Source organism: Mizuhopecten yessoensis, unplaced genomic scaffold (assembly GCF_002113885.1).
Source record: "Mizuhopecten yessoensis strain PY_sf001 unplaced genomic scaffold, ASM211388v2 scaffold3355, whole genome shotgun sequence".
In the NCBI taxonomy this organism is placed as follows: Eukaryota; Metazoa; Mollusca; class Bivalvia; order Pectinida; family Pectinidae; genus Mizuhopecten; species Mizuhopecten yessoensis.
The window spans coordinates 73,784-145,872 of NW_018405003.1; the positions used below are offsets into that span (position 1 = coordinate 73,784).

Here is a 72,089-nt window from a genome sequence, read left to right on the forward strand (position 1 = left end):
GAAAGAAAAAATACACCTCAGAAGGTAAGTTAGTCAGTAAAAAGTATTTGTGGTGAACTTCTTTAAATCAGCGTGTTGCATGCCCACACTTTACGAGTAAGGGCACAAGGCAGTATAATAGGTGTACACTATAATGCTGCGCATGCGACGTTATCACTAATATTCCGTTTGATACGAATGACATATGAATTAGGGAGATCTGTTGAAAAAATCGACTTGAGTATAACATGTAATTTATTTCCAGTTATTCCGTGTCCATTTGGCCCATTAATAGCAATGGTGTAGTCAAGCCGTGACCAAATTTGCTGTAAAGTAATATCATACGGAAAAAATCGCAGATCTACTTTTACAAGACAATTTATTGGCTGTTGATCGAAGCAGTCGGCAACAATTCAGTCGAGTTAAGGCATTTCCTCCGGGCACATTTATCATTTTATCACTTTTGTTTAGCATTTCCCCTCGAATCAGAAAAATATTGAGCATTTGGATATCATTTATTGGCAGCGATGTATTCTTTTAACGATAGTGGATATGTTTCTTAAACTTTGCATGTTGGTGTGTGTATGTTACGTTCATCTTTAAAGGCACAAGTTGGTAGGCTGGTACTGGTTGATTCCTTCGTATCCAAAGTTTGCCGTAACAATGACAGCCACATTGACATCAAGTAGTGACGAGGTTCCTGATATACACATTTGACAAATTATTTGATTTGAAATAAACCAGTTCTCCTGTAATTTATCTACACAAAAGTAGGAGATATTACGCCCCTCCTCATCTGTTGAAGCAGAAGTTTAAAACGTTTTTATTTCCACATGTTTGCCCCTTGCACCACCATTCTGAAAAAGACCATAATTTTGATGACATTTGTTTCGGTGCACAGACACAGCTTTGAATATTAATACCAAAATTTGAACAACATACATATTCATCTGAAATATCCATGTAGTGATCATTATCTAGAAATCTTTTTAAGCAAACCCTCCAAATGTTCAGAATGGTGACGTGTTTTCACGTGGCTGTGAACTATTCATTTTCAAATATCTTACATAATAATATTTACATAACCGGTGTCTAAACGGAAATAGCAACACAGCTGGAGGAACATACGACACAAAATACAACGAAGGGTGCATAATTTATCACATAAATTTATAAACAACTTCATGTACTCGTAAATTATCACACGGCATGGGTAGAAGGTTAGATATATCCTACCATGCTCTCTAACATCAAAGTTTCTGAGAATATCTCAGCGTTTTTATGAAATAACAATTCGTTCATCAATTTGTTATATTTAATTGTATATTTTGCTGAAATTGAACTACATAACATCATCAATTTTGGGGAAGGATGAAATAAAGTATTGTATGTTGGGTTTCATTTCCTTAGTTCCAATTAAATGTAACGAGTTACCGATTACATAAAAATCTTCTTTTTCAGTGCAGTGAGAATTTTTGAAAATGATACATTTTACTAATAATAAATAACACTTTATTAGTCTTAAGCCTATGACAATACAGAGTACATACTCACCAATAACATAACTAGTAAGAAAGATAGCAATGTGTGTGTGTTTGTCTGTTCGGCATACATCTTGGTGGTTGTGACATAAACTAATGCCCTACCTCACAATGTTAAGGGGATTTGACTATGTCATTCCAGTGAGAAATATCAAAATGATACACTACATTAAGGATAAATAAGACTTTCGTTGCCTTAAGACTATGACAAAACAGAGTACTTGCATACTCCCAATTAAAATAACCAGCAAGAAAGCATGTGCAGCTGTCTGTTTGGCATCCTCACAACTTAAAAGGATTTTGACCATCTGTCATCACCCCCTTTCACCCCTTTAAATGGTCCTATAGTCAGTGGCTGCTTTCGTCACAAGAACCTTGTGATAAAGACACAGACAAGGTTGTGGTATTGAGGTGAACGATAAAAAGAGCGCGTTATACACGACAGTATTAACATGAAACGACGAAACAGTAATCAAATTGCGATAGGAAAAAGCAATAAAAGAAACCAAACAAGACATAACATCATCACAGCTTTATATTACAACTGTTAAATGACAAGTATGATATTTTGATCAGTGGTTGTTTTCTGATCGTTCTATTACCATTTACGAAAAACCAAATAACAGCACACAGCATAACAAATATAAATATGACGTCATGTAGCAGCCAAGGAATATGAATAGAAAATACTGCCATAGTGGCAAGCTAGCTTGAATATGCTAATTAAAACAGACAAAGATTACCTATATGTCTAAGAACCCGTAATTCAGACCCAAATTCTATGAAAGCAGATGAAAAAGATCATTAGGGCGAACATAAAAATTGCCAATTATTTCTATCAATCTGCATCACTCGAAACCTTGTGTTTAACAATTGTAAGGTTTCTTATCGGTCCGTGTAGAATGTTTCATAAAAGAAAAAGAAATCAGCGTAAACCAAAACGACAAACTACAATGGGTTTTTGTTGTTGTTTTGAATGTTACTACAAAAGATTGAAATGTATCTTTATAACATTTATGATGGTATGCAAAACAGTTCCATTCATACGTATTCTCAAAGATGTGCTACTTCGAGAGGATGAAAATGATCACTCATGTAAATAATTAAGATAAATGACACTATTTAGAAAGACAAATGGAGTGAAGTTTGCTTCTGGAATAAAACACAATTTTGTACTTAAAGAATCGACATTGTAACGAGAAAAATATTATCAAAATTTTGAACATTATTACGACTTGATTTGTTAGATGAAGGTAGCACAAACACACACACCCACACCCACACCCACACCCACACCCACACACACACACACACACACACACTATCACACTCACACACACACCTACACACACACACACACACCTACCTACACACACACACGCACACACACACACACACACACACACATCCTCTCTCACACGAGATGTGTATATATATGTGTATATCATGAACCACCCCACTGTTCAAAAGATATAACTGTGGCGATCAAGGCTACGCCATACTAAGGGTTTTGAAAGACTTCAACCAACAAAGTCTACTACATTGTATCTTAAAAATATGAATGTAACACACATGTACTATTTATTGAAATGTTATCTAATATATATATACATATATTATATATCATCCACATATATAATGTACCTCTTTCTTACCATTTAGGATACTTCCCATAAATACCAGTCATTTGTTGCTATTATTTGTTGTAATTAAGTTAATCATGTGAAGCTCATTTTTATCCTGATGAGGTAAAATATAACTGCCCCAGGGTTTACAATATTTCCTTAGCTTATAAACCACTTAAACACTCGCCTTTTAAACTAAGAACTGTCACACAGGCAAGTTATAATGCAATACATGTCTTTGTGCAATCGACATTATTTATAGTACATTAATTTGTAGTTTGTTTATAACACAAAATTGGTTTGGTTTATTGACATGATTGATGCTCACATCTCATTAAATATAAATTAAACGTATACCTTACAACCGTGGAACATCCCATTAATTCTTTTTCTATATGGTGCTTTCGTTTTCAATACAATAATAATATGTAAATATTTTTACAGATAAGATCGTTTCAGACCTATGCTTTTAGAGACGTAATTTCGGTTATGCTAAGTAGTAAATGTAGTCAGACAGTTACCGTACATGTGTCAAAACACGAATCCGGAAATGACTAACGCAGATGGAATGTTCCTCTTGTGTTACCTGTGTCGGCGAGAGAAGTAGGGAAACTAATGGAAAGGCGGGAAAGGGAGGAATAGGACGGGAGGGGGAAGAGGACCGGAGATGGTGGGAAGGGGAAAGAGAACATGAAGAAAAGAATGCGGACAAGAGGGGGAGGAAAAAGGTCAGGGGTTGCAGGATATGAAAACAGAAGGAGGAAACAGACGGGAGAGAGGAGAGGGAGGGGAGAGAGCAAGGGGAGGGAGGGAAGGGAGATGACTAAGGGGGTGATATTTATGACAATCAAATAATATCAGATACATACTGTATCTGGTAAAACATACAGGCAAATATTAAATAAAAACATATGGTTATATTCCTTTTTTGATGTAGTCATCTAAGCATTATGAAACGTGCATAGATAAAGCTATGTATGTTATGTTATGATATTATAAAAAGAACAAAACATTGTAAACTATATATTAGGAAGCATTCATTTGGCTACAGATCCGTTAATATATGGAACAGTCTTCTCGAGGCGGTCATCCAGGCTAAAACAATTAAAGACTTTGAAATCAGTTTGGACAATCATTGGAAACATCTTGAACTGAAATGTAATCACCTAGCTAGCTACAATGGTGTGTTTTTTTTATATTATATGATTTGGACATGTAGGCAAGTAATTACCTGCGTCCATCTCTTTTCTATTAAATCATATTAGAAAAACCTATATCTTGATAACATGGCGAACGGTATGACGTATCCCGTTCATTACTACATAGTGGTGAATTTTAAGGGGTATTTTAGTGAATTTGCTTTGAAAATCGAATGCGATTCTACATTTCCCCCAAACACAATTTGAAGTGCAATAGCGTTAACAAGAAAAAAGGACTGAACATACGGCATGTAGTTTTATGTATGTAGGAATGAACTTAGTTCCTACACGGGTTCATGTAATATGCGTTTATTACGTGTGTTCGAAAAGATATGTATTCATGAAAGTCTTGTGTCAACTTTTTAAACTTTCTTATTTAACAAGGTACAAAAGAAACCAAAACAAAATCACGAAAATAAAACATAAAAATAAGATTGTCACATAAATATCAAATTAAAAAATTTGTGATATCAAGTTCCTTTTTTTATAAGTAAACAATCGATCTCTGTTTAGTGTACAGAGGTAAACATGTGATTCACGCAATAAATTGAATATAAACATGTCGTTGTGTATCAGAGTAAAGCATCAACCTAGTTTGTGTATAGATGAACCATCATAATTGGCACTTATATGGTACAGACTAGAGATTCAGTGGATACTTTATATTGGTTATTCATCCGTAATTTAAAATGTTTGATTTAACCTAGATTTATTTTTATAGTGAATCAGCGCCTATTGATAATGTTTTCGTCTTCACGGTTGATGCCGCCCGTGGATATATATGCCAGGTGACGTGATAGTAACTTCTCCCTTAAATCACTCGTTCCCCTATGTCTCCCTGACGTCAGACGTGAAATGGAACAACCTAGCCAACCACAACACAAATATGTTTCATATTTATTCTTGCTTTTATCAATGTTTAAACAAACTCCATATAAGGACAAATTCTGTCAATTGAAAAAAATACCCAATGTAGCTAGTTTTTTTAAGAGGTATTGAAACTTTTGCATGAAAATACTTCGATCTTTTACGATCGTAGTAATATTGTTTTATTTGTGTATTTATAAAGTCAGAATAAACTGATCAGAGTGGGATAAAATTCATTTCACCCCCTACATCATATTTGTTACAAACTGAATATGTTGTGTTCGATCCGTGTGACTGCTAGAGAGCTGAATACACTTCTCTAATAGAAGTTTTTGTCATTCCCTTCGCCTAATGAGATAATTGATGCAGTCTTCATTTCCACACTACCATTAGAGCTTTGTATGAGTTACATCAGAGTATCTCAGGAGGACATGAGTGTTAAAAAAGCGTTCCCTCTGTCTGTTCGATAAATGCAGGGGATGTGTTTTAAAATGTTATGAAATCCATCGAGTGTCAATTACAGCTCGTTTCTAAAATACCTCAAATAAGAACCGATGTTCGTGCTAGAGTCTCGTCAGGCTCAACATATCAAATTGTATTAGTAACACTGGGCCTTGACCCTAACCTTTAATATGGCTGTATCCTCGTGCTCCATTACCTGTGTTTACATACAGACGATTTGTTGTTTTTTCTTTACCTACAATGATGAATTTCATTATACATGATTACATGCATGGTAAACGCGGGAAGTGAATAAGTCGGTGTAACTTTCGCCTTTTATTTTTAAAGCGAACAAACTGCGCTACTGTCTATAAGTATAGGAAGGTCACATGATGTTGACTTCAAAATAAGTAAGTGTTCAGTCATTTATTTTGTACAGTATTTTACCTGTTCTTACCTGTCCGACATGCACTGGACAACACCGTTATTTTACTTAATCAACTTGTTCCAAATGACTCCAAACCAACATATTTCTCCATAATTTGAGAAAAATAAAAATTTATTGGAAACCAAATTTAATCTTCTTCGAAGTCTTAAAAATGTGTCCCACTTTCTAAACCTTTATGCTAAATTTACTTGAGAGAGTGTAGTATGTAGCGGGCGTGGTATAAGTATAACTAGCCAGATGGTACGTAGGTTTTTAATGTTCGTTCTGGTTGATTAAACCAGGTAATAATGCATATAGCCAGTCATACTATAATAGACCAGATCGTATCCCGATATTTTATGAATATGCACTCACCATTACACTATTCACTAGTATATAGAGTATATTGTGTTGTTTTTGTTTATTGCAACCACAAACCATACTACAGGTAGTTAGTAAACAAACTTTAACAGCAGTACATAATCACGGAATACCAGTTCCAGACACATTACCGAGCCAAATGACTAGCTCAATGTATAATTTTGTTTCTCATGAGTACTGCTTATGACACTGTAACATAATCGTTCTTTTGATGTTTTTTCTCATTTATATTTCATTGTTGAGGAAAATCATTTTATTAAGATCCCATGAACATTCTCTCCGTTTACATTTCAGGCTGATCGAATGTCACATTTAATATTTCTCATGCGAAACTTTCATCGAGGACAAAAATGAACTTTATACAAAGCGTAAATTGCGATATGCAGATATGAAGTGTAATAGCATAAATTGCCATTCGAATGTGTCTTCCAAAAGAAATCTATTATGATGACATGATTCTCGTTTAATGCAAAATGCCTCAAAATGTGTAATTAGACAGTAATAGGGTAACAATGCAATTTCGTGACATAATACATCATTCACTCGTTCCCACTCAACCTGTTGTTAAAGCCATTTTCATTAAGAAAACATTAATGGAAACTCATCAGCGATTGGCTGGTCATAGCATACATGCATATTTAACAAAATTTGATATGGGTATTACTTGACGTCGACATTATGACGCATGTTTAGCTAATCGCGCGGAGGACATCGTTAAAAAATGCATGGGCTACCTTATTTTTTTTATCTCTTCTCAGACATTTTCACTTTTATATTTGAGCGTCACAACATGGATTGTTTTCGGATAATACGGTTGTATACACAATCAGACCTTCTTTGCACTTCCATCCGGGTCAACAAGATTCATTAATATAAATCAGCAACACTTGTCTCGTAGATATTTCATTATTAATTACATTGATTTGTTTTCATGTTTCTTCACTGTTTCTATTCTTTTTCTGTAACATTAATTTACAGCTGTAGAACCTTCATAAAAACACGTTTTCTGTACCATTATGATAGCTGTTGTACCAACATAAGGTAGGCTGTAGTACCTACATACAAACGTATTGTCTGTACCATTATGTTAGCTGTTGTACCAACATAAGGTAAGTTGTAGTACCTACATAACAACGTATTGTCTGTACCATTATGTTAGCCGTTGTACCAACATAAGGTAAACTGCAGTGCCTATATAACAACGTATTGTCTGTACCATTATGTTAGCTGTTGTACCAACATAAGGTAAGCTGTAGTACCTACATAACAACATATTGTCTGTACCATTATGTTAGCTGTTGTACCAACATAAGGGAGGCTGTAGTTACTACTGACAACGTATTGTCTGTACCATTATGTTAGCTGTTGTACCAACATAAGGCAGGCTGTAGTACCTACATACAAACGTATTGTCTGTATCATTATGTTAGCTGTTGTACCAACATAAGGTAAGCTGTAGAACCTACATAACAACGTATTGTCTGTACCATTATATTAGCCGTTGTACCAACATAAGGTAGGCTGTAGTTACTACTGACAACGTATTGTCTGTACCATTATGTTAGCTGTTGTACCAACATAAAGTAAGCTGTAGTTACTACATAACAACGTATTGTCCGTACCATTATGTTAGCTGTTGTACCAACATAAGGTAAGTTGTAGTTCCTACATAACAACGTATTGTCTGTACCATTATATTAGCCGTTGTACCAACATAAGGTAGGTATCATTATATTAGCTGTTGTACCAACATAAGGTAGGCTGTAGTACCTACATACAAACGTATTGTCTGTACCATTATGTTAGCTGTTGTACCAACATAAGGCAGGCTGTAGTACCTACATACAAACGTATTGTCTGTACAATTATGTTAGCTGTTGTACCAACATAAGGTAAGCTGTAGAACCTACATAACAACGTATTGTCTGTACCATTATGCTAGCTGTTGTACCAACATAAGATAGGCTGTAGTTACTACATAACAACGTATTGTCTGTACCATTATGTCAGCCGTTGTACCAACATAAGGTAAACTGCAGTGCCTATATAACAACGTATTGTCTGTACCATTATGTTAGCCGTTGTACCAACATAAGGTAAGCTGTAGTACCTACATAACAACATATTGTCTGTACCATTATGTTAGCTGTTGTACCAACATAAGGCAGGCTGTAGTACCTACATACAAACGTATTGTCTGTACAATTATGTTAGCTGTTGTACCAACATAAGGTAAGTTGTAGTTCCTACATAACAACGTATTGTCTGTACCATTATATTAGCCGTTGTACCAACATAAGGTAGGCTGTAGTTACTACATAACAACGAATTGTCTGTACCATTATGTTAGCTGTTGTACCAACATAAGGTAGGCTGTAGTTACTACTGACAACGTATTGTCTGTACCATTATGTTAGCTGTTGTACCAACATAAGGCAGGCTGTAGTACCTACATACAAACGTATTGTCTGTATCATTATGTTAGCTGTTGTACCAACATAAGGTAAGCTGTAGAACCTACATAACAACATATTGTCTGTACCATTATGTTAGCTGTTGTACCAACATAAGGTAAGTTCTAGTACCTACATAACAACGTATTGTCTGTACCATTATATTAGCCGTTGTACCAACATAAGGTAGGCTGTAGTTACTACATAACAACGAATTGTCTGTACCATTATGTTAGCTGTTGTACCACCATAAGGTAAGCTGTAGTTACTACATAACAACGTATTGTCCGTACCATTATGTTAGCTGTTGTACCAACATAAGGGAGGCTGTAGTTACTACTGACAACGTATTGTCTGTACCATTATGTTAGCTGTTGTAACAACATAGAGTAAGCTGTAGTACCTACATAACAACGTATTGTCTGTACCATTATATTAGCCGTTGTACCAACATAAGGTAGGCTGTAGTTACTACATAACAACGTATTGTCTGTACCATTATATTAGCCGTTGTACCAGCATAAGGTAGGCTGTAGTTACTACATAACAACGCTATATAACAACGTATTGTCTGTACCATTATGTTAGCTGTTGTACCAAAATAAGGTAGGCTGTAGTTACTACATAACAACGCATTGTCTGTACCATTATGTTAGCTGTTGTACCAAAATAAGGTAGGCTGTAGTTACTACATAACAACGCTATATAACAACGTATTGTCTGTACCATTATGTGAGCTGTTGTACCAACATAAGGTAAGCTGTAGTACCTACATAACAACATATTGTCTGTACCATTATGTTAGCTGTTGTACCAACATAAGGTAAGCTGTAGTACATACATAAAAACGCCTTTTTCTATAACATTAATTTAGCTGTAGTACCAACATTAAAAAGTAGTTTTTTTCTGTAATCGAACAGTATATTATTTAAGTGCATTAATAAAGATGTTGACCAACGTTCAACCGGAATCTGTGTAATAAACAACTTAGTGTTTTATTTCATATGATATAACATAAATATACATTAATACATATGAAAATAGATACATCCATATCAATACTTCAATATAAGTAGTTTTACACTTCACACGTTTGATTGGTTTGAAAGCGTTCCAATCCCCACCTCGATAATTCACCAGAAGGATATAGCACTCGTATGAAGTGCTATAGAAAATTATACATATATTAAACAGCTAGGCGAAGTTTCCTGTCTTGGTAAGTACGAGGAAGGAATTAAGATACAAATGTTAGTAAATATTGTCTATGATCGGGATGCTCTGACCTTGCTCAATGTCCTGCCCGGGGTCACCGATGTAATACACATGTCATCGTACAGTGCACTATAAAGCAACAGTGATTTTAGGTTCATCAATATCATATCACACATTTGTATCTCTATCAAACTAGTATCATAGCTTCATTCAAAATGTTTTAAATTTTAAAGATTTGACAAACGATTTTTTTTTTATTTTTTTTTTTCAAGCATTTTCAAATATAGATTACATAGAATATATGAATGAACGAGTTATTAATAAAGTGTTTTTTTTAAATATATAATCATTTTAATTGTAAAACAAATGAACTACTGCTAGTTAAAGAAAGTTTTCATATTCAGAATCTGGTTGAAATAAATATGTAGGTTTCTTTTTCTTCTGCATATTATTATCATTGTTATAAGTCCACATTTTCAAGACAGAGCGATAAAACAAGACAGCAACAGGAAATCCGCCTGAATCATTAAGAAAACGATATCAAGAATCCCAATTGAAAAAAAAAAATACGGATCAAATTTTTCTGACTCATAAATTTCGTTACACCACAAATGACAACAGTTGGTATTAATATTTCTCATGTTTAAACAATTAGAGGATGTACCTACATCGAACACAGTGAGTAGAGTTGGCTGGTAGGTAACTACTGAGAAAAGGAAAGTTAACGTCCATGAAGTTTTCACGTTTTACATAGAAAATACCATTGAGGTGATCATTATTATCATGATTTAGTTATGGAGCTATAACACACAAAAAACGGAGTGTACTCTCATCAAGGTTTATTTAGAGTACATTCCGGTTTTTTGTGTTATATCTCCATAACATGAAAAATATATTCAAGTTAATCCTTATGATTTAATCCTCTATACATAATCCCTGTGGAAATACACTTTCATTGATGGACTCTTTTCTCTTAGAAATTATTGCGCTGCTGTATCAGCCAATCAAAAGCGACGTTACAAACGTTACGTTATGGGCTGATAACATATATTTTTAAGCCAATGGAAATGCTTGTTACAAGCAAGATTAAATTATGTAAACGCAAACATGAATGTGTAGAAAATGTTTTCAAATTCTTCAGATACATTGATTATTATTACATTTTTTATTTATTTCTATTCATTTATGATATAATTTTGTGTGTAATTCAAAGACAACTCATAGATATATCTTACTGTTGAAATTAAATATCGGACAATCATCTGGTCTTCTTCTGCTAACACTGTTAAGTAAACTTCACCAGGAAACAATTAGAGCATTAGATAGTAAACATAGTCTCCATCGAAATAACGATAAAATTTCGTCGAACAAAAAACTATCACACGAACAAATATTTGCCCTTTTGTCTTGAAGCAATTTGAAAAATGTTATTTCTTTTGATTGGCATTGACCATTTTAAACAAAAAAAATGAACTTAACTGATTTTATAACAATTTTGAAATAAGGTATTACAACATTCTTTTATTGTCTGTAGACATACATGATGTATTTTAACGATGCTTTTTACGAAAAGTGAGCTTTAGTGTTGAACGTTTAATGTAGGAAAAGGAGGTAAGGTTTCATTTTAAATCAGCATATTCAACTAGTTTCATTGTTTCAAATAATCATATTTTATTAAGTTTGAAGCGTCGTTTGAAACGGCAGTCACAGGGTAAGTAACTATGCAATACACAAGCAAATATATTCAATGACGTCCTTCCGGTTAGTAAGGAGATGTCTCGCCGAGTAGTTTGTATTGCACTGCGGTGAATCTTAATGTATATTATCTGTTTGATAAGAATTCAAAGATAACTCTGCCAGAAGTAGAATACTTATAATCCTATATCGTTTACGAATGCCAACAGAGACATCATTAAAAAGTTCTTACGAATGAGCTGGCCATTAAAATGTGTTTTTTTTAGAGGGTTAGGGGGGGGGGGGGGGGGAGTAGTTCAGTTCATGTGTCATATATCCGGTAAAGTACGCGTGTCCAGTCCACAATCATCTTCTCATACTCCTTCAATACCGCTGTTATTTTAAGTGTCTATTATATAAAAAGATCTTCACATGTAGGATTTAACACTTAAACAATTATAAATACAAGTAATTTATACACAAGTGTCACGTATTAACAAGTATGCATTGCTATACAGAAACTTCTTGTATATACTCTATTCTACTTTGTAACATGTAACAAAAGTTTTTCTGTTCTTTGTCGCCTGTTTACATTTGTCAGGTAATGCGTACGTCTTCATTTCAAAACAGGCATGTTTGACCCAATGGGCAGTTGTCCTAAAATGTCTGTTTAACCTGGATATAATTTGGCAGATTCTTCTTCCTTTTCAGTCGCCAATTGGTCGACCGACTATAAACATCATGATTTATACCAGATTTTTGTTTCAATTAATCAAAAGCGACGATATATCGATAGCGCTATTCAAACATTAAACAAGCATGTCATTGATTAGAAAACATTCTTTCAAATCACTGTCGCTAGTAAAACAGAAAATGAGCTCCGTTTGACTGAAATTTACAGATAAACGTGATTTCGTAACATATTATGTTAGGTTGCAAAAGTGATTGATATTTCAAAATGCTGAAGGACTATGAAGACAGCAAATGATGTCCCTTATACTCATGTTCCTGTCTTGCTGGATAACCGAACTATTCGGTAGTGATGCGGAAGTAAAACCAATCAATCAATCAAATTTTGCTAGTTTAGAAATTATTGTTATAATCAATAATTTAAATATACCATGCTTTGGTGTAATATAATGTACCAGAGCAGAAATAGCATATATATATATATATATATATATATATCGGCAGAAAAGTAACTGTGTTCAGTAAGTAACAGTGAAAATCGACCGGGCCGAGTGCGTTCGTACTTAGAGTCCTAGCGACTAGGCTTCATTGGCGGTTGTGTACATGAATATATACTATATATATATATATATAGCATACACTAATACAGAGAAGTTAGTGAATCATTTAAAGTATACCACGTGTTTCCTGATAAATATAATCACGGGGGTAACTTTCCCCGTTCTGCTTTGGAAATTCCTGCCTTAAACAATGTGTTTAAGTTTGTCAGAAAATGTTGGCATATACTCAGTATTCTTGTTAGCAAGCAGCTAAGACCACCACATGACATACTTGAACACACGATACAAATTGCTCTTCTGTTTTGAAGGCCTTATATTGGTAACGATACTGACAAGTCAATGTAAGGCATACCCTGGTTTTCCCGGAAATTTTGCTGAATATAAGAAGAAATAAAGATTCATAGAAGCAACGAATGACACAAAATGATGGTTTTACGTAAAGACGAGCTACAAAAAGATAAAAAATACATTGTTTCATAAAGACGAATTTATCAAATCATTAGTATATAATATATACAATTTGACATCATTTAAGTTCAATTAAGTCTTATTAAAAATATATCAAGTATATGTAACATAATTTTGAATTGTAAACTAGACATATAAGTAAGAGGATTTCAAATGACACCTATAGGCAGAAAACAGAAATATATGTAAATATCCGAAAACTAGAAAAATTGCGTTAATAATTGGTTAAGGTGATCGTGCATAGCCATGCAATTTTATTTCCTGTAGGTGATTATTTTAAAAGCGCCATAAGATGTATTCCAAACTAAAAACTTAGTATATTGTTTGCTTTTTAAAAAAAACATTGCGCGTGCGAAGGATAATATTTCGCATTTAGACAAGAGTAATAAACTTTAAAGGAATAATTATATTTACACCAATTTCTGATATCATTGTAAGATGCTGGCAATGTTATTTTCGTTGTTTGAAACTATGACATTACAAATATCATGCCTTGATCTGTTTTGGATAATGGCCTTTGCAAAGAACGGAAATGTTAACTTATGGAGTAAGAACATTCTAAAACAGCTTGCGTGGACCACGGGTGCTAATTTTGTTTGTTACAACAACAACAACTATAAAAAATGATACAACCATTCGTGAACATCTTCCATGCTTGGCATTTTCGATGAATGAACAAAACGACTGTTATGTGATCGTTTTGCTAAATCCCACCTCATTTCTAATTAAATGAAGACCATACAAAAAAAATTGATATTAAATATCGATCCGTTCTAGAGAAGTAAACGTTTGCTAAGTAATACAGCATGGGATGTATGCAGTTGTTATTAAATCATTTCGAGCAATGACGTCACCTCGAAAACCTGTTTAGTCGATTCACAGTTGCATTAATAGCACACATTGTTATAATAATAATGTGGTTGTAAAGCTGATTTTTATGTTGTTATCTTACTATAAATCAGTTTAAGTCAGAATGATATTATTCGTTTCTTTGATAATTTGTCTGAACGTATTTTGTAGGATATGTATATTGTGTGCTCGAATATTTTCGCCGCAGTTTAACTTTTGCCTATTTCACCCTCCTCAACTTATCATGACATTGAATATGAGTACACAATATACAATATATATAGTAATTACGTGTGAATGATGAAATAAACACTAGGCGAACATACATTTTGTCAAATATTTATCTGAGCGACAGTTTTCCGGTATACATTATTAATTATGATTTATATTTGTTGATATGATGTTTTATTGTTATATTATGTAAAATATTTAAAGATTGATATAATTCGATTCTGCAAATTATTTGTTTATGTCAGTATTTTAAAATAACCTTGGAATTTATTGAGAATACCTGAAAATATGATACCTGTATTTAAGAAGCTAAATCGATAAAGGACCGTCCACAGTGTGAATGTAATGGAAAAGATCTGAAGATTATTTTTCGTTGCGTTACCAGTAATGTATGCGTGTATTCGAGCACAAAATCTTTGCTGTGGCCATCAGTACAGTCTCTAAGGATTCCTGTCCCACTACAGGCCAAATACTACAAACTTGTACTTTTTCGAAAAGGTATTAACATCTCCATTTCGTTTTTGAAATAAATGTAATCTAACTGGGGCATCGGACCTCCGTTAACTAGATTGCTCAATGTGGTAGAGCGACGCGCTGATTTTTTACACTCGGGCTACTGCTGTTGTTATTTTATTTTTTTATTTCATTTGTGCATCTTTTCATAGAAAATATCAATGACAACTGGACAAAGACAAACAAATGAAGCGCACTAGAGATTCATTTTGAAATTGCTGATTATCCAGTTGTCCTACTGAACAGTTCAATTCGTATGTTTCCTATTTTTTAATGGAACTTAAAATGTATGTTGTTTTGTAGATGAAGACTAATAATCGTTTTCTTGAGCATGGATTATCTTAGATGACGAGTATTGGTATGCTTATTATAACAACTGTATCTACTACATGTGTACTTGGGAATGACAACTTACCACGGTTGAGCATAGGTGTCAAAATGAAGCAAAGGATTAATATGTATCAATATACCTTAAATCAGCATCGCCTTATAGTTATGGTGAGTTCAAGCTATATAATTACAACATTAATTATACATTTTAAGATGTCACAATATTTACAAAGTATAACATTGGCATCAAAATATCTTGAATATATTAAATGTTATATCAAGTATGCTTTAATTAGCAATATAATTCAATAGTATAATACATATGTAATATTATTAATAATTTCATATGTATTACATTAAATTGGTATATTCATATCAATATAATGTTTCAGTTCATGTATAGGTCTAGCGGTAAGGCCGGGCGAGAGACTCCACACCAAAATAGTTTGTCGACGCTCACTCATGAATATGTACATCAAGTAAGTATTTGTTTAAAAGATATCGAAATTGACAATTTTTATTGATTTATTAAAGCGAAAATAGACATGAAATAATATTATACCAACATTTATGAAAAACGGTCGCTGCCCTTCTCATACATATGCGTATACTTACATGTAAGCGTATTCGTATACTACTAATTGCACACGTACATGTAAGTACTCCTATATTTACACAACATTGTGCCATTTACCACGTACACCACACATTCCACCAATACTAGCGAGTAGCTAAGTCACAACAAAGTGGGCGGTGTCGCTTCATTGTGTACATCAAACAATAGCAGGTGTATTTTGTCTATTTGTTAGAAATGTTGTGGTCAATGCGATGAGTTTGAGAACTTTGAACTTTTAAAAACCACTTGTATCAACAGAAATAAATTTGCTCTCAGAATAAAGAAACAAAACGGTTTTCGCTTTGTTCATAAAACATTTGTAAGTTTCAGATGTGTTGATTCGTGCACAGTGTTGTTTCAGTTGATAAAAAAAAATATCGTAATACATAATTGATAATTTATAAGTATAAGCAAAAATTAAGTAAACTGAAGTCTATGAACGTTTATTTTCTCGTACGAGAAATTAATTATTCATTCACATTGTTGACATAAATAACCGACACATAGACAAATGTCATGAACTTTCACACGTAGTCATGTGCAGGTACATGGGCACTGACAATATCTAGTGTACAATCTGGACATATGTATCGTGGCATTATTGAGAACAAGATAGTACACACGAACTATGAAATATCTGCAGCTATAACAAATTATCCATTGTTTTCAATGTAAATGTGCTTTCAGTGCAAAATGATATGCCGCCCCCTCGCTTACTGAGCAGACAGGACCTGACTACAGTCCGTGACGTCATCAGACGGAAACTGTCGATGGTCTCCGCGTGTACTTGTTTTACTACAGTTTCCGCAATGTGTTGTCATCAATCTCGCATCTTCGTCAAAACAAATATTTTTGTTGCACGATTTCAAACTCAAGTTACTATCGTTGGACGTTGCTTCCCAGCTTTTCAAACAGTGCATACCCTAAGTTTGTTTGAAAGATACATTTCTTTGAAGCGATTAATAGATTCTTATTTGAGAAATATGAAACGAATATGGTTATTCTTTATAATGAAGTTCTGAATGTTTCAATTTTACCAGCAGTAAAAGAAATCAGCAGAAATGAGCCAAAAATAGCTATCCCCAGTACCATTCGTCCAAAACCAGACACACTCGGCTAACCTGTTTACACTACCGTTGCATGTGCATAGTTTGTAAGAAAATTACGCACGCACATGTATTATTGTACACATATAGGGTTAGGGTTATTTTGCCGCAAACGATAATATATTTATTCGAAAGTAAAATATTGAATTCCATTTTGGGCTCTATTTTATGCATCCACATCTATATACGGACATCAACTTGATGACGAGAAACACCATTTCTTCAAAAAAACATTCACTTTTGTTTAACAAGCGGTGAAGATGACGGTGTACGCTGAATTATACGGCTTGTGGTTTTTCGGTATGACTGCTAATTTGATGTTATCTTCAACTATAAAAGCGACTGCACTGGGTAGCCCTGCCAACACACTATATAAAGCCAGCGTCCCATTGCAAACCATGTAACACTGTCTGCAACTATATCGCACCTAATTCACCTGACTTTGTTGACGCCTTAACCTTCTTCACATGACAAAACGTCAAAAAGGGTGCAAGGAATTATTACAACTGAATGGGTTTCAACATAAATCATAAAGAATATTTTCCTGTTTTGAGGCGGCAGTAACTGTTCATGTTTTGGCTTTTTTAATGAAGTAATGATGCAAAGTCCTACAATACATCTAGAAGATTAACCTTGTTATTTTAAAACAGCAATAATTTCGATGCTAGAAAATTTGAAAACGATGTTATAACCGTTCTAGGGATTCGTCTAATAAGCGATATATTTAATATTCAGCATGATTATATAATATGATATAATTCTAGCTAATTCATTTCATATTTGTATAATGTTAATCCTTTTGCAACAAAATTGCGTTCGCAATTCACGTATTTAAATCCTGCTAAAAGTATGTCATAATTACGACTTATGTCCTATTTTACTATACGTTTGTTTTATCGCCCAATCATAAACATGTCCTGTAAAAGTACAGAGTCCACGCATTAAACGAGACTGATGCACACCAACCAGTTGCATACAAGTGCATGTATATTCGCCTAGTATGGTGATACACCATCTTAAGGGGAGGTCAGTCTGTTACTCACAATGTGGCGTGATCAAATATCTACAGGAACCCGTAATAAAAGTGACGCATCATTTCACACGAATAAGGATAATTCTGACAAGGAATAAATCGGCGTTTTTTAGGTGCAGAAAGTTGAAATATTTATTCATGTGTATTGGCTGCTCCGAGTCGTTGACAAATTATTTTGTCCGCACTGTCACTTCTATAAATAGTTATTTAAGTAAAACGCATCCAACTAGCCATTGTGTTCTGAGCCGGTGCCCCTTGAACCATTCTATCGTTATTACTCATTAGAGATTGAATTAAGACACACGCACGTACATGTGACAGCGCTTATGCAATCAAAATGTAAAGATGTACTATAGTAAATAACTGAACCAACTATTTACAACACAAATCACATATAGCGTGCATTGTTTCCCGTGGTCATATATGTACTATTTCGTCAATAGAACAAATTAATTTGGTACTAAATCTTTAACGATAAATAGTAATTTCAAACTTTTTACCACAAGTTCAACAACTTATATCGGAATTTCACACACAAACGTGCCTGCATCGAAAAAAGCGAAAATATAGAGAGAAAAAAAAATCGAGGAGGACGAGGGAAACGCTATAATAATTATTAATGGTCTGATGGTCATATGAGAGCCACTAAATGTCTATGAACATGTCACATGAACGGCCTGAAATAACGCCGACAATTGTGTTGCGTTTGGGGTTTTCCATGCCTCGCGCCACCGCGTGACTAACTCTTATCTTAGGTGATATCTTCAAAACAAATGAACAGAACACACACACAAAGTGTACATGAAAAGATAACATCAAGTATGGCGGAAGGAAAAACGCTAGAAAAGACACGAACTCTCAATAATAAGTATGATACCAATTAATACGATACAATACTATAGATCTTTTTAAAATGATATTTGCATTTTGAAATGATAAATTTTCAACTATGATTTAACCAAACGTAAGCGACCTACATATAGAAAATGTGTCATTAATTAATTATTCCTTACTTCATTGTACCGTAGTCATGCATGGATTATCAAATTGTTTTTCGTTTTCCAGATATCCCGTAGAATCAAGATATATTATATTCCTCACCGCGCCGTCTTGATGTGTAGGCTTTTCAACATCTTTTTCGGCCCCTGTCGTAACTCAAACAGAACCGTTTCTACATTTTTATTGTATCCTGCTTCAACTCGAAAATAAGAATATCCAAACATCCTTATATGACCATACTTTATTGTTTGAACTTTTTTACGATTCATACTTAAAAAACTTTCTCACTACAAGACACTTTGATAAGATTAGCACATTTTAATCTTGTCTTACCATTCAAGGTAACCTAATGCAAAGCAGATAGTTTTTAATATACAGTACTTCATTCATGGAGATAAAAATATTTTAAAAAAATCAATTGAAATAAGCTTGGGGCGAATAATTTTCAGAAAGAAATACATGACAGAATCAAAATAATTTGTATAGTTTGTTAACCTGTGGGGGTATATAAGAAATAACTGCATTTGCAAGAGCAATTCCTGAAACTCGTATGTATTTTGCAAAGAGCTGTTTAAACGTTTCGTAATGTACGGAACTCATATTAAATTCTGGAGAGAATTATTACTCCTAAGTCAAAAGTATTTACTTCTGAGCTATGCTACAGGTTTTTTTTTAGGGGGGGGGGGGGTTGGAGGTTGCTATTTCTATTTACCTAACTTAAGATAAAAAAAAAACATACGCCCTAGTGACATGGAAATATATTGAAACCAGGTTGTTTTTACTCTTTATGTAAATTAATTAGGAGATACATCCTCGACAGTGTATATCAGATGGTGCATAAGTAGAAAGACCTGGTTGAAAATCTGATTGGAATTTAGCCAAAAGTGAATAATCAATTAAATAAATGTAAATTCATTTTATGATATTTTTGTTAACTTCACCGACAGTATTATGAGGAGATTTTGACATATTACATAAATGATGTCTTTCATCTTTTTTATTATAACAAACATTACAAGTGTACAAATACATGTACATTGAAGTGATGAAGTTCATATGGCTTGTGAAGTAATTATTTGGTTCAATTGTCTTTATATCATCACCTTTTTCATATTGGTTGGTAGAAGGGTTAATTAAGAGGTTTACCATCAAACAAATCTGATTATTTTATTGACTAGCGTTCTTCATGTTGAATCTGTCAGTTCCAGTATGCATTCATATTGACTATGAATGACATCTGAAACCAGTCCAACGCTGAAATATTTGCACTGTACAAAAGAAAACACGGTTTAAAGTAATCAAGACTGCGTCATCATTCATTCAATAATATTGTGTTCAAACGTTACGTTTTAGTCCATTTAAAACATTAAATATATTGTTAAGAGCCAAGCCGATATCTGCTTACCAACAAAAACCTGTAATGAATTCAATTATATTGATTATTAGTTTTAAGGTACAGAATAAATACGTGTAAAATTCATAGTCTAGAAATTAAAACTCTCCGTCGTTGTCATATTTTTATAAAGGAAAATCATGAGATAAGCTAGTGGGATATCAGACAATTGCATAAGATCTTAGATCAGAGTGAAATGAACTAGTATCAATACATTCAGCAATTTCATTACGGTGACTCTGATATATATCAATAATGCTTATATGTTTGCTTTCGCTTCAAAAGAATCTGTGTGTCCAAGATAACCAAGATGGTATATTTTTATTGGAGTCTGCCTTATCAATATTTTTGAGATAGATATGCTTACGGAAAATTTAACTGAGTTCTCTTAATAGCAAAGCATGAAGACCATCCAATTTTCTGCCGCACCAATGTTTAACGTTTCATGGTAACAGCTCCCTATATTTTCTATATCCGTCTGTCCCCATATCGAAGCATCATTTACAAACAGGTTCACAAGAGTAATACTGTTATAAATTCCATCTTTGCGTATTGCAGAGTTATCTTCTCTTGTGAGCAGGTATTGATTGTTACGTCATTTGTTTGTGAGAGTAACGTCATCAATTTTTGAGAAAACGACGTAATTTTCTCACACAAACCAATGACGTAACAATCAATACCTGTTCACAAGAGAAGATAACTGTGCAATACGCAAAGACGGAATACGCAACAGGACACCACTCCTCTCAATAATATTATTTTGTTTTTGTTAAAATAAAATCGAGGCCTAGTCTTGGTTACTTTGACAAATTTTTGCAAACAACTACATGAAAATACCGAGGTGTCATCAAAATCGAAAAAACTAGAGCAAATTATGAACAAATGACGCTTGAAAAGCAAGATGGAGAACAAGACCAGATGAACAACAGTGTAGAAAATAAAGTGATCGTTTTTCATAACTGTATCTGTCGGTAACGTATACAAAAATATAATAAATACTATCATAAGTAAATAAAAAAAATCCGTTAAAGATTGACTGACTAAACGGACATGTATGACATTTAGATTTCCTTGATTGACAGCGTGGTCCTGTTTCTGACACCAAGAGTCCTGACACAGTCGATAACAGTGCGAATAATAAGTGCCGTCCCCATATAATGTAACTCCAATAAGCAAATGCATTTCTAAGGTCAATACATAAAAGATACGATTGTTCATTTACGAATTTAATTGGCTCCTGTCTCGTCATAACAATTCTAATCTACATCATGATACATTTCTGTGCATATCGAAAGCGTAATCCTTCGATTCTGAGGATGATGATTGCTCGTTAACTTACCTATTATTTATGATTCAAGGGGTAGATATTGTCTCCACTCTCCCATTGGTAACATGCTCAAGCAACGAAGAGAGGCGTTAATATTAAACATCCTTATAAGGCGTTCATTATATATACGAAGTTCTTCGATATAAAACTGTGATTCGAACTCAAATGTATCGAAACTAGGGCAAAAGATGAACAAACGCACGGTTAACATGGAACTGACTAAAAAAGAGGGAAAATGAGACCAGGTGTTCCAAAAGGGTAAACGTCTTCTGCTCCTCGACGACTTCCGCGATATAGATTTTGGTCACTGAATCAAAGCAATAACACGCCCTCTTAGCGATAACAGGGACAATGGAACCGAAAGACACCAATGTGAACATAATTCAAAGCACTGACCTTCATAACGAGTCCGAATGTTGTGTATTCGGCCCTAAGCAGTTACCATACATCTTCACCAAAGGGCAGAAAGGAGAAGGAGTTCAGTACATGGACAATGCTTCACACTGTCAACTTGATTCTCAGAAACAAACATTAACATCTGTTTAAAAAGGACCGAAAATTTCCTTTGTAATAGTTTCATTGATGAAAAGCTTGTTGTCCATGATCACACACTTAACTTTTGATAAGCCAGTATACAAGATGATTGGGGTTTTTTTCAAATGTTTGGTGTGATTACACCTGCAATGGTTCATTTCATAACTGAACAGATTAACGGTGAACGTGATCGGTATCCACCTCGGATTCCTCTACCAGTACCTCAGCTGATCGCTACCTACACGACGTTGGACCTCCTAGCGGTTTATTCTTTTTACACTATATATATGTGTTTATTTATTACTTACGTCCTGATATGTATGGTAATAGCGTTTGGTATTGTCATGAGAAAATGCTGTATCGTACAATGGCGTCTTGCTCGTCCATCAGATTTGTTAGCAAACTGTATTGACTTTGGCCCAATCAACGGCTCAAACATTTTGAACATGCTTGCTGGAAAAAGAGAATATTCAAACAGGTTACACCACCATCAATGTTTTTTTCTTATTATCCATTTTGCACAGAACTGGTAAGTCACATAACTCAAAGCACTGACATTCATAACGAATCCTTGTGTTGTGTATTCGGCCCTAAGGAGTTACCATCAATCACTGAAATCGTGATATAGGTTAGAGAAGCAGGAATGGTAACAGGCCGTTTATCGTAGAGCTCAGTAGATATCCTTCACTATTGGTCATACGATGGGCATGGTCAATACATTTCTTGTCATCCAAAAACAGAACATCGTCGATTTATCTCGAAATGAAATTGAAAGTCTTGGCTAAGCTTGTGTTTACCAGTCCTGATAAGCTCTTCACTAGCATCAACCTCGTGTGAAAAGGAAATAAATACTTCCATGAACGCAGAATATTTTCCCCTATAAAAGTCCGAACAGTCTGCTGGAAATCATTGCCACCGAACTCATTTAAGATATTGTCAACCAGAAACTTAACCGTTCTCAAGTGTCCATCATCAGTATACTTTATCTTGGCTTCCTTCAATGGTACTCGTAAATCCGCTGAACTTGATTTTATAATAAATTCAATTACTATTTCTTGCTTCCATTGTCTGAGTATACAATTGAGCAGAATGTATCGGTTCCTCCTTAAAACATCACACAGAATTCGTTATATAACTTGGCATATGGTGGTAGGCGAATATAATCCGGTCAAGTTGTCCCGAGAAACTGTTATAAAAGGGCAGATATTTCCCCGGATTTTCGGACGAAACACTCTACCTTAACTTATTTCCCACTCTTTTCACTACGTTAATACTGACGTCATCTATTATGATTTCACACATTAACAACAAACGGATACACGAAGTTATAGGCACGGTCTCATCTTTGTTATTAAATATTGCATATTTTCAAATATGTCAACCATGCATTAATGCGTGATGGGAAATAAAGAATACCTCAATACCTTAATACGTTCGAGTCTCTCTTTCTCGCGACAGAAACTTCGAGGATGGATTCACCCTTATTTGTTATTACCAATGTTGTATTCAGAAGTATTTTTACGGTGTATTTCTTCTGAGAATTATTTCTGCAGACATATCTGGAGAGGACTTTTCTATGTTTGTATGCACTTGTCCATGGATTTGTGCATGTATCTCATACATATATCATCTTTTAAAGCTTTTTAAAATAAGGATTTTTCTGAATAAATATAACGATTTTGCTGCGTAACTATTCTTTTGTGTGAGTATCAATTTTGAAATAAGATAATTAATGCAATTTTGATTTGAAAAAGCATGTCACCAAAAATGTCTAATCGCTTTGTCCTCGGATGAACGTTATTACTTGTAAAACACGCTGAGTGACAACAATTTCCAGGAATCTTGAATATGATTGGCCCTCAGCCTTCTATACCTCGTCCTATTAATACTGATATGTGTACTAGAGAGGAGGCGGAGACGGGGTTCCCCAACATCAGTTACATGCACTTGACCTTGTAATGTCCGTACACATGTATTACACATAAACTTTTTCCTCTTAAGTGAGAGAACTTGTCGCGGGGTGAACACACTCCTCGACAACACTATACGATGGTACGGCATTTGATGTGTTAGAGTCGCTATGGATGTTTTGGACACAGAAACGTCCCGTACGATGTGCTCTAAAGAACAACCATCGACCACTTTCTACCTATGTGCCTATATGTGCTATATTTACGGATATCGAATCGAGGACATTTTGGTAAGTTAAAAAAAAAATAATGAAAGTTATTGTGAAATATTTTACTTTTTTTTCTGGAATGTACTTTATGGTGGAACATTTGATTACACATTATAAATGTGCATATTACCTTTGTATTGTGATTTCACAATCACATTTCATATTTGTATTGTGACGTCATGACAATTTACAAATTGAACGGTAAACACTGCAGTAATTCAAAAATAACAAATACCGGCACTACCGTCTTTAGTGCTGCTTATAATTCAATGTCCTCTTCCCGATTTATCGCGTATAAATGTATACCTCGCTAAACAACGTTATTTGAGTACTGTATCACGAGTGCTGGAGTCGCGTGTCCCCACCCCTGTACAAATAAACACGTTTTCGGACTTGAGCAAGGCTATTAACTGATTTTGGTTGCAGTAGTTTTGCTAGTTTTCAAGATTACTTTTGGGAGAGGACTTTAGTTATGATAGTGCTGTATAATTTACAATGACGTACTTCGTTGATATTAATGTTATGTGACTTGATTAAGTAATATTAACCGAATATATTCGATGAATCACAGGTGTCGACATTACATCATCCGGTTCGGATATATATAAAATGAACTACAAGAACGTCATTTTTAGCAGACGCCTAGGTTGTAGTACGCTACCGCGTAACAGAAGAATAATATAATTTTCTTTGCAACACACAATTTAGTAAAAAAAAAATGTTGAACAATTGTCCAGTGGTTTTCGGTTTTATTTGTGATTATTTTCTTGTCTATGGAATTGCCTAGTAGTTGTTGATCACGCAGACGGGTTAAATTGGGAGAACCTGAATAATTAAAGCTACTTTAGCCAGTGGCGGGGTAGCTGTAATAAATTATGCACCCACTCCTTTAATACCTCCCATCTGAGGGGGACAAACATATATCCTGCATCAGTCTCCGACTGGTCAGTCGTAACCTAAATGTGTTAGGGTCGGTATATCATTTTTAAAGGTGTATTACCTGTACAATTGTCTTGGCACATTTAAGCAACATCTGTGTATTGTGTGTGGTGACCGAGTTCTAAACCACAAAGGGTCGTGTGAAAAATGGAAGAAACCCCAACTTTCAATTACAGACACACCTCTACAAGTCGATTATACAGATGGAGGCTGGTCTACGCAGGGTTTGTTTATTAAACAAAATGCGCACGATTGCAGGGAAGAATTTTTCTACAGGATTTTTCATTTTTTCTTTTGTCAATTACCAAATAGTTTGGAGGAAAAAACACGCTTCGTAAACCTTTATATTAAAAGGGAAATAGGGTAAAGTTGTGCGGTAGTCATTCAATAAATCAAATATTCTTTCTCCCAAAGAGCAGGGTGGTGGGATATTAAATTGATTATATAATTGAAAAAAACACGGTTTAACGTCTAATTTATTGATGCAAAAAGCTTTTTTTTAACAAAACTCATACAATTAATAACAGTATAATAACCGATACATAAGATACTTTCAAAAGTAATACCACAGGATTTTTGTTATTTAGATATCGTGGATTTTCCCAAGCATCTTTACTACGAGGCCAATGTGGTGGCATAATATATAGGTTTATATTTTGACACACTTATCAATATATACCCCAACCAAGATTGCATTTCCATAGAAAAGTAAGGATACGATTATTAATTTTTGCTTGTGATATGTTTAAAATGCAAGTAACAAAAGTTAGGTCAATTTGAAAACAAAATGATTTTGGTTAATCTTCTTCTGTCTAAAAAATATAAAAACAAATGAGTACTAAAATGTTAACAAAACAATAATCAGATACTATGATGAGTATGCTTGAGTATTTCATCATTTTCCAGTTCACAGGAATATAATTTTGACTCTTTTTTTCTTTGATATAATTCATTGCTAATGCAAATATGGTGAAAAGTATTTTCGTTTGCATACCTGCATGTTTGTTAGAAAGAGCAATTTAGTCGGCATTATATAAGTAATCATGTGATTTCACCTTTAACATTTAACATTAGGATATCATTTTTCTGTCACCTGCTGGGGAAAATGCTTTTCTACTTATCACTTTTGTATTTCAATCTTATCAAGCTTCTAATATATTACAGGTTTTCGGAATGAGATTCGTCAGATTGGTTTAGATAATAAATGTTAAGTTTGATATGAACACTGGGACACCAGTCATTTACACCTTTTTTGACAAAGGAAACAGACGTTTTCGAAAGCTTGAAAAATAACTTTTCAATCAATGTATATGTTCGAAAAACAAACTTAACATTTATAATGCTATGGGTACTTGAAAAATAATTGAAGATCGTTCTCAAATCTCATTGTATTTGGTCAAAGCCCTGTAATTATATGCCTTGTAATCGTGATATCAAAGTGAGTGGACGCCAATGTTTGTCCTGGATTATGTGTTCGAGGTGAAAAAAATATCGAGCTTTCAGGATAACACGTGTAAATCAAATACTCGAGATAACGTGTTGAGTAATATTTGTATTACAACAATTTCGTACCAATAAATAAGCGTATAGTATTCACTCCTGTTGGCCTGGATGGTAACGTGCAAGGGGCTTCATTTTGGAGGAAAATAGAGTATTCGGTGAAAAGAGTTGCGTTTGTCCTAAATGCACCACGTACCGAAGTGAAGCAAAACTTCGCCGCCAATTTTCACTGTTTAATATTGAACATTTGCATAACATGTTTACAAACTGACAAGAAAATGATCATCTGATAGAACACATCGTACGGGTTTAAACTATGAGTTCGGCGGTGGGGTTAGGAACAGACGAGCAAAACAAAGCAGATCAAGATAGATTGAATTTAAGTTTTGAACGATATAAGCGAATAATGCCAGTTAATTGTTATTGTGTCGCAGAACAAATACATCCCTTAGGATGCTACAAATTATGAATATACTCCGCTCATTTATATGACATTTTGCTGTCATTTCGAGATAGTCCGGAGGATTGGGATTCAGTAGAATTGCATTTCTTTGAACTACGTGTAACTTTAACCGGTAACCCGAAATGGATATACATGTACCAGGAGACCGTTCTGACGAACTAGTTATAATTGGCATCCTTGATTTAGCTGGTTTGCATTGGTGTTTCCAATAGATTTTCTGAGCATACTCTCTTAATTTTATATCAAATATGTATGCTTCCGTTACATGTACCTCTCACTGAAAAAAATACCCTTATAACCTTTGACTGAAATTATCTCATAAATATGTTAGGAATTCAAATCACAAATTTATTGATATTTAACAGTTGATTCGATGCTAAAAAAATATGAAGTCAAAATAGTTTGAAACCTATTGATCAAAACCTAATATAAGTCATATAGAAATGTAAATTCAATATATATCAATATATTTAAGTAATAACTAGCTAGCAATATATCTTACCTACATGACATTAACTAATTGCATAATACAATTACAGTATATGTAAGAGTAGTCAAATCTAGCAATATGTGTACATTTTCATTACATTTGAAATACAAAGCTGCCAAGACCTTTAGTACATTGTAAATGCGTGTACTGTCAAATCTAGCATTATATCTTTATCGCATTGTTTAACTTACATTCGAACAATGCAACACAAAATCTATCCCAAATGTCAAAGATCACTGCCTGAGTGTCAAGGCGCTCATTCCGCTAGGTAAGTCGGCTGCTGCTGCTGATGTTGCTGTATCGCTTTGTATGTGTTATGATGGCTCCTCCTGCATCGCGTTGTATTTATTGAAAATTTATTAAATATCATATTTGTAATTGTCTGTCTATGAAATCAAAAGTTATTGAAATGTTGATAGTAGGTGCAATAACTTTTTCCAAATCCATTTTACCCATTTGGACAATAAATATGTTTAAGTCACTTAAATGTCATATCCGCATCACAATAAACAATAAAATATTTATATAAAAAAAATATAAATTTATTTCGAAGTCTTATTTTCTTAATCTTATTAATCATTGTTGATATCTTATTACTAAATTATCATCTTTTAACCTGAGTAAATACAAAACCTTAGATAGATCAATTAACCACAGGTTAAAACACAAATTCAGTACAGGTAACCAACACAGAAACGGACTATAATCCTTCTATCCACGTTTTTTTTCTTCGTTTTTTCTTCTTCTAAAAAGTTGGGAAATATAGAACAGGTCTTGATAAAGCAGGATATACCAAAATCCCATTATTACATTTTCAGCACTTTTCTCGTATTTTGTGGTTAAAATGTATTGCAAGTGTGTAACAAGGATTAAACACATCTTTTGGAATCATTAGAAAAGAAATAGTTAAAGAAATGCAATTCTGCCAAATTGCTTTTGATCGCCAAGATTTTTTTTTAAATAATTTATTTTTGTCTTTTTCCCTAATGTTTGCCTTAAAGACGACAACACAAAAAGTGATGACGTCGTACACCGCAATTTATAATGCTAACTTCTGATTGGTTGAAGTTGCTTGGCAATATTAATGAAATTAATGCCCAGTGATTATTTATTTTTTGTACAAAACAATTTTACTTTTAACAGAAATTGATAAGTGTTTATGTGTTATGAACTATAAAATATTGCCTGTCTTTTTTAAATTCAATTATAAGGGATAACCATTTGTGCATTTTTTCTCTGGTATATACCATATAGAACCCCCAGAATATACCTGGTAAAACATTGCATCCTTAATGATGACTTCGTTTCACAGAAACCGGATGTAAGTGACAGCAAAAAATGATATCAAGTCACCGAAATCTGCTTTTTTACACTTCGGAGAAGGGGTGGGCCACGGTGGCCAAGTGGTTAAGGCGTCGGGCATTTGCTACCACTAGCCCTTCACCACTGGGTCGCGGGTTGAGGCCTACGTAGGGACAGTCACCAGGTACTATCCGCACGTCACGTCGGTGGCTTTTCATCGGGTACTCCGGCTTTCCTCCACCATCAAAACCTGGCACGTCCTTAAGTGACCAAAATTGTTAATGGGACGCAAAATCCAGACAAATATACGCTTCGGAGCCTACACCCACCGCAGAACGAGGCTTACAATTTACCTCATATTGGGTTCTATCCGCAGATGAAATTAACCTCCAATTACCATCGCTTTCTTTAATGTCTTTGAGCGAAGGCATGAACAGTATTATTGATAGTTCGTTAACACCAGATTATTGGTCTTGGTGCCTAACAACAAGAACAAAATTAAAGCGTAGAACATGTTCCAGGAATAAAAACCTCACAACATTTCCATAGCATGAGTAAACAAGAATAGGAGAATCGAATTAAATAATTACTATATCTGTCTATGATATAAGGAAGATAGAAACTCTATGATATTAGGAATATAAAATCTCTATGATCTTACGAATGTTAATACTCAATGTTAATAGTGATATGAATAGTCTATGGTTTCATCATGCAATAGTCGACCTTTACTATAAATAAGGCATTCCCCAGACATGTCAAAAAAATCAGTCGTCATTTTGAAAATCTAGATGATACAAGGGTGTCTAGATAAACGATAATGTGAACGCTGAAGGTAGATCAACACTATATTTAACAAGCCTACTGCGCATGTGCATTACCTGTCCTGATACGGCACTCCTAAAGTCATTTCGTCATGCCACCACGGTGATGAAGTAGACCGGTCTGGGAATTATATCCGTAATTCTAGATAATGATCTAAGACCAAAATTGTTCAAATAATGCATATTTAAATAAAATACTTCCATTACTCCGCCCTCCTTTGTATTTCGTCTTTTCTATAATCAGTTCCCTCTATACAGCGCCCCCGTTTAAATATCATCCCCTCAATAATCCGTTCTCTCCATACAATGTCTACTTTATACTTTGTTCCAGGCATGTTCCGACCCCTATTTCCGTTCACTCTATGTTCCGTTCTCTCTATGGCCCGTCCCTTCCTTAATACGCCCCCTCTTTTACTCTTCATATTTTTCCACTGTCTTCTCTGGCTTCTATACTCCTTCACCTCTGTATCCCCCCCCCCCCTCCCCGCCCCCCTCAAGACACCGTCACTTCTATACTCCTTCACCTCTGTATCTCCCCCCTAGACACCGTCACTTCTATACCCTTCACCTCTGTATCCCCCCCCCCCCCACCCAAGACACCGTCGCTTCTATACTAATTCACCTCTGTATTCCGCCCCCTCGAGATACCGTCGCTTCTATACCCTTCACTTCTGTCTTCCACCCCCTCAAGACACCGTCGCTTCTATACTCCGATGTCTCTGTACTCCGTCCCTTTAAGACACAGTCGTTTCTATACTCCTTCTTCTGTATACAGCGCCCCCTCTAGACACCATCCCTTTTGTACTATGTTTTCTGTCTTCTCTGTACTCTGACCCTCTAGACACCGTCCCTTCCATACACTGTCTTCTCTGTACTCCGCTCCCTCTAGACACCGTCCAATCTATACTCCGCCTTCTCTGTTATCCGTTCCATCTTTTTTATACACTGTCTTCTCTGAACTCCGACCTCCTAAAGACACCGTCCCTTCTAAACACTGTCTTCTCTGTACTACGCCCGCTTTATTCCGTCTTCTCTGTACTCCTTCCACGCTAGCCACCGTCTAAAGTCCGTTCCCTCTAGACAACGTTCTTTCTATAATCCGTCTTCTCTGTACTCCGCACCCTCTATACACCGTCCCTTCTATGCTCAGTCTTCTCTGTACTCCGCCCCTCTAGACACCGTCTCTTATACACATTGTCTTCTCTGTATTCCGTTCCCTCTAGCCACCGTCCAAAAGATACTTTGTCTTCTCTGCACTCAACTCCATCAAGACACTGTCTCTTATATACATATTTTGCCTTCTCTGTACTCCGCTCCGTCGAGAAACCGTCCCTTCTATACTCCGTCTTCTCTGTGTTCCGTCCCCTCTAGAAACCATCCTTTCTTTACTCCGTTTTCTCTGTAATCCGTCCCCTCTAGAAACCGTTCCTTCTATACTCTGTATTCTTTGTACTCCCTCCACTCTAGACACCTTCGCTTCTATACTCCGATGTCTCTGTACTCCGTCCCTTTAAGACACAGTCGTTTCTATACTCCTTCTTCTGTATACAGCGCCCCCTCTAGACACCATCCCTTCTGTAATATGTTTTCTGTCTTCTCTGTACTCTGACCCTCTAGACACCGTCCCTTCTATACACTGTCTTCTCTGTACTCCGCTCCCTCTAGACACCGTCCAATCTATACTCCGCCTACTCTGTACTCCGTCCCATCCTTTTTATAATTCGTCTTTGTACTCCGTCCCCTCTAGACACCGTCCCTTCTATACTACGTCGTCTCTGTACTACGCCCACTATACACATCGTCCCTTCTATGGTCTATCATCGCTGTAATCCGTCCCCTCTAGACACCATCCCTTATATATATTCCGTCTTCTTTGTACTCCGTCCCCTCTTGAAACCGTCCCTTCTAAACTCCGTCTTCTCTGTACTCCGCCCCCTCTACATACCGTCCCTTCTATACTCCGTCGTCTCTGTAATCCGCCCACTCTAAACACCGTCCCTTCTATACTCCGTCTCCTTCTATACTCCGTCTTCTTTGTACTCCACCCCCTCTAGACACCGTCCCTTATATACTCCGTCTTCTCTGTTCTCCGTGTTCTTTATACGGCACCACCTCTTTACACCGACCCTTCTATACTATGTCTTTTCTGTACTCTGTCCCTTCTATATTCCGTCTTCGTTGTACTCCAACCACTCTAGACACCGTTCCTTGAATACTTTGTCTTTTCTGTTCTATCTCCCTTCTATTATCCGTCTTTTTTGTGCACCGCCCCCTCCACACACCGTCCCTTCTACATTCCGTTTTCTCTGTACTCTGCCTCCATTAAAAACCGCCCTTTCTAGACACCTTCACCTCTGTATTCCACCCCCTCTAAACACCGTCCCTTCTATACTTCGTCATCTCTGCACTTCGCCCCCTCTAGACACCGTCCCTTCTATAATCCGACCCCTCAAGACACTTTCCCTTCTATACTCTGTCTTCTTTGTACTCCGTCCCCTCTAGGCACTGTCCTTTCTATATTCCGTTTATTCTGTACTTCATTTCTCTGGACACCGTCCCTTCTATACTCCGTCCCCTCTATATACTGCCCCCTTTATATCTATACATCGTCTTCTCGTTACCCTGATACATGCATTCTGACATGGGTTACTTATAAATAGACTCTATCTTAAGTTATTTTCTGTTGTAACCCAAAGCTGTTAATTGAACGTAGTAAAGCGTTTTATAACCTTCCCTCTCTGTTTTCTGTATTATTTTTATGTTTCAAACTTTTTACCGAAATTTTCATTTGTTTGTCTTGATTCCACTGAAAGATCCGTTGGACATATAATGCAGTAAATCTTTACTTATTTAGCTTTTGCATTAACATGTATTTTTTTAATTAATGTGTACTTCTTTACGGCGTTTTATCTAGCCATTCTTATACGTAACAAGGCCGATAAACCTGCTGGTGGATATCAATCCCGACGTAGGCCAAAACTTTGTAGCTGGAATAACTAGCTTTGAATTATTTTATCTCCTGCAATCAAAAGTTTTATATTTTCAACGCGATAAGTAAAGGTTCTCCTACGAGTGGTTGTCGGTTAATATATTGATCTAACTAGAGATGGTTAATGTTCAAATTCGATAAGATACGAGGTTAACCTACAGTATCTTTATCTAATTTGAAAACTAACTCACGAGACTTAGATAAACATGATAATGAACCATCACGAGTTTGGGGACCTTTTATTCTCACAACGTTTAGATAGTATATCTAGAAACCCATGTGTTTCCCTTGAGAATACATTATTCATGTTTCCGATCGGAGAAACCGTTGCCATGAACCATGACGTCACAATGGAAGATGACGTCGCAAAGCACTGTTACTTGACGCCATAATTAGAAGATTTACCCATTGATATAACTTCCAGGGTGTTGCCCACTTGTACAGCTATCCAATGAGTCGGGAGTGAGGGAACTCCTAACGGTTGTGTGGGAGAACGTTTTATTGTACCTTTCCATTTTGCTGCATTTTTACATATATTTTTTTCGAATACATTTGACATGGATTTTCCTTCGTTTGCCCTTAGACTTAGTACCACTGGTGAGTCTTAAACTGACGAAATATGTTTCGTTGCTTGGCTCGATCTGTACATCAAACAATTAAATTCTTAATTTCTATTTTTACTTAACATCCCTTCTATCCTTTTGTATTCTGAAGTCGTATATATCTCAACCATCCCCCTTCTATACCCTCACTTGAATATTACCAGGTAAGACGTTGTGGTTCCCATGTATCTATATATCGTATTACCTGTTTGAGGGCCTTTTCTGCACATCTGTGCATACAATGGCAATTTGCCAATGATATAATGTACATGTACGGGGTATAGTGAGGGGTATATAATGTAGTTCGGAGCAGGTACGTACACTATAAGTACTACATATAATGATTTGAGTGTCAAGCTAGTACAGAGCGCCATTGTCAATACTCGAGTTATATAGGTGGATGTAATTGATCACTCGTGCACCCGAACGACAATGCACTGTGGTTCTATCGGAGCTGCGTGTGTTTAAAGTATACTTTACTGTGTATATTCATCAACTGAAGTCCCTTTAGATGGTATGTGTACCTGGAAAATATCGACTCTCTACTTTTTGACAAAAGAGAAAAATAGGGTATAAAGGAATTTCATAGGCTTTGGCTGTTACCTAATTCGTTTTGTAATAACGATCGTGGAAAAAAATGGAATGGGGAAAAAGAAAGAGAAATAAATAAATAAATTGATAGTCCATCCTTACTTTCAATTGAGGCCCCAAGAACTCCCCTGCCCAAAACCATTCCTAAACGAATTCACTTCGCGCAAAGGCTAGCTATGTCCCTGACGTGCATTCAGTGGTATCCTCTGTCATTTTGTAGGTTATGCTGAATACACTGTACTCATTGTATTCAGAAGATAACGAAGCTGAGTTAATTGTGGTTAATGCTATTTTATTCCATAGTTTATTTTTGCAGAGCATATTAAACATCTGATGAACGAAACAACTGATAGATATGTGCAAACATTAACGTATACACCAAAGAAAGTATAAACGAAAAATACAGTCACTTTTGAAAATTGGTTATTTCTCTTTTTATTTAAATGAACTGGCACTATATAAAAGAATAATAAAAAAAAACAGCCGCTAGCACGGACTTAGAGAGCATCTATCTTTTAGTAGTATTTAATATACAATTTACGGATTAAAAAAAATCTGGCTTCCCAAAATGTCGTGGATTTAAAAAGTTGTTGACTCTTTTTCCTGCTGTATAATTTGTGTTTGTACTCAGTTATACTCCGTAGAAGTAACGTTTAGGCTACATATAGATGTATACATAGGTGAGCTGTACACCCCTGTATATGATATTGAAACACCTGTTTGTGCCTTCATGTATTTATCTATTTTCTACAAGACATATTTTATATTAATATCCATCGCTAGCAATTACATATGCGCTTTGGTATGCCACACATAATTTATCGGTTAAATGAGCACCTGTAGAATGTATCGAATCATTTGCTTATTTCAAATAATGCAGGTACTGTAATATACAACTACTACCGCTAATGTCTCGTTCATGTGGGGGTTGTTCATCAGCGTACCACGTGACCGGCGATGAACCAATGAGCTCTCACTTCAGATCCCGTATACTTCAATCGAGGTGACACAGTTTAGCCAATGTACAGTTGTGTGAGGGGATCTGATGTATGCGAGTGGAGTGCGCTAGATGTGCACGGAATTGTCATCGCTGTGTTCGTTCGTATGTGGAATTTATGTGGCATATTTTCACTTTAATGTCCAGGAATTTACTGGGGTTGTGATTCGATGACATTACTTTAATGTAACAGACGGAATATAAACTTGCTATTGGTGTTGAAAGGCGCCGTGTCTGAGCTTTAAGCTCTGTAGGTCACAACGAGACTTGATCGTCAACACTGTAAAACGACAACATGATTAAATTAGAACCGGTGTGTGTTCCCGGCAATAACAACGCTATAACGCAGGTAAGTTATTGTCTTGTTCGTGAGATGTGTATTACGACATTTACTCGTGTTCGTTCGCCCTTGTGAAGAAACAACTATCAATGACCTGATTTCATGAAACATAACATCATGCAATATTTCAGTGTTACAATTGATATTTTGTTATGTGTGTAATGTTTTGTTGTATTGCATATCGCCATGTCTATATCCATTTGGAGGGTCAGTGGATTTGATTAAAAAAATAGCCTTATACTCAGGTAGGTATGTTTGTGCTCGGTTTGACAGGTGGGGGTTAATATTTTGCACCGGAAGTAAATCAAATGAAGGAAAACTACACAATACGCATGCGCCATATGACGTCAATTTCTAATTCGCTGATTCACACACACGACTTCCGCTGCTATTGGACATACTTTGAGGAATATTCTCGAATGTTTGTAAATACTGCTGGTGACATTTCGTCATATTTTGTTGAGTTATCATACACGGGGCGAAAGGTGCACATTTAGATGAAGGACAATTCCATTTAACTGAAAAAGGCATGTGCGTGTCTCACGGCAGACGAACTGTCATGGCATCCAAGTACACAACTACAACAAACACCTTCTTAGTTCATCGGAATTAATTAGATATTGTGGTATATATTTTGATCATCTTGAAGGGGATTGAGATAACTATACATCTTAGTCATTTTCTCTACAACAGGAATTTTGAAACGGCATTCAGTGACTGGTTTCATACCATTTCCACAGTTAGGGGGCGACGCGAAACAGAACAAAGTGCTTTGTGTTTACTTATGAACATGGACACGTGAGCCCCATTGCGGGTGTTTATGACATATAACTTGTTATCACGGAAACTCAGATAGCTGCTGGCATGAGATTCAAGGAGTATTTCGCTGACGGATTGCTCAACATAGCTATTCTCCTTAGTTTACTGAGGACAGATTTGAACAATGTGGTAGACCGTAATTACAGGCATTACCCTGAAGTCCAGGACATCCTGCATGGACAGACTGCTGCGATTTCTTTAACCAATTTTAATAATTACATTGATTCTCTTCATGGACGAATTCATCCCAAATCACCTGACAATAATATTGATACCATTATTCAAGATTTGCGTTCCCTAAGTCGGCTTGGTAACTGGCAAAGAACGTCAGACAATGGAAACAATGGCGGTAGGGGTATCTCTGCTTTTCTTGCCAGCACGTCAACATTGATACAGCAACCTGTAGTTAGCATTAACAATCAACATAATGATAATAATAATAACAATGAAGATGTGGATGAAGGGGACATTCAGGACGATGAGCTGACAGCTGCATTAAACCAAGGAGATGAAATTGAAAACAATGCACATAATGAGTTTTCTCTGTATGAAAACAATGACTTTGGATCTGGGGCAGCATCTCCTGACCAGCAGACAGAAGAGCCGACGTCTGAGGTATTGCCAAAGCCCTTAATTGAAGTCACAACAAAAGTGCTTTTCAAAAGATAACATCTTCATGATATTGCTGCAATTGATTGCTATTTATTTTCTATCGTTTTAATAAGATTACCGTAATTGCCGGGAAACCCTTTTTGAAAAGGCTAGATATATATCGCTGGTTAAATTGCTTCAAATGTATTCCAGTTCTGATGATAAATTAGCTTGCAATTGAGGCACATGCAGGGTTGACAGAAACTAGTCCTTTATGCTCTGTTGAGGAGGTAGAAAATGAAAAGCTGTGTATTATCAAACACAAGGAAACAATAAATTTAGTAGTTTCCATGCTTTTTAGTTTCAGCTACATGTTGATACATATACGTGTCTTTCAAAAGGAGGAAGTTTGATTTGGGGAAAACCAGGGACTGATGTGAAAATTCACCAGTATCAAATATTAGTTTAACATCATAGATCTTCAAAGCTATTCATTCAAAACTATCTATTTTGTACAAATGTGCATCGTGATAACATTAAACCCAGTTGTTATCAATCAAAATTAGCAACAAAGAACACAAACATCGTGATTTCAGAAAACACTTGATCATGAGGGTATTTTTGACCCCCAAAAATTTGACTCTTGATTTTGAAAGAACCTGTCTATTTGACTTGTGTTTTAATAACCCTTTGAATTTTAAAGGTAATATCAACATGCTTTAAAATCAATATGAGAAGGAGTCCTTTTTTCTGTATAATAATGAGCTTGGGGTGTTGGGTGACCTGTTGGATAACAATCTTGTCTTTCACCAAGGTGGTCAGGGTTTGAATCTCATAATGGACATACAAATGTGCGGTCACCTGCCCTTTCCGGGCTGCTTCAGTTTTATCCCACATGAACCTGAGCCCCTGGACACCACACCATCCACTTATGATCCAGGCCAAACTTTTTGCTCTTACCTATTTTTAGGATATATATATAGGAATGTAAAAGCTATTAATTCTCTGTAATCTTTTAATAGGGAGACTAATTTGCTATGATTCTATATCTAGTTTAACATCATATTTAATACTAAAGGTCCTTCAAGGATACATACATATGTACTGTAGGGGGCATTGTGATGTATTGCCTCCCTGTAATAGCGGAAGGCTGATGTCGTCTTACTGACGACGAGTTGTCAACTTACTGACGACGAGTTACCTTGAGTTGTTTCAATTACCCAAAATGCCGAACATTTAGAAATGAATAACAACTGAAACCATAATTTTTAAAGTACTTTTGTCCAACCTTGGAAAACCCATTGCCTTCCTCACCAGCTCAAATATTCAATACCAAGGCCAATAGCTGTCTTTCCAACGGCAAACAAAAAGTTTGTAAGGAAGTAGAGAGAAAATATAAAGATCCCAAATGTTGCATTGGGTTCTTCAGATATAATTATATAAAACAGGCAAATTTACTTTGAGACCTATGTTTCGGGCTACTAGGTTTTATATTTTGATGATGGGGTGTAAAAAATAGTATAAAAGACAACGAGAAACAAATACATGCATGCTTACCTTAATTAGTCTTATGATAAGTAACAACTGGGGGGGGGGGGGGGGGGGCGGAGACCCAACGTCCCTGCAAGGAAGTCAGTTCCATATACATATATGCATATGGCGGTAGGGATCCTGGGGTGGATACCTTAATGGTATTCAACAGTGCTTATAGGGGAAAGCAGAGCAACGTAGGATGTAAATCAAACATTACATTTTGTACCGCCCAGATTCATAGGTGTTGTTGCTCATATCATCATTTCTATTTTCATTTAGTCTTATGATAGTATGATCCTGTGTTATTTGCCTGAAGATAAATTTAAACTTGAAACTTGATGGATGATTGTTGAAGGGTTAATAAGTTTTGTACGTAGATGTCAGTTTATCATAGACAGGATAATAAATCATGAAAGATGTACATGTATAAATTAACATCAGGGGAGACCACCCATTGATCACAACTCAGCTTGGACAGGTAGATATGTTTCTACAATTTTTTTCAATAACAAAATATTGATACGAAGGGCCAAGAATCATTCATCACTGTCAAAACATACAGTAAATCAGTATTAGAAACTGTTATCTAAAACAGTTGTACAGATATCAGCCTATTTGTCCGTTTTCTACGGGTTCTATAAACTAGGGCTGGTCTGGGTAATATATATCAGTCCCGATACGATATTGACATATTCTTCCTCCAATTGACTTTTATGTCCTCCGTACTATGAAACACTTAATGAACGTGTGATACTAATTATTAGCCATTAGAAAATATAAATGAAAGAAAACGGAAGTCAGTTTATCGATAGAAAATATGCTACCTATTAAAAAAATCCTTATTTTTCTTTATTCGTCATTTAAGATATGTTTTTAAATTGAAGTTATAAAACAAGACACAATGATTTTTTCAGAAAATGTTGTGATTTTGTGAATCTAACTCCAGTGAAAATTTCCCTATAAACCGTGGTGGTACAACAATTATACAGCTGTAATATCACTTCTTGTGAACAGGTTTGAAGGCAGACATTTAACCATCATTGCCATAAAATGATCTAGAATTGTGATAAGTATGTCTCCCCTTCGAATGAAGGGAGACATTGTATTTCTACTTCTAGTTCTTCTAATCTCAACTTGTCCGGGCCATAACTTTTAAACCGTTAAATATATCTTGATGAAACTTAAGGTATGCATGTATCGCCCACAGAGGTGTGCAGTGCACTGGAAATAGGTCACTGTGACCTTCACCTTAAGATCAAAGATCAATTAAGTGCAACATTTTCAGTAAAATCTTGTCCAGCCCATATTTTTTTTAACCTTTAAGATATCTTGATCAAACTTGAAGTATACCTTCATCACCCACAGAAGGTATGCAGTGCAATGGAATGAGGTATCTTGCTTCACTATATAAAGAGTTATGGCCCTTTTGCTTACTTTTAATACTGATGTTTGTCATGGATCTTAGGAAGGCGGAATATCTCGCATTGAAATTGGGTCTCGTGCACCACTATATATAGAGTTATGTCCCTTTGTTTATTTTTTATATCAAAGTTTGTCCACAGCATAACTTCTAAACCGTTAAAAGATATCTCTATCAAACTTGAAATTTCCCTCCATCATCCAAAGAAGGTTTGCAATGCATTGGAATTAGGTCTTGTGCCCCACTATATACAGAGTTATAGCCCTTTGTTTATTTTTAATACCAAAGTTTGAACAGAGCATAAGTTCCATGTAATTTCACCTATGTTGACCAAACTTGCTAAAGTTATTTATCTCGGGAAGCAGGAGTGTCGTATTCTATATTCGGGTCTCGTGCCCCACTGTATAAAGAGATATATATGGCCTTTTGTTATTTTTTTTTATACCAAAGTTTGTCTTTTGGCTAATAAGGGGAGACATATATAAGTTTCTAGTTATTAATGCATGTCGATTAATGTATGGAATCACATCTCGGTGATCAATCCACATCATGATTGCTTTTACAGTTCAAAAATGTCTTTCCAGTATATTATTTAAATATTAAAATTATTTAAAAATTTAGAGTGAAATTGGTGACCAATCATAATTAGTAGTAGATTTTAATCTAGGTCAGAGTATACAATACCGGTACCTAGTGATGTACAAATATATTGAATACAGGTAATCAAATCGTTTGATTTTGGACCCTATAATAAATTATAAAACAATCTGACCAAAAAATCAGATGACAACAAGTTTAACATGGTAACAGTTTAAACAGCATGTTAATTCGAAAAATCTATCGGAGAAATTTTCAGATTTGAGACCATAAAAAAAAATCTGTTATTGCATAGAATTCATAAGATATTGAATTGTATGCATTAATTACAATTTAAAAAAAAAATGTGACATAAAACTGCCAACAAACCTAAGCCCCTTAAGAACATGGATGTCAGGTCTACATTGTCAAGAGGTATATATTAGAACCTTTAAAGTTCATCTATTTTCTATCATCGAGGGACTATCAGAATTTAGATTGAAAAAACAACATTTTACCATTTCTTATAAAATAATTAATTTCAGAATCATTATGTGTGACTCCTGGAAGCCATTGTTACAGACTTGGTGACCATGTACTCTGTGCGTGATCGCAGTGCACCTTGCACCTGACAGCCCAAAAGTAGGCCAAACGATTGTGAAAGGCCATCTGGTACAAGATGTCATCCAAGATCATCAAAATCAATAACAAATGTGACATCTTGTAAGCTATAGCACACGTAGGCCTAAGGAACAAGGCTATACCTGTGTAGTAAGATATAGCATACACATATACTGTAGGCCTCAAGAACAAGGCTGTACCTGTGTAGTAAGATATTGCTTACACGTAGGCCTAAAGAACAAGGCTATACCTGTGTAGTAAGATATAGCATACACTTAGGCCTGAAGATGAGGGCTGTACCTGTGTAGTAAGATATAGCATACACATAGGCCTAAAGAACAAGGCTATATACGTATACCTGTGTAGTAAGCTAAAGCAAACACATAGGCCTGAAGAACAAGGCTATACCTGTGGAGTAAGATATAGCATACATGTAGGCCTGAAGAACAAGGCTATACCTGTGGAGTAAGATATAGCATACATGTAGGCCTGAAGAACAAGGCTATACCTGTGTAGTAAGATATAGCATACATGTAGGCCTGAAGAACAAGGCTGTACCAGTAACCTGTGTCATTATGATCATATTCAGGGCTAAAACTGTCCAAGGTCAGATGGCGATGGAGCAGAATCCAGAAGATAATAGATTTGGTCATTTATTTTTCCTGAAAGTACTTTTTCAACACCACTTGCGCAAAAGACCAGTCTTTGAATGTGACAAGTGTTCTCTAGCAAAAGAGTTGACAATTCTATAATTCTCCCTGCCTGAAGTTGCATCTGATAGTTTTGTCACTTTTGCAAACAGCAACTGCCATTATTTATGTTTGACTTTAAAAGCACCCCTGCAGCCACTTTTTGAAGTGCTTTATAGGCACTAATTACTGCAAATATGGTTGTCTATTTTAGAAAGTTGAAAAAATGGAGCCATGAGCCAGCTGTGGAGCAAATCTACATGAACATAATTGTACACCATCTTGTTAAAAATCTGTTCTCATAAACGTCCTAGGCAGCTCTAAATGTTCTCATTTTTTCATCTCTGCATATCATTTAACAACGTTTACCCGAGGGCATTTAACAAAATTTACATCAACATTGAGCATTTCCATATAAACCTTGTCAATGTGATCCGTCACTGAATGGAATATTTTTCTCTCTCTCTCTCTGGGCGGTGAAACACGATACATTTGTACGTAATTAAGTAGAGTAAATGGGATCTTGGGTTACGCCTTGTACAGAAACTGGTTTGCCAAGGACGTCAGTCTCGGGGTAGATTGTTAGCCTTATATGTGTGAACGTCTTCCACTGAAAGATGATAGAGATTTCATACAGCTTTTGGGTTACTGTGGCACGACTCGTGTTTCAAGTAAAATGAGACACACCTCGATCTGAAATGCATTACAGGTGAAGTTCACCTTATCGCACAGGTAAAAAGAACCAAAACACCTAGCACAGGTACACATAACGAGCGTTAGTTTTACCTGTGATATTGATCTGGCTGTGAGTCAGAACTGAAAAAAGTTCACCAAAATTTTATCTGTAATCTAGGAGAGATCTGTTACAGGTATCCTAGGCTAAGGAGCCAGTTCTGAGCTTTAAGTGACACAATATCCAACTCTGTCGTCGCAGGCAATAGAAACGGATACAAGGACACCCTTATTTCTAAATTAAAATACACGTGTGACATTTCAGCTTCAATTCTGTAATTGGTCAATAAACTCTAATTAACATTGAAACTCCAACATACAGCATTGTATAATTCACATGCTGTGCCGGAATATTCAGTTTTGCTGGCATATTATTAATTTTATTGACCTAAAACTTATAAATGAATGTGGTTGAGTATAGAACAGTTGGAGTTCTAGACAGCTTTGTGCACAAGGCTTATACATATTCTGCAGTATGAAAAGTTGAAAACGGAAAATATCGAATTTTGAAAATTACCATACCGTACATATTACTGGTTTGACGGCACCTGATCGATGGCTCCCTCAGGTATTTTAGAAATATTAACTCAAATACAGCATTATGCTTATTATAAAATTCCACATTCTTTATTCCTGATTACTTGGAAACTACCTAAATAATTGGTTTGCTAGTTTGCCACAGAAATGGTGATATATCCTTTCAGATGAGTAATTGAACTGTACGAAAAACAAATTATATGCTGCGAAACATTAAGAGGACTTTAGGACTCCGGCAAGGTCAGAAAAATGTCCGATTACAAGATGTTGGTGGAGGAAAAATTTGTCTAAAAAAGGCACCCCAAGCTTTAAGCTACTCATTTACTTATAAATGCTCATCAGCACTGTTATTTGTTGAAATACGATATGAAAGAATTGCAATGTGTTACATAAAATTTTGATAATAATTCTAAGTATGTACATACATATATATATATACTATGTAGTGTATCCATATATTTTAGTGTCTCATTTGTAAATTTCTTTTACTTTTGGTTTAGATTTTTTTTTTATGTATATAATATATATTTTGTTTTATTTTTTTCATGTATGTCTATTCTATGTATAGATTTTTGAAGAAAAGTTATTGTAGGGTCAACATAACTTGTCTGTAATTTCATAAAAACATGCTAAAAAATTTAGAGTCCTTTAAATTCATTAATTGGCATTGAATATATATATATTTTAAGCACTAATGATATAAGAATCAGTCAGGCTAAACATTCACTTTTTTTTTAAATTCCAACACCAGCATAACATGTAAGTGTAAGGGAGTGGGAACATCTTTAGAAGTTATGTTGGAACAGTTGATGTCTAGGTCTTATTTAAGGTTTTAGATTTGGGGTAGCTATATAGTCGCATAGTCCCAACACCATCGGTGACAAAGTACAGTACTATATCTGCTGTTTATAACCAGCATGGCCTCGTACCCTTGGGGCTGAAATACTCTCCATCCGTGTGTCGTGAATACACAAGAATAATGCTATTGTACGGCCAGGTAAAAGTTTGGAGGTAAATTGAATCCCTATTAGAAAGCTTTTATGAACAGGGGACTGAGCTTGCTTTGTAGGTTTTCAAATCTCTTGTTGTTCAGAGGATCGTAATGTTTTTAATTCTGGTTGGAGCGACATTGGTATGGAACAGCTGCTTTGTTGTCGGCTTAAAATCCCACACAATTACATGGGTCTGATTGCGGTAATGATTCGAGCGCGGAGGATCTATAGCATTCTAGGTCACCAGGAAGCTTTATGTCGGGGTCAGTTGCTCTGATATAATGGAAAACTATAGAAGCCCATTACGGAGGAAGTTTTCCACTTGATTGATGGAGCAGAAACAGTTTATTGGTCGTAGTGTGACAAACAAGGCCTGTTTTGTCCTCGTTCTGAGGTTCCAATCAACCAGCTTTGTGAATTTGTTTAAACTATTTGATCGCCAATCAAGATCTACTGATGTTCCTATCAGTTTGCTGATAGGAAAGAACACAAACCTAGGTATCTGTTCATGATATATATTTAAATATTGGATCGCGATTGTTTTTATGAATTTTTAGAGCATATTTAATTTTTGAAAATATTTCTAAAGCTAACTATACCGTGTGTTGAGGAGTCGTACTCATCTGACTCAATACACAGGAATACTACAGGTGTATGTATATACACACGATAATGGAAGTTGGGAAGGGCCAACTTGTGTCATTTAGACTGGGAAAACCAGTCTCTACCTGAAGCCTTCATTTGATGTGAATAATACGTACATACAATCAATCATCACAACTCAAGTACATGTATTCAAAGTAGGATGTTGAAACTCAAAGCAAATTTTACTGTTGTGTATCTTTTACAAAAAAAACATATATATACATGTTAACTTATACTCTTAAAATTACCATTTTTAAAAAGGCATTACGTTTTTCAGAGAATAACATTTTTAAAATTTAAGGGTTTTTTCGAGAGTGAAGGATTACTGAATATAACACAACCAATACCCCCCCACTCCTTCAAACCAGGAGAAAACTCTGAAAATTAAAAAAGAAACATAAAAACGTCAGTGATGTAAATAGATAAGATTTGTTTAAATTGAATCTGAAGTAACGGTCAATGTTGGTTATGGACTGCTTTGTGAACTTTTGACCTTATTGACTGGTGACATCAGCTGTGTACGTTTATGTACATTATTTATAAGGTATTCAGTCGAGATGATTGCTGTTATTGAATTACCAATATTTAAAAATTGAGTGAACAGAGCAAATTATAATTAACAGTGTTCCCAGGGGCTATCTACATGTATACCTGAGTAAACACGTGTATATCTAGGTTACCTAGAAGAATACATTTCTATCACATGAATTTAGTATTGAATGTGGTAAATTTACCGAAGTCATGTTTTCCATTTAAGGCCCATTGTGGTGTCAGTAGAACATGTACATGCATGTGAAACTCATTGAAAGGATTTATTTTGATTCCATTTCATATGAAAATGTTTTCAAAGTTTTATTTTAAAATATCTTAAAATGAAAACTTTGTTACTTCTTGCAGAAGTTCTATTTTTATGTATAAAAAAGAAATGCATGATCCCAAAAAACACATGTATTGCATTAGGCTTAATTGCATGTCGGGAAATAAAAAAGCGAAATTTCATCCTGCCTATAACTTCTCATAGTAAACAAAAGCTAGTTTTCTCATATTTCTGACTTTATAGACTTGAAAGCCAAGTGTACTATAACATTTGTACTACCCCAATCACTGCAGATGCTAGCAGATCATTATTGACATACTGCATATATATATTTGCTGACTTATATCCGAATGTCCAATTAAGTTCAAAACAAACAAAGTATACTGATCAAGCAATATTCTTGTAAAAATGATAAATTACACATGTACATAAATCTACATGATCAAGCTACATAAGAACCAGGATCTGAGGAAATCTATAGAAGCGTGCTTGAACTTCATGAACATACAATGTGAAGTGTAAGCTGCTTAGCAAGTAATGAAGACGATATCAACATTTGTGTAAACATGTGATCAATCTCATGTTTTACACAACCAGGATCTGTGGAAATTTTATTGAATGATCCACTCCTCCATATACAGCTACTAGGAAAATGTGGATTTCATAGTCAATATTTTATGACCAGTCGGTACACACCTTGTGGTGTAAGTGGTCAATCTCACACAGAGAGGTTCTCACCCAATACAGATACAGGATGTGATCACCACCACTCATGTTACAGGGTTTGTTGGTACATTAGTACCGAGAATCCCCTCTCAACATCCTGATTGCAATTGGTTGATCAATCCTTGTGGGTAACGAGGATATATTGATCCTATGAATATATTCCTGAACTCTGTACACGTACTGCACCTTGATTTGTACAAGTGTAGGTTACTGGCTTATATAAACAAGTCATACTAATGAACGGTCTAAACTGACTTACATGTAAATACAAAAATATTTCATCAAAATACAAGCTTTTAAATCTGGGACTTAAAATTCTTACTTTTAAAGGGAATTAAGAACATGCCAGAATTTGATAAGAAAATACCCCAAAAATGTTTCGAAAAGTAGTTCTCGGTTATCTTTAGAAAATTAAACAAATCAGTCACCAACTGTTAACTGGACGATATCCATTGATATTGAGTGGGTGGTAGTGAAGGAATTTTGTTTACTTTTAATCACAAGCCAGTCAGGGGGGGCCGAGTCAAAACAGAGCATGTATCACAATACATACAAGTACGTTGTATCGGGTATACTTTAAAATTCACTAGCTAGCTAGGAATTCATATACACGTCAGACATAATATTATTCAATGTATATGATTTATAAAGCATTAACAGATTCTTCAGATGTAAAAATGTCACTACCTTATGTCCTTTTCAGGGGTTTACAATTTCATATTTCGGCAACAGCCATCAAGAAGACCTTTTTTCATAGCCCTGTGATCTTATGGCTGGCATCAGACTTGTGGAATTCATTCACCCATTGTTTTCGTGGAACTGCTTACTTATTAAAGCATGTGTACATATGATTTTAGAGATACACTCCCAATGAAGGAAACATAATTTGCAATCATATATACAAGACCGCAGGTTTAAGTCCTGCTTGTACATCTGTCCACTCTTCACCTGTGTGCGGTCCCCAGGTACACGTCCTGTCCACGATGTCCTGTGGTCATAGTAGTCCATGTAAACAAGGATCTAGATAAAGCAATACTGAGAAACCTGGAATCGGCTCACAGTTCTTAATTATCAGAAGCATTGTTTAATGGTATCCAATTGAGCTAGTGCTGAAGATTAAGCTGCCACAGTGCCATCTAGTGTTTGTACATGTGTGTATGCATCTCAAATGCAATGTGTGGTGCAATTTGTCTACAGTGTGCTGACAGATTTGGTGTGGGTGTACGACATGTTATTTCCCCAGTTTCCGGGACTAATGTACATACTTAATTACGAGAAAGGTAACAAACTGTTGGCGTCTTACGTAACGTGTGGTTTGTTTTGTTCCAGGATCTTGATTTGATAGACGTGCTATGGAGACAAGACATAGACCTGGGAGTGGGGAAGGAGGTGTTCGACATCAACCTCCGCCAGGAGCTGGAACGAGAACGGGAGTTGGAACTCCAGAAGGATAGAGAGAAAGTGAGCACTTTAATAATTATAAGTCTACGAGAATTATAAATGAAAGTATATTGCAGAACTTTTATAACTCTTAGACACTTTGTCGATATATAACAAGTGTTCTGGGATAGTATAAAGATAATAGTAGTTTAGAAAGTGTGACATTCTATATAATGTTTTGGATTAATGTAATTCCAGATTTATATATATATGTACACAGTCTTGATAATTTAAGATATTTGTTTTGCTTAGTTTTTCAACTGTCACTGAGTGAAACTTCTTTTTCATTGGAATTTTATGCAAATAATAAGTACTGATCATGAGTGCAATCACCATTGATACAGAAACAAGCAACATTATTTTGCTAGCTATACTTACAGCATGATCATACAATGTATTGTCCATTGTTAATAATTCATTTTTCACTTTAAAGCAAAAAGAAAGAGAAGTCCTGCAGTGTAAACATGAAGAGCAGAGATTACAGCAGCAAAGAAGATGGTTGACAGAAAACTTTATGCAGGATACAGAAACAGGTATGGTTTGAAACAAGGATCCGAGCCAAGCTCGGAATTCTGTCTAAAAATGAAAGGGTGGATAATCATAATACCTTAACCTTACCTTTTGTATGCTACGTACCTCATTGGTTTCCTAAAAGACGGGATGTACAATCCCACTTACCTTTCTCTCTTTGAAGAATTCTCTTGTATACTTTACATTATGTATTTTACTAGGAATTCAGGCAATTCGGTTTAAATTTGTTTCATCTGGTTTTGACCGAGAATACAATGTCTATTTTGCTTAATTAAATTTTCTCAAAACATAGATTTATTGAATTTGCATTGAAGAATAATTATGCTAAAACAACCTTTAAAAATAAAAATAATACATGTTTTGGCAATGTGGTGATAATTGTTTTCTTTTCTTTTAGGTGAATGGGTACCCCTTAGAGGAAGAGCTTCAAGTGGTCAGCCTCCAATTCCGAACAGCCAGCTTCAGGTCAGTTGCTCAGGAAAAAATCATGTTACATTTAAATAGTGAAACTGAGTTCACCTGTGCAAATTATTAATGGTGTGTGCACTTACATAATCATAATGTAATTCACTCATTTGGAACGTATCGGGATTCAAACTGGAGCTGCTCTGTTGATGATTCTCGGGACTGCAATAAGTTAATATGTCACTTCAAAGCAGGTCAGCTCCATTGTGTAGAAAAGACAGTCTTTGTTGATTGCTGTAGTTTTTTGTTAAGTTTCCATTGTGAACGGTTGACATGTGTTTACACAAACATTACATGAGGTGGTATCTGAGAGGTGAAATGTACATTAAGTCAATAAAATGTTAGTATATGTACTGCTGTTCATGTCGTGTTCTTTGCTGACCTGTACGTGTTTGTGTACTTACAGAACTTTATGCCATACGATAACAACATGACTGTGGTGAGCGAGCCCCCGCCCCTCGAGGGAGATTACGGAATGCCGGAACATCAGTATCAGCACACGTCTCAAACAATGGCACCTCCTCAAGCGCAGCCCTCTCAGATGATGACTGGATTTGGGCCAGACATGGCTAACTACACAGCAGCACAACAGGTACAAATGTAGTCTAGCTCATATAAAGTCAAGGTCACAGTCATTACTGTACAACATGTAGTCTGGCTTGTGAAGGTCATGGTGACACTAGCTCCTGTAAAGTTTGAAGTACATACTCACAACAACAAAAAGGAAAAGAAAGACAGACGCCTTGCCTAGGCCAATATCCATGAATACATTCCCATGCTTATGCTTAGGTTCTGTGTTCATACTCAGTTTCTTGATCAAGTGATCAATTATTTAAAAAAACAATTTATCAATGACTTCTGAGAATTTTTCTAGAAACTTGAGAAAGCTGAATAATGTTTTCAGTATTTGAACTTAACTGTGTCACCAGATTTAAGTGAGTTATAAGAAAGTTGGCTTGCACACAGATTCCATGCATGAGCATAAGAAAGGTTTCATAAATACTGGCCCTGGTAATTTTTTTTTTTTTACAGAACTTGTTAAGGAAGGTTGTCTTGTCTTACCAGATAATACTGAAGAAGTTTAAGAAGCTGTGTTTGTTATATTCTAGATAGTACTGTTGTAACATGAAGTAATTTAAGCTTATTATTTTTGCAAAAAAATGGTAGCTTTGATTATGTGTATGCTATAATTAAAGTGAATGTCATCTTCCCAAATTTCAATTAAGTTTTTGAATATTCATCTGTTATGTATACATGTATGTATTATATCTAAATTGTTCTCATTGAGTTTGTTTTGTTTTCTAAAGAATCCCGAGCAATATACTCCAATGGAAAGCCTTGAGGAGAGATGGCAAGATCTTGTGAACCTGCTGGAACTGCCTGAAAATGATACAAGTATGAGGCCCCCCATGGGGATGGGCCCTGTGAATCAAACTGTGGTGTCCCCTACAGACCACAACTCGGTGTTAATACAGAATGCCACTCTGCCTGTGGCCCCTCAGCTCAACAACACACTGCCGACACCGTACTCAAACACTTGTAAGTACACTTCGCTAGTGCTGTTCAGTAGACAGGTCCAGTGGTCAAACATCACCATAAGTCATAACATTTGTCGTAGTTGAGAAAGAAATGAAGTGAAACTAAATATAAAAATGCAGATACATGGCATGTTGGTCTCCTTAATTAAAATGAAGAAATAAATTTTGTTTAAATAAAAAAAAAAGCCCACCTACAAAATATACTAATTTTGTTGTTTTTTTTCCAGCAATCCCACAGCAGCCGATGACTAACTTCACCTCAACAAGTTCGAGCGAGGGCTGTCCGACCCCTCTGGACTGGGAGCAAAGTGAATTGTTCTATAATAATGGAAGTGGTGGGGAAAACCATGCTGATCCCATCGAAGACATGGAGAGTATTCTCCCCGACATAATCCCCGAGGACTACAACCTCACAGAGATGGCTCTTAATGATGGTAGGGATTCCCATTATATTACTTTCCAGCTAAAAAATAGGGCTATTTAGTTTGATCAAAGAAATATAACCAAGCTAATAAAGAAAATAGGAAGCCATTCTAGATACGCATAATGTCGGTGGGGCGCATAATGTCGGTGGGGTCTTAATGGATATTTTTTGGGGAAAAGAACCCAAATACCTCCCTGTTTTTATATCTGGAATAAGCCTTGCATCACTATACTTATATGTTAATGTCAATTTATTTCAAGTCCATAAGGAAGTATTGTTTCAACCTGTTTATTAGTGCTGTGGCCACTTTGATTTGTTTAAGAGATGATACATTTCTTTTCTCTGGTGTTTTCCAGGTTTAAGGTCGATGAGAATGCTTGATGACAATAGCAGTGAGTCGGGAGTGTCCCTAGGGAGCTCAGAACAGGTACGTTATCTAGTCACTGAAACAACATTGGTTACTGAAACTCATATTCTTCCTAAATATAAATGTCAATTTTTTTTTCAAGATTATCAGAGTTTGAGTTAAATAACAATTCTCACTTTTAAACTTCATTTTTTCCCTTTTATTCAAATGTAGTTAAACTGCTGTATTGTGAATTTGATATCACCGATACATTTAATGCTACTGGATGAAAATACAAAGTTAAATCTTGGGAACAGCCTTATTTAAACCCAATTTTACTACAATTTGCTCTAAATTCTTAAGGATATCTTGGCCATGTTTTCATTCATTAGGTTGCCTTGATTCCAAACGATATTTCCTGAAGTGAATTCCTTAAGGTCATTGCAGATCTTCAATAAACCATTTTCTCCAATGTTTTCTACATGGTCACAGTATAGATTGAAGTCACAAACTTTGGTTGCAACTTAAGTAGATTAATCAAACGGGAAGTATAACAACTGCAAATCATTTGATCATTGTTTTTCCAGGACCAGTTCAGCGAAGCAGCTATGTCGCCGTTTGATAGTCTGGAGGGTGCCACCGGTGGCCACGACTACAGTGGTGGATCGCCAGGCTTCAACAAAGCCAGCAGTTTCGAGCACAACAATTACAGCAAATTTAACGGTGGTGGTAATGGCTACAACAGCGAGGGAGACAACTACAACAGTGTGGGTGATAGTTATAGCTCGGGAGGCAGCTCCAACGGGGACAGTGCCCACAGCTCCTCTAATGACACCGACTTCAATTTCCCATCAACAAAAACGAGCCACAATCACATTCGTCACAATCATTCATACCCCCTGCAGCCAGGTCAGTCTCCGCGCGAGTACAAGAAATACTGCACGTCCATGGAGAAAGAACCTCGCCACAAAGGCCCTCATTGTAAAGATTCCAAACGGATACAGGAACTGAAAGTGCCGTTAACAGTGGACGAAATTGTTGATGTACCCGTTGAAGAGTTCAATGAACTGCTTACGCAATACAAACTTACAGAACCACAGTTACAGTTAATCCGAGACATTCGTAGACGAGGAAAAAACAAGGTGGCCGCTCAGAACTGTCGAAAACGAAAGTTAGATGTCCTAGTAAATCTTGAGGACGACATGTCAACTCTCCAATCAACTCGTGATCGTCTGCTGCAGGAGCGGCATACCATTGACAAGCAGACACGTGAAATGAAAGACAAATTTAGCTCCCTGTACAGGGAGATATTCCAGTCACTACGCGATGAGCACGGTCGTCCGTACGACCCGCATTTGTTCTCGCTGCAGCAATCAAGTGATGGAAATGTGTTCTTGGTCCCCCGTAACATCACAGCAGATGAACAGCAGGCTAAGAGCAAGAAGAAGAAAAATGAGAAAAAGTGAACGTGTTTTCAGAGCTCAAGCAGCAATTTGCCTCACAGGGTTCCTGACCTTTGACCTTAGTACTAGAGCCTCATCACTGAGGATTCAGGGACAAAACACTCAAAACTTTTGGTCCCATGAACATTATTGTTTCATTTAAGTTCGTAAATCAACATTTGCAGGGAAAATTGGTAAAAGACATAAAGGTGTGAACATTTTCATAAACAGTAGTCACATTACTGGTTTTGAGTAGAGGACTACATGCATACAGGTTGTTAAAAGAGACAGACTAATATAGATCTGCAGGATCTCAACTGGTCTTTATCAGTGTTTGAAATATATATTGGGATCATTAAAACAAGAATTTCAGTCCTACAATTCATAATACGCCTGATGTACCAGGAACAGTAGACTATACAAAACGTTTAAAGTCTACAGGGTAACATATGAATTCAATATCATGTTTCCTTCCCCCATGAATTTTGATGACTGAACCTGATAAAAAATGAGATTTTATTTGGTACCTCAGGATTTCAAAAGATCTGCATAAGCATCTGTGGTTTGGTATGGAAAATTTTGGCCTGAAATTCCAGGTTTTTTGTGATAAAGGTGCTTTAATTATCGATTTCAAATCGAAGTCATTAGTAGGGTGTACATTTTAAAACACAATTAACTTATATTGATATGCATGGTCAATAATCATTGAAGAAAATCTAAATATTACTTCCTTTTTGTGAAATTAACTGTATCTCATGATTCAGGGAGTAAATTTAATTGAAATTCCAAAACAGATGATTGTGACTCTAATATTGATGGATTTTTTCGTTCTATTGTTATATTATATCCAACCCCAGTACCATGTGCTAACATTGTGATGAGTATGTCACCGGTATATATTGAAGTAAAACCTTACTAGCCAGTGGTTAACCATGTAGAGATATCTGCACTGCAATGGTTTATGATAATAAACAGCAAGATCTCCACCGGCAATGTTGAACTTTATAGTGAGGTGATGAGCATCAGTGGTTAACAATAGCAAGAATAGGTTAATCCACATCAAAGGGGTTGGTTACACTTAGGTTGACATCATTCCATATCATTGTCTTTCATTGGTTACAAATATTGTAGTGCTGACTTCTTGTTCGTGTTTGGTAGATCTATATCATTCATATTACTTTCTTTAGCAATTTCTCTTTTGTTTCTTTATGTGTGTTTGTGATTATGGGAAAAAAGTTTGACTGTTTTCTGTTGTTTTGAATAAATGTTTTGTTAATTGTGTGGAGTAAAAATCAAATTAAAAATTGTGAGTCCAAGAAATGGGGTATGTACTTGTTACTGAATGTATTGAGAGAGACCGAGAGAGAGAATTTTACTTCTATTTGAGTAATTGTAACAAAGAGGCCTGTTGTTGTCTGGGTAGGTTGCTATGTGCTGTGGAACCTTGTTTGTCTGCACTCTTTTTGTGCATTTAGAAGCAGAATTACAAAGAAATGATTTACTACACATTCAGAAAGCATATGATGTTTAATCAGTGGTTGCATAAGTCCTAACTAATTTTCAGAACAAATTTAATATAATTGAAAAGATATTGTTCTGTAAAATTATTCCACTATTATGTTTGTTTGCATCAAGAAAGTGAGTTTTACAAAATATCTGAGTGCAGATTGACACGGTTCCTTTGTGACATATGTTACAGTGTTCATTGATTGCAGTTTTGTTTTCACAGTTTTTTCTGTCTTACAAAACTCAAAAAATGGGACACCAGTAGGTTTATTCTTTGGTGTTAGTTTTTACGGCTGAACTGTTAATATGCCGATTTCATTGAAGTCTGCTAAGATGAACTGTCATATCTGCCCAAGCATTTCATTTTGATAGCATGTAAACATAGAAAATGTATTCAGTTGCCATGTCCTCCATATTGAGTAACCATGTAGCTAATATATAGATCATAAATAGTGACTGTAATCCATTTATCATTAGTGTGCATATATATGTTTGGTTTATACGATTAATAGTACACTTTCTTCATCAGCTACGTCATAATAACATATGTATCATTCTTAATTTTTTTTACAGCTGACATCATATTGAGAGAAATGTTGAACAATTTGTTAAAAGATTTTGTTATAAATTTTGTTGAGTTATGATATTTAAAATCTGTTAATGATTATATGTGTTTTGAGTCCTTTGCTAAGTATTTCACCTATGTGCCTGCAACTGCTCCCCCCAAAAACAACCTTGAGACGCTCCTTTGACTGGATCAATGAAAATACCATTGCCAACATAATCACCTTGAGTTTCAGAGGTAGTTAAATCACTCAATCTTTAAATTTTGCTGTAATGAAATCCATCCAGAAAAAAGCCCAAATGGATGTTGAACAACATTGTTCCACTTTTTTGAGGTTGTTCTAACTGAAGAAGTAGTGTAACTGTAAAGGCTGAAATAACTCTAAAGTGAAAGTTAAGTTCTCAGCAGCTGACATATTGTCACCAATTAACAGTTTCATGATAATGGTAAAAGTAGAGGATAAATTGTCTCTTTATTATTTATAGAATTTGTATTGAAGGTAAATATGATTTCTTCACTTTGAAATCCATGTTTTGAACAGGAAAAAAGATCTTTTGATAGTTTAAGATCATGGATATTTCTACAAAATAAACCCCAGACAATTAGTAGGTATTGTGCATTGATGATCGCTTTATGGTAATTCTTGTTAAAGGAAACATCGCTGGATTTTGAATATGAGCAAAAATAATATGCATTTTTAAAAAAAATAATTGGTTTGTTAGATATTTGAAAATCGACCATTGCAATTTGGTATTACATTTTGGTTAAATGAGTTTAATTAATTTAATACAAAGAAACTATAATTGATCGTAGTTTGGTTCTTTTGTTAACAACTTCCGTTACGTCAGAAATTAATACAAGACATGCGTTTGGTCATTGTCTGCCACAAGCCATAGTATGCCTTGTTAACTCATTCACCCCTGCAATTATATAATGAACTATTCTTACTTTTGAATGGACGAGTTCAAATATGTCATCAGGGGTGAATGAGTTAAGTCGGTCAGATCAGAAGAACAATATTAGATATCGGATAGTACCGTTGGTCTACCTATTCTACCTTCTAACTCAATTCTGGTATACCAGTGTGCATAGACGCAGATAACGGTTGTACGTTCCTGATATTAATATCGTGTGCTTGACAGAATGTCGGCATGAAGTCTGACTGATGACCGAGTGGAGATAAGCTGGGGTACATACCCAAACAATAGTGATCTGTAGTGATATGTATTGTCAAAATCTGGCGAACAGCCGTCCATTGTATAGCAAACGAATATACACGGTCGTCTGCATTTTAAAAAAGAGTTTCCAATTCAATGACAAAATGACATATTCACTATTCACTATGTGTTCTGATAAAAAAAAAAACCAGTGATCCTCTTTAATATTCATAAAATAGGTTGCGTAAAATATTGTATAATATGTTCACATCTTGTTTCCGATGGACCTTTCTATCTAAAACAAACAAGATTTGCTTCAAAAATATATACGAGGGAGTGGCACAAATGTTTTTCTTGACAAGAATTTCAACGATTACAGTTGAAATAAAAGATATGAAGAAATGATCTGGCTGTCTGTGGATGGTAGAATTGGCTGTTAAAAGTGTTGTGCTAGCCGGATAAGGGACGTTGAAACATCAGGGTTTATCATGGAAATGCCATTTAGCAAAGGATGGCTTCATTTGTACCATATTTTTGTGATATATTATAAAGTGCTATTTTTCCACTGAAATATGGTGTTGCATGATGTATACATGTACAGTAATGATGTTCTATTTCATTGCCTAATGAATTCATTGTATATATACAAATTGTGAAAACGAAGGTTTTGAAAAAATATAGAAATACACAGGTTTATATGAAAATATCTCATTTGTTGTTTTGTTTTTAACACATAGACGAACTCACTGGGACCAGATACATTGAGACTACTAAAAATATACAATGTAAGATGGACGTTCGATTAAAGATTGGGATTCACAATCTTTTAAATGATGTCTTCCAATCATTGGAGGAAGATCTAAGACATGCATACAAATTCCAAAATATATACTCATATATAAACGAATGCTCTCTTAACTCTTAGAAGATTGCTAATATTATTCTGAACAGTAATTTTCTAATAGGGCGCTACAGATAACTATATTATAACCATTCACTGTTCCTATAAACATCATTTACAATGCATCTGATCCCATGTAAAAAGTGAATAAATTTAATTTTTAAAAAATGGTGCCTATTGAAATAAAAAAAAGGAGTTTTAAACGTTTTATATCGTGCGTTTTTGAATGGAGGATCACCTCTCTGAAGTAATAACACTGTTCGATGAACGTTTAAAAAATTACAAACCAACGAAGGGGTTTGGTTATGATGTATATCAGAACATCAAATATCATTAAACTGTTAAACAGATGTTCTAAAAAGTAAATTCGAGAACCATTACAGTCTTTTAAACAGCGTTTTATAGTGAAGTTGTCTTCGAATTCGGTATCTAGTGAAATTAATTACGCCAAAATATCGACTATAATAATAATAATAATAGACTTTATTTAAATTCTATAACACATTGAGTCAATGACTGATCTCACATGTGGTCGACATAAAATATACAATATTTACAACATGAGTAAAAAATAGATGCATAGCATACATGTACACATAAAACACATTAGGTTAAAATAGTAGCATATCACAGGTAAGATTATAATATCACAGGTAAGATTATAATATCACGGGTAAGATTATAATATCACAGGTAAGATTATAATATCACAGGTTTGGAAAGTCAAAGAGTATGTCACATGTGTAATTATAAAACTAATGAGTTGATTTGGTTTAAACTTCGTTTTATTAAAATTTTGTTTGATAATACATCGAAATACATGTTTTATAAAACAGAAAAGGAAACAAAAACAAGTGTCGTGACACTTATGTAAATTTGTTACCTGCTTAATAATCAGCTTTTCAACACTAGCTACAAGAATGAAGTAATATGTACAATAGAATAATTACGGGAATAGGGGAGGGGGTAATGGATTGGTATGCAGTGGAAACCAGGAATGAATAACATATCAATATACATATGATCATCAGATGGTAATATCATATTGCTCTATTGCGATGAGTATGTGGAACACGATTCTGTAAAATATAACAATGGAATAGTAGATGAAAATGTCAGCAGTCCTGTAAGTGGACACTCGAAAAAGGTTAAAATGTATATACAAGTTACATAGAATAAATCACCACTAAATCAACTATTGACAAAATTAGTATGTCACAAAGCACCGCCATGATTATTAAAAACGTTGCAGTTCACATACTAGCCATCACTCTTATCAAATATAAGTCCATAAAACACTTTCCCGCTTCGTCCCTGGTACGTCCTGCTCTTTCAAGGTAACACATCACTTTTATCAAACAATCATAATCATGGCGAGTTAGTGACATAATATGGTATAAAGAAATGCAATGGCAAAATCACTGAATAAGCATATAAGTCCAAATACATTTTAAAACAGTAGTAAAACGAATGCAACACAACATACATATATATATATATATGTCAACATGAAATTGTTAAGGACTATTCGTTTATTTGAAATCTTTTAGTTTTGAGTATATAATTTTGGACGGCTAGAAAAATCGTAGTGTTATCTTGATGGGTTAGAGAGTCATCACCAAAGATTAAAAGATTAGTTGATAGTTGATAGGGCAAACTCAGAATATGAAGCTGTCTTAGTGCTGTATATTTATTACATTTTAGCAAATAATGTGTTGAGTTCTCAATGGCACCGCAGGAACAATTCGGGGATGGTTTGATGTTTTTCGTAAACAAGTGTTCTTTTAGGGAGCTACATGACATACGCAGTCTTGCGTGGTAGATTTGACCCAGTTGATTTAATGTCATGCACAGCATAAGTTCTCATGATGCAGTTTAGAAATCAAGAGGCACATGTGTCAAATATATATATATCTATACCAATATGGCAAATTTCAAAAATTGACCAAATATATGCTAATATGGCATGAGCTAAGACCAAAACCAGATATTGCAGAACATAAAAAAATATTTTCAAAAGGGTAATTAAACCTAAAATTATTACACATCTGACATAGGCATTGGAGAACAACAGAAACATATACTTTTTTATGTCCATCACATCTGTTTGTATGTATTCTTTACATATTTTCTGCATTGTGATTTGAAAGTATTCAGTGTCCGGCTTTAGTGACAGATACTGGCAGGCTGTTCCAATGCTGACCATTGCATCTAAAATAATTTTTAAAGGTAGGGTCAACGCCTATGGATATTTAACATTAGCGTCAGCCTACGCTTGGAATTTCTAGACAAGATAAATACAAAAAGGTATGGGTATAGGAAGCTTAAATCAGGAACAGTTAGTTTCAGAATTCATTTGATGATAAATGGGACCTCATTCACTTACACCTGTGTGGGTGTTAAAGGTTCGGTAATTCAATTCCTCCTAGAGCATTTAAATAACACAATTTCTATAAAAGTATATCATCATCGTGTGCAACATATTCCAACTGTTATTTTGATACCAAATATTACACTATTTCAATAAAGAATTGTTCTTTTTATTGAAGATTTAAGCAGAAAAGTGTGTAAAATTGTATTTCTAATGAGAACATTTCAATTTTTGACACGTTAATTTATATAGTTCTAAAACGGGTCTATTTTTCTTACTTGCTGAAAAGTTGGCTACCAATAATATCTTTCAACATCAGTAAATTTGTCATATTACATTTTTCGTTAAAAAAAGGGAAAAAATAGCTGCCTTTCCACATTTCCTTTAACTTGTGTTTCTACATGGCTAAAGGTTGTGGGGTCTTGATATTTTTTAAGTAGGTTGTCCATGAGAATATGTTTAAGTGTTGTAAACGTTGATGACCTTGACCTCATTCAAGGTCACAAAATCACATTTGCTGAAATAAATATTTTGTATGGAGAGTCAGACAAGGATATCTTTCCTTGCTTTATTTGTTTAGAGTTAACGAAATAAAATAGTGTATTACTCCTTCATATTTTGTTAAATGAATGGGCAATAGGCAAAAAAATGGAACTATAAGCCAAAGAATAACTTATACCCCCGCTTCTATATAAACCAGAACTGTAAGCTAAAGGCTAACTAAGTCAAAGCATTACAAAACAATCCATAGTCCCACCAGTAATTATCTAAGTACATATGTAACTGACATACTTCTTGTACTCCCTCCCCATGCCAAAACACACTTTCATACCAAATCTTGTTAGCCCAGATGAACAAGTTTTGCTGAAATCGTCCTAGTAGTTAAGGAAGAGTTGTCAAGACAAATACTTTTAACAAAAAGCCATAACTCCATAAAAAGGGTCGAAATAAAAAAATAAAATACTTCCCTGATGCACGACATCAGGGGGTAATTACCATATCTGTAAACTTTCATGGAAATCGGCCCAGACTTTAATGAGGCAGACAAAGTTATTTTTCAACAAAGAGCCAAAAGAAAAACCTCCCTTTCAAAGGGTTAGAATGAAAACAAAATACTTGGATGCACAATGTCAGGGGCAGTTACCATGTTTGTAAACTTCCGTTGAAATTGGCCCCATAGTTTTGGAGGATATGTCTGAACAAGGACTTTTCAACAAAGGGCCATTACTCCGTAAAAAAAGGGTTAGATTGAGAAAAAGAATACCTGGATGCACACCATCAGATAGTAGTTACCATAGCTGAAAACTTTCGTTGAAATTGCCCCCTTAGTTTTGGAGGACATGTCCGAATAAGGATTTTTCAACAAATGGCCATTACTTTGTTAAAAAAGGGGTCAGAATGAAAAAATATTACCTGGATGCACAACTTCAGGTGTTAGTTATCATATCTGAAAACCTTCGTTGAAATTGGTCCGTTACTTAAGAAGGAGTTGTCCGGACAAACTTTTTCTACAGACAGATAGACGGATAGACAAACTGATTCCAGTATACCCGCACACCCCTACCCCTAACTTCGTTGTGGGAGGTATAATAAAGTGTATAATATTTTTATTATTAAGATTATTTTATTATTCTTATATAATTGCATATCTTTGTGTATTACACCTATAACACCTATCACAACCTTAAGTAGCTCTCCAGAGGAAAGATTACTTTGGCAGAATACGTATTCATGAGATATTACTGCTGCTCATAACTTTAAAACATGCGTAATATAATAAAGTGTTTTGGTATGATACAAAAACAGAAAATGTATCAGTATTTATCATAATAAACATTGATAATCAAATCTCCATGATTATCTGAAATTGGGCATCGATCATGTTTGGTATGCTAAAAAGGTGTTCTACCAGTTTTGATATTACATAAAAATAATTCTGTAGACAGAATACATATATGGAAAGTTTTTAAAGAAGTTTAAAATATAGACTACCATTGTAACTATATATAGGCAAGTTGACAATGTTGGTTATATTTGAAATTTTGCGAAAATTTTGCATGTTTTTCTAATTAAAAGTATCACTACGCTTACTTCATGTATACCATTATTACTTATTTAGTATCAAAATAACAGACATTTTATACAGAATACACTATCATAATTCATTTTCACAATAGCATTCACCTATGATATTTACCGGTCATTTTGTTAGGATACCCCCGTCACTCAACTTGGTGTTATGCAAGGAGGTCCAATACGGTTATCAGTAGTAATTATGAATAATCATTTATGCAGTTATTGATAATTTTTATTGTTGCAATTCAGATAGTGTGGACACAATTTGTTTATCACTTTAAACATTAAAACACTTTCATTACATTCTACTCTTTTGGTAAAAGGCAAATATTTACGTTTGACAAATACTTGTGCACTGTACACATCTACTGATGTGCCGACAAACGATTTTGCTTGGAGGATCTAGAGGTGTAGTTGAGAGATATGGTTTAATATTGTTTGATTTCCATTAACGTGCGGATATCCATTTGCAGAGGTTCCTACTAAGGTTAAAAACGTGAAACACGGTCTAAATGTGTCCTGTACACATGTCCCCATACATGTACATTGTAATAAGCTTATATCTGTGGACGGACGGGGACTTGTGTCGGGTCTTATCACTGGGACATCTATAAAGGTATATCTGACCAGATGATCACCTAAACCACAGCCATTGTGTTGTCGAGATATAGAACGAACCACCTGGAGCGATCCCAGACAGAAATAATAGCATGACATTGCTTTTATTAACTGACCGATCTGCCAACATCTATACGTATAAATGCATGATACCTGTGCAATATTTTCCTGGTGTTTTCTTTTTTACTTTTTTTGCTCACCTGCCCGAGGTGTACGGCGCGGTGCGGCGACTGTCGTCCGTCGGAAAGCTTCGTTGGTAGGAGCCCGACAAAGTTTGAGAACGAAAATGACCTTGACCTTCTTTCAAGGTGACAGGGGTCAAATATTTCAAACACTTCAAACGACTTCTTCTGATGAACTGAAAGGTATATACTCTTCATATTTGGCTGGTGGCTTCCTGGGATAGAACCAGACACAGTTTGAGAACGAAAATGACCTTGAACTAATTTTAAGGTGACAGGGGTCAAATATTTCAAACACTTCAAACGACTTCTTCTGAAGAACTAAAAGGTATATAATCTTCATATTTTGCTGGTGGCTTCCTGGAATAGAACCAGACAGAGTTAGAGAATGAAAATGACCTTGGCCTACTTTCAAGGTCTCAGGCGTCAAATGCGTCAAACACTTCAAACTACTTCTTCTGAAGAACGGAAAGGTTTAGAATCTTCATATTTTGGCTGGTGGCTTCTTTAGATTGAGCATGACAAACATGCGAATGAAAGTGACCTTGACCTACTTTCAGAGTCACAGAGGTCAAATATGTTAAAAACATAAAACGGCTTCTGAAGAATAATCGAAAGGCATAGAATAATATTTGGTTGGTGGCTTCTCGGGATAGAGCTCACCAAAGTTTGCAAATGAAAATGACCTCAACAACATTTCAAACGGTTCGTTCTGAAGAACCAAAAGGAATGTATTCATAAGATTTGGCTGGTAGCTTCTTGGGAAAAAGCCAACAAAGTTGGAGAAGGGAAATTACCTTAACCTACTTACAAGGTCACAGGAAAAAATATGTCAAACCAAAAAGCATAGAATCATATAATAATATTTGGTTGGTAGTTTTAACAGGTGGATCCGACAAAGTTTGCGAGTGAAACATTTGTAGTACAGTATGATATTTAATGAGAATATTTTGCTATGACTGCTTAAATATTCCTGTGAGCGATCCAGGCCCTCTGGGCCTCTTGTTTTGTTATTTCCACAAAGCTAATATAATTCAATAATATATATACATTATTTATTGTAAGCTTGACACCTGATACTCAATAACAAATACATAATTTAGTATCGACAGGCTCCACGGCGTGATTGTGATCGGCAGATTATTGTGTCCTTAGTCCCGGTCACGTGTCCGATTAAAACGCCAATATCAGGAATAAAAGAGGATTCCGGACTCGATAATTCGAGAATGCTGAACATGGGCTTATCTGTGGCCATATCTACCGCGTAACCCATCTGACGAAGGATTTTTTTTATACATTTTAGCAGTCCAAATATGATCGACCTTTGATTGAAATTACATGCATTCTAAATATCAACTTGTTAAGCAGAGTGAATTGTAATTGAGACTAGAAAATAAAAATATCATAATTACATCGGGAAAATACATATGATAATGAGTAACATCACGATTGAATATCTATATCTATATAGATAGACGTCTATCTGTCAAATCGTCTAAGTCTGTTGTCAGAGCCAGAAGAAACTCTGGCTAGTGTGAATATTTTTGTCGAGTGAAACATTTATAGGAGTCGATACATCGATCGGTGGATCAGAAAAATTACTTGTAGGGCCCCTGCAAAATGTAGTTATAAGATCGTGAAATAATACTGACGGTTTTGTTATAGAACTTTTTGAAGCACCAGCATGTGGTGCATAAAGATGTATATCTCCAGCTTACCCTGTATGATGTATTCGCGAATAATTAAATTCACGAGTAAGAGGATGTCGCATAACGTATTGTCACACTAACTGTCCTTCTTTCTGGAATTCATATTTGCAGAAAAGTTAAATACGTGAAAATACAGGGATATACGGATCCCATAATGTACAATCAATCAACTGAATAATGAATAATAATTAATGAGAAATTGTCCGATTATTATAAATCTATAGCAAACACTTAAATGCTATCCCTGTGGACTTACTTCCCCACTACAAATACATGTTATCAGAATTTCCTGGATAGACTAATTATGTTGATAAACTCATTAGTTCCATTTACGATGAAGAAATTTTAATGTAACCAGTATGGTGTCAAAATGAGATTTAAGCGTTGACCTGTTCAGAATGTCGGTGACCTAAATACCTTGCTCTTTGGGGAGAGAATCGAGGATTAGGAGCACCTGATTTCGCTTTGTCTTTGCTTTTGTTTTGATCACTGTTCGGTTACTGTTAGGAATACTTTTCTATTTAATTTAGTTCTGGTTGATTTTGTTGATTTGTCCTGGTATGTTGACGTTGTACTTATTTGATCACTTAGAGGAAAGCTGTTTTATTTCGACCACCCACTTAGATGTCTTTTAAACACTCAACACTGGCCTATATCTTATATAAATCACTGCACGCTCCATCTATAAAAAACATTAAAAAAAACAACAACGAAGGGGGACGTACCTGTCCTCTTACATAAACAAAATCTACATTTAGAGTCTACTGTATACATCGTATGACCTAGAAAATTTATATTAAATAGATTGGAAAAATTAAGTGCAATAGCGTTAACCATATTGGAATTCAAAATTGAAACAATTAGACGTAGGAGACACAAATACCCCTATTAATGTAACCGTCTTCGTGCTCTAACTCAGATTCTGTGCTCAAGCCGAATATCTTGTACCAGTGATAAAATAATAAATAATCATATTTTGTCTGTGATTTGGAAGAATTTTAGAGAAAAATATATCAGCCTAACACAGTTTTTATGCATACACTTGATTTTCTGACCATGTTACATGGTTTCAGCAAGTAACAAGAGGTTGATTTGAGCAAAGATTCATGCTTGAGCCGTGAACGGTTTCATGAATTCGGTCACAGGAAAGGAAGGATTTATGAACCCACACGAAACTTAGAGGCTAACTAGTTGCTCTGGAGGGGGAAGCAGCCTTCATGAAACTGTCAAAGGAAAACTTTATATCTGGTTCACGCTCCGAATAAGAACGTTAATTACAATCAGGCTTTCTGTTCTGTTGTTGTTGTTTTGTTGTGGATTTCATTTCGTTTGTGGCTTCAAGATGTCTATTTTGATGCTCCCCCCGTCTTTGTTGGTGATTTCGAGATCTGCTTTAGTCCTCATGCACTTCTTTTGTCATTGATGTAGGACCTTTTCCTTTCTCTGTTTCCTTACGCTGTCGCTGTCCTTTTCATATTTCATCTCGCTTGACATTCGTCGTCATATAACATATTGTGTGTTGGCAGACAGACAGACAGACAAACAAAAAGTACATAATTCAGTTTACACAGCATGTAACAATTTGGAACTCAAGTGATGAGCTTATATAATACTAGTATTTAGTGCATACCCAGAATGGCGTTTACAAGCTCGAGTAAGTTTATGGAGTTTTAGGCTGTTGCTTTGACGCCTTCTTCTATAACTATAGAATTAAAGTTTGATAATTTCCATACGGGTTGACGCTTTACTTTTTTTAATTTTGCTTAGCAGTTGGATACATCCTGTGTTGCAGTGAAGTAATCTACTGATGAAACGCAACACTCCCACAATATTGTCATTACATACTTAACTTCCGTGTCTACGCCCAAACAGGAAAGCTGCAACACACCTGGTGGTCGGCTAGGGGCTGGTATCACAATGACCCTCTGTTGCACACATATTTGTATGCACAGGTACGCTCCACTCACAAAATATCTGTATACATTAGGGATCGCTTACCTCGTCGCCAAGCCCAGCAGCAACACATATGTACCTACTATGATGAAATTCAGATCAGGTATTTTGTAAGCCATGTAATTTATCACCATGCAAATTAAATGTATCGTTGAAGTTACTGTGTAACATGATTTCTATATGCACATGTAGCGCTCTTCCATGTCCTGATTTGCTAACTCTCCCATATTGAAATCAAGTTATTGATATTATAGTATCGTTGTTACTCAAATCAGATTTTTTATTTGGTTTCTCGTTATATCGAGTTCTTGTAAAGGATTATTTTATTAAAAGCTAACCGAATGGACAATACCTCCCTGATCTATAAATTCACAATGATATATACTATAAGTCTGTTTTGCTTGTTTGCAAAGCGAGCCTTTCGAGAAACTATTCTCGATTATTTAACCCCAGAATTTAACATTTAAAACAATAACTTGATATTTCGACATTGCCTTTGGTATGCATACTGTTTTCATAACATACAAACTGTATGACAAACGTAAATGTTTTCGTTTCAGGTGAAGGTACTTAACTTTCTTTTCCTTGTAGTAACATACCAGTTCCCCTCCTACAAGAAGTATTTTCAAATCACAATTCTATGGATGTCTGGATTTTATTGACAAATATAACAATTAGTAAGGGTTTTCTACAAGACGGTTTTTCAACCTAGTTTTTCAACCTACACTGAGGACGTTTTATATACATCATCATGTCTTAATTTCCAGAACCAAAAGTTTAACATATACTATGATAATAGTCTTCATTCTATCTTTAATATTTATCTACCGCCATACCTTCTAAGATTTGACGAGGGAAATAATGACGAGTGCAGCATATTATACGGAAACACCTGTGGTGCAAATTTTATTATTAGTATTATATAATTAATTTACAATGTGTTTATCTATTTGATTTTTGTGTGTTTGTTCACTTTATTTTTTTTAAAATATCATTTTTTTTCATTTTTTTTATTTATTATTTTTAATATTTTGGTGCTCTTTTGTTGCCAGTATTTCTGTATTGAAGTTTTGTTCCGATTTTGTCATTGTATGTTGATGCTGTTGTGTTTTTCTGTGTTACCTTATTACACTAATTTTAAGTTTCGAAAAAAAAATACAGACATTCATTTAGAGTGCTTAGTTCTGACAAACGGAGCAACTACACAAATTGAAATGCCAAAACAGAATTTTGGCCACTGTGGTACAGAGTGTGTGGTACACATTGTCTGCTCGAGTATAACACAATGTATTAAGTGTAATGATCAAATGTATTTGATTCATTATTAAGCAGCTGTCTACTGTATCTTTTTTAAAATTTTAAATATAATATCACACTGTACAAGTTCCATGATTCACAAATAGTTACTGTTGAAACATTTTATTGAAGGTATACCTTAACTAGAACTTTAACAAGATGCATAAGTTGATAATTAATTAATTGATAACGATACATTTTGAAGTTACTTTATCATGAGTTGTCATCTTCGTGAGGTTTCAGAAACACTTGGTATATTAGGATCCAATTATATCAATTTTATTTAGCCTAATTATGTGTTAAGTTTTTTTGTTTTTATTTTTGTTTTCTTCACAAAGTTTTATGACGTTTCAGAAACATTTGGCAAGACTGGAGTTTATTTCTATTGAGGAACAACTGAATTATAAGTAATTTTATGTTCACTGTGTCAATATGATCATTTTAAATTCAAATTCCTGCATACCAGGTATAATGTTTTCGCTTGTAATATCGATGAAATATTGCTCTATTCAACAGATACCTTAAAAGACAGGGTCCTGAAATGTTAAAAGTCAAACCATCAAATGAATTATCGAGAGGAGTCAATATGGTTATCATTCGACAAATTAGTTTACATACAAATAAGCAAAATGATATTATATTTAGAAAAAAAACAATTTGAAAATGGATTAACCTTTAGAGATGGGTACACCTATCTCTTGTAATATCAGGATAAATAACCATAGCAGTAATAGCTATATACTTTTATAGTACACATACTGTTAAATAAATCGACTCTAGCCAGGACGTGAATCTGATAAAGAAAATAACACAACTTCTTTTTGTCGTGGAGACATTTACATATATTACATTTGCGGGTAGTTTTCTGTGTTGACTAGATCACTTAGATACGGGCCCTTGTATCGACAGAGATACGTATCTATAAACTGAATACACTTAGTTGACGTGGAGTACCGGAAGTAATTAAAACCTAAAAATATAGTTAGAACACGAACGTATGATAATGGGAAGAATCCCAGCCGCAATGGAGGGGTTGATGACTCAAAGGGATCATAACGTTGTCTGATTAAAGAGAAATTCACCTAGTGAAGCATCATTCTGATACACAGTATCGTCCATAGGACAAAATAAAGAAATAAATATTTGGGGATGAAAGATTTGTCATTCTATGAGTCACTTGTTTAAGAGGGATTGGTATGAGAACAGACTCTCACAATGCTTGACAAATATGTATGTTGCCTCCAAATTTTCTTATACACACGTCAAAATAAATAAAACAGCAATAAAATATCAAAGCTACAAAACACGTGAAAAAAAATTAGGAAGCAAGGAGACATTTTAACAGAATTAAAGAGAACATGAAATCCCACAAAAGCCGGACATAAAAGCAAGAGTTCTAGAGATCGTTTTTCTTCACTAAATTTGACACCCGTTATAATTTTCAAAATGTTTTACACACAAGTGTCCATTCAACGTATTGCTAATTGAACAAACTGTTGCATGGTACGTTTTTGACTCATTTGTCAGAAAATAATTCCACTTTTGCAAAAAAGTGAGTATAGTATGGTTTTGGATTTATATTAAGCTGACTTTGGTGTAGTATTCAGGTGGTAGGCCACTTCAAATGATCTGTTAGAAAACGGACCCATTACAAAGGGGGTTAAGGATAAATTGAGGGAAACATATAGAGAATTTCATAAGAAAAGCAGAAAAGGGGACCATGAAATATATTGACTGTATGTGAGGTAGCAAATGAAACGTGGGTCATTATATCAAAGTTTTACTATATATATCGACATCGATTTTGTGGACAACTCGTACACATTTTATACCTTTCTGTGCATACGCTTCACTGGTCATTTGTATGAGGAAGTGTACAAATCGTACTAGTCATTGAAACGTCACATAGAAAATTGCATTGGTTGTGTTAAAAGAAATTTTCATAAATCAGACGCAATAATCAATAATGCATTTTTTAAAATTAATTTGACTTATCATATCACTATCTATGATACAGAGGAAAACTTAAATTGGACATTTGTAAATACACATGTAAAGTCTCCAAAATGAACTCCAGTGTCAACAAACCGTTATTATAACTCAAATTGATAAAAGAGTTATCGCGTTCTGCTTCATCAACGACACCAACCATGTAACAATCGTTGTCAAATCCAAATAATATCACGTCCTCATAACAAGAGATGGTATTGTGATAATAAATCAACAAGACACACTAATGAGCATTATCAAAAACATCGACCTTTCAATCTTACAAAGAAATTGGCGTCAGTTTCTATGACAACAAATAGAAATAAACAGTTCACAAATCTGATAATTGACATATCAGACTATTGATTATATTAACATTCGGCGATATACAAATAAGACAAAAACGGAACGATGTTTAAGGTAGAGTGTTAGCTAGAAAGTGAACTAATGAGTAACCTTTTTTGGTAAATGCTTTATTTATATTATATAACAGCAGAACGATGATTTGAATAAGATTAAGAAAAAAATATGTTTTTGGATGGGGAATTAAATCAGAAAGATAAGGAACAAACGAAAAGAAAGGAAACGAAAATTTGACCAGTTGAAATGAGTAAAAGATCAAATAATTCCACAGACAGGCGGACTAAACGCTAAATTCGACATAGAAATGTGTGAATCGTAACGTCATGTGATACTAGCAAATATCTACAGACCATTAATAACCCCCCTACCCAATAACCGCCAGACTTAATACATGTCTGCCAATCGGCACCTGTTCGGGTCTTATCGTCATTTTAGTAAACTCTTGTGATTTTTTAACCGTAAGAGTAAACGGGGACCAACCATGGTGGGAGTCAATTTCGTGATGAAATTTCTCGATGATTTCCAATGGACGTCTGTCGGCTAAGAAAATCGGTTGTAACCATAGAAATTTAAAAAAAATCAAACTACGTAGTCAATTCATGCCAAACTGTAAAATGTCTATTTCTAACCTGAAATACAACTCGGCAAATTAACGACGTTTGATCTGCAAATTGGCTACTATTAATACTTGCATTAGTTAGCGTATATAGAAACTGAGGAACTCGAGAGAAAAATATGTAGAAAACTTTATTTCAGAATAATACAAGTTATTAATATATGTACATTTTTTATCAATTTAAAACATTCAAACCCATTTTGATATACAGGGAAACAGGGTCATCAGGCACAAAATTATATTCGAGCAGGTGAAATAGAGAGGTAATACACAGCTTGTGTGGACAGGTGTAACAGGTGAGCAACATTGACAGGTAATCGGCCAGGTAAAATGGAACGAAAACAGGCATTAGGACCACATCTTTCATTATCCCGTCCCACGCGGGAATGTAATACGATCTAGGAGCAACACTTTGACATAACAGAACAAAGCCGCGTTTGTGTGGGTCGTTTGAGGCACTTTTAGGGGTGTATATCTACTTTCGTTTTATTACAGTTTATACCCGTAAACTTTGAAACATTGTTTTCGTTACCACTTCACTTATAGCTGCGTTCCCATGTCTCTCCTTCTTTTCTCAGCAATTTTCTTGATTTATCTCTCCCTGTTTATCGTCAAGCTACTTTATAATGTCATATTTTCATTAGAAACGACCGTGACAGTGTAACGAGATGTTCACCTAACACATCATAGTATGATGTATCAAACTGCCTTTGATAATGTATTTTTCTCACACCAGACATTCATCAGTCAACGTGTCAAAACCTCTGTGTTGGAGCCAGAGAAAACTCGAACTATCTGAAGACATACTTCGTGTGTGTTTATGCCAGATAAAAATACCATGTTTGTCTCAAAAGTATTTCTTTATCTAAACAGTATGGAATTAAAAGGGTTTAACTGTCACAAATTTGGACTACGTGTAAACAAATATTTTACTGCGAAATATATACAAAAGAATCCGACAGAACACTTGTAAACTTAAAAACTCTTCTCCATAACGAAATATAACTTGAATATTTGAATAGGATTAGAGGAGGAGGCTTCAGATCATTGTAAGAGATCATTGAAGTAGATGTGGTATACATCTACTTCAACAATGCAATGTCACAACACAATCACGTGAACAGGAAATACTGAGCAGTGTGTTATATGAAGTCGATACACGTTTTATTTGACAAATATTAAAAAAATGTATTGGTTTTTACACTTGTACAATATCCCGCATGATTTCCATTTTATTACTGTCACGATAAGTGTTTCGGAATTTTACAGGAGGAAGTAATATTTTCTAATACCGTGTAGTATTAGCAAAATGAGGAGAATGCTATTATGACATTAATTGCCCGATTTCAGTGGAGTCGTTATTTTTATTTTGGGCTCTAATATTACAAATAAAAGGGTTTAACTTATATAAAAAAAAACATTCAGTAGAATTTAAACTTTAAAAATTTGCATCAATTTTAAGTTTTACAAAAATTATGAAAAGTGGTTGTGACGCATACGTAAAGACAATTCCTGACGCGTTACCGTATGTAAAGTTGAACAAAAGGCTCCATTACATACTTCAGGTTTTGTTAATCAATATGGAACCTTTTTAAAAGCATGTAACATGGTATGTCATAAACGAAATGACAGAATCAATTAAATCGTACTAAGTAAGGCACACACGTGTTAAGGAAGTGAGCGACTACGTCATAATAGCTATCTGTCCGTTTGTCAGTAGTTACTATGTGATGGATGGGTACGCGAGTATGGGGAGATTTATTTACATTTTATGACTCATAGATGTAATTCAGTATACAATGTGTGTTGATTTGACGCAAAAACATCCATAAACGGCAGTAATTTATTTTTCATTTAGCTCGATTACGGAAAGTCTACAGATACATATATTTCCTATTTCGACAACAGTTTTTTTTTGTCTTTTTTTCTGAACTTAAATCAAATGTGCAGGTATACAATTTCATTTTATTTTTTATATAATTGCTAAAAGTTTCTTCCTTACCTGCCCCCACAGTCTGTATTTTTGAGTTTCACAGTTTGCATTTTACATTGACCACCATGTTTTGTGATAAACAAACTACTCGTAATGGTCGATTATGATTTATTTACCTACCCATCAGTGGTAGTTCGCTTAATGTTGTAGTCTATACGTGATGAATATCTCTCATTAATAAACATACATCCTTACCTATCATCTCTTCTCATGTTTTAAAGAGTTTATCAGTTTTAATGATCGTGT

At 35.1% G+C, this 72,089-nt stretch overlaps 1 protein-coding gene across 3 annotated transcripts; it reads left to right on the plus strand.

The window, feature by feature from the left end:
• The first annotated feature begins 24,445 nt into the window (after positions 1 to 24,445).
• Positions 24,446 to 56,482, plus strand: LOC110447425 (nuclear factor erythroid 2-related factor 1-like). Of its 3 annotated transcripts, none has more exons than XM_021493110.1 (9): positions 24,446 to 24,648; positions 47,692 to 47,823; positions 48,236 to 48,335; positions 48,731 to 48,798; positions 49,205 to 49,390; positions 50,106 to 50,337; positions 50,564 to 50,770; positions 51,117 to 51,187; positions 51,694 to 56,482. In XM_021493110.1, the coding sequence occupies exons 1-9, from the start codon at positions 24,529 to 24,531 to the stop codon at positions 52,570 to 52,572; spliced, it is 1,995 nt and encodes a 664-aa protein (XP_021348785.1). In that variant the 5' UTR covers positions 24,446 to 24,528; the 3' UTR covers positions 52,573 to 56,482. The 3 variants fall into 3 exon arrangements, with proteins under 3 accessions (XP_021348785.1, XP_021348786.1, XP_021348784.1); XM_021493111.1 differs by lacking the exon at positions 24,446 to 24,648 and adding an exon at positions 35,307 to 35,673; XM_021493109.1 differs by lacking the exon at positions 24,446 to 24,648 and adding an exon at positions 35,998 to 37,098.
• The last annotated feature ends 15,607 nt before the right edge of the window (positions 56,483 to 72,089 follow it).

Bases quoted from the DNA above. Each gene is read 5' to 3' on its own strand.
- LOC110447425 (XM_021493109.1), top strand. From the start codon at position 36,529: ATGAGATTCAAGGAGTATTTCGCTGACGGATTGCTCAACATAGCTATT. The intron at 49,391-50,105 runs GTACAAATGTAG...TGTTTTCTAAAG, and splicing joins ACTACACAGCAGCACAACAG to AATCCCGAGCAATATACTCC. The intron at 50,338-50,563 runs GTAAGTACACTT...TTTTTTTTCCAG, and splicing joins GACACCGTACTCAAACACTT to CAATCCCACAGCAGCCGATG.